Below are 72089 nucleotides of genomic sequence, written 5' to 3' on the forward strand. Positions count from 1 at the left end.
AAGGTTAATGAAATCCACAAGTGTTTTTTTTTACCACTACTATTCCTTTATATTGACTTTTAAACTTTCCAAATGCAGCAATTTAGAATTTGGATGAAAGGTTTAGCACCGGGAAACACTTTTTGAAAGATAAAAAGTGCATTTTATATACAACTATATAGATCAGACCAACATGAGGGACAGGGGGACAAATGAGGAGGACAGAGGGACAAATGAGGAGGACAGAGGGACAAATGAGGAGGACAGAGGGACAAATGAGGAGGACAGAGGGACAAATGAGGAGGACAGAGGGACAAATGAGGAGGACAGAGGGACAAATGAGGAGGACAGAGGGACAAATGAGGAGGACAGAGGGACAAATGAGGAGGACAGGGGGACAAATGAGGGGGACAGGGGGACAAATGAGGAGGACAGGGGGACAAATGAGGACAGAGGGACACATGGAGAGGAAAGAGGGACACATGGAGAGGAAAGAGGGACACATGGGGAGGAAAGAGGGACAAATGAGGAGGACAGAGGGACAAATGAGGAGGACAGAGGGAAAAATGAGGAGGACAGAGGGAAAAATGAGGAGGACAGAAGGACACATGAGGAGGACAGAGGGACAAATGAGGAGGACAGAGGGACAAATGAGGAGGACAGAGGGACAAATGAGGAGGACAGGGGGACAAATGAGGAGGACAGAAGGACAAATGAGGAGGACAGAAGGACAAATGAGGAGGACAGGGGGACAAATGAGGGGGACAGGGGGACAAATGAGGAGGACAGGGGGACAAATGAGGACAGAGGGACACATGGAGAGGAAAGAGGGACAAATGGGGAGGAAAGAGGGACAAATGGGGAGGACAGAGGGACAAATGGGGAGGACAGAGGGACAAATGAGGAGGACAGAGGGACAAATGAGGAGGACAGAGGGACAAATGAGGACAGAGGGACACATGGAGAGGAAAGAGGGACAAATGGGGAGGAAAGAGGGACAAATGAGGAGGACAGAGGGACAAATGGAGAGGACAGAGGGACAAATGGAGAGGACAGAGGGACAAATGAGGAGGACAGGGGGACAAATGAGGAGGACAGGGGGACAAATGAGGAGGACAGAGGGACAAATGAGGACAGGGGGACAAATGAGGAGGACAGAGGGACAAATGAGGAGGACAGAAGGACACATGAGGAGGACAGAGGGACAAATGAGGAGGACAGAGGGACAAATGAGGAGGACAGAGGGACAAATGAGGAGGACAGAGGGACAAATGAGGAGGACAGAGGGACAAATGAGGAGGACAGAGGGACAAATGAGGAGGACAGAGGGACAAATGAGGAGGACAGAGGGACAAATTAGGAGGACAGAGGGACAAATTAGGAGGACAGGGGGACAAATGAGGAGGACAGAAGGACAAATGAGGACAGAAGAACAAATGAGGAGGACAGAGGGACACATGGAGAGGAAAGAGGGACAAATGGGGAGGAAAGAGGGACAAATGGAGAGGACAGAGGGACAAATGGAGAGGACAGAGGGACAAATGGAGAGGACAGAGGGACAAATGGGGAGGAAAGAGGGACAAATGGGGAGGAAAGAGGGACAAATGGAGAGGACAGAGGGACAAATGGGGAGGACAGAGGGACAAATGGGGAGGACAGAGGGACAAATGAGGAGGACAGAGGGACAAATGAGGACAGGGGGACAAATGAGGACAGAGGGACACATGGAGAGGAAAGAGGGACAAATGGGGAGGAATGAGGGACAAATGAGGAGGACAGAGGGACAAATGGAGAGGACAGAGGGACAAATGGAGAGGACAGAGGGACAAATGGGGAGGACAGAGGGACAAATGAGGAGGACAGAGGGACAAATGAGGAGGACAGAGGGACAAATGAGGAGGACAGAGGGACAAATGAGGAGGACAGAGGGACAAATGAGGAGGACAGGGGGACAAATGAGGAGGACAGGGGGACAAATGAGGAGGACAGAAGGACACATGAGGAGGACAGAGGGACAAATGAGGAGGACAGAGGGACAAATGAGGAGGACAGAGGGACAAATGAGGAGGACAGGGGGACAAATGAGGAGGACAGAAGGACAAATGAGGAGGACAGGGGGACAAATGAGGGGGACAGGGGGACAGGGGGACAAATGAGGAGGACAGGGGGACAAATGAGGAGGACAGGGGGACAAATGAGGAGGACAGGGGGACAAATGAGGACAGAGGGACACATGGAGAGGAAAGAGGGACAAATGGGGAGGACAGAGGGACAAATGGAGAGGACAGAGGGACAAATGGAGAGGACAGAGGGACAAATGAGGAGGACAGAGGGACAAATGAGGAGGACAGAGGGACAAATGAGGAGGACAGAGGGACAAATGAGGAGGACAAATGGGGAGGACAGAGGGACAAATGAGGAGGACAGAGGGACAAATGAGGAGGAAAGAAGGACAAATGAGGAGGACAGAGGGACAAATGGAGAGGAAAGAGGGACAAATGAGGAGGAAAGAGGGACAAATGGGGAGGACAGAGGGACAAATGAGGAGGACAGAGGGACAAATGAGGAGGACAGAGGAACAAATGAGGAGGACAGAGGGACAAATGAGGAGGACAGGGGGACAAATGAGGAGGACAGGGGGACAAATGAGGAGGACAGAGGGACAAATGAGGAGGACAGAAGGACAAATGAGGAGGACAGAAGGACACATGAGGAGGACAGAGGGACAAATGAGGAGGACAGAGGGACAAATGAGGAGGACAGGGGGACAAATGAGGAGGACAGAGGGACAAATGAGGAGGACAGAAGGACACATGAGGAGGACAGAGGGACAAATGAGGAGGACAGAGGGACAAATGAGGAGGACAGAGGGACAAATGAGGAGGACAGAGGGACAAATGAGGAGGACAGAGGGACAAATTAGGAGGACAGAGGGACAAATTAGGAGGACAGGGGGACAAATGAGGAGGACAGAAGGACAAATGAGGACAGAAGAACAAATGAGGAGGACAGAGGGACACATGGAGAGGAAAGAGGGACAAATGGGGAGGAAAGAGGGACAAATGGAGAGGACAGAGGGACAAATGGAGAGGACAGAGGGACAAATGGGGAGGAAAGAGGGACAAATGGGGAGGAAAGAGGGACAAATGGAGAGGACAGAGGGACAAATGGGGAGGACAGAGGGACAAATGAGGAGGACAGAGGGACAAATGAGGACAGGGGGACAAATGGGGATGACAGAGGGACAAATGGAGAGGAAAGAGGGACAAATGGAGAGGACAGAGGGACAAATGGGGAGGACAGAGGGACAAATGAGGAGGACAGAGGGACAAATGAGGAGGACAGAGGGACAAATGAGGAGGACAGAGGGACAAATGGGGAGGACAGAGGGACAAATGGAGAGGAAAGAGGGACAAATGAGGAGGAAAGAGGGACAAATGGGGAGGACAGAGGGACAAATGAGGAGGACAGAGGGACAAATGAGGAGGACAGAGGGACAAATGAGGAGGAAAGAAGGACAAATGAGGAGGACAGAGGGACAAATGGAGAGGAAAGAGGGACAAATGGAGAGGAAAGAGGGACAAATGGGGATGACAGAGGGACAAATGGAGAGGAAAGAGGGACAAATGGAGAGGACAGAGGGACAAATGGGGAGGACAGAGGGACAAATGAGGAGGACAGAGGCACAAATGAGGAGGACAGAGGGACAAATGAGGAGGACAGAGGGACAAATGGAGAGGAAAGAGGGACAAATGGAGAGGAAAGAGGGACAAATGGGGATGACAGAGGGACAAATGGAGAGGAAAGAGGGACAAATGGAGAGGACAGAGGGACAAATGGGGAGGACAGAGGGACAAATGGGGATGACAGAGGGACAAATGGAGAGGAAAGAGGGACAAATGGAGAGGACAGAGGGACAAATGAGGAGGACAGAGGGACAAATGAGGAGGACAGAGGCACAAATGAGGAGGACAGAGGGACAAATGAGGAGGACAGAGGGACAAATGGAGAGGAAAGAGGGACAAATGGAGAGGAAAGAGGGACAAATGAGGAGGAAAGAGGGACAAATGGGGAGGACAGAGGGACAAATGAGGAGGACAGAGGGACAAATGAGGAGGACAGAGGGACAAATGAGGAGGAAAGAAGGACAAATGAGGAGGACAGAGGGACAAATGAGGAGGACAGAGGGACAAATGAGGAGGACAGAGGCACAAATGAGGAGGACAGAGGGACAAATGAGGAGGACAGAGGGACAAATGGAGAGGAAAGAGGGACAAATGGAGAGGACAGAGGGACAAATGAGGAGGACAGAGGGACAAATGAGGAGGACAGAGGCACAAATGAGGAGGACAGAGGGACAAATGAGGAGGACAGAGGCACAAATGAGGAGGACAGAGGGACAAATGGGGAGGACAGAGGGACAAATGAGGAGGACAGAGGGACAAATGAGGAGGACAGAGGGACAAATGGGGAGGACAGAGGGACAAATGGAGAGGAAAGAGGGACAAATGAGGAGGAAAGAGGGACAAATGGGGAGGACAGAGGGACAAATGAGGAGGACAGAGGGACAAATGAGGAGGACAGAGGGACAAATGAGGAGGAAAGAAGGACAAATGAGGAGGACAGAGGGACAAATGGAGAGGAAAGAGGGACATCGCTCCAATGCATAGTTCAGTTGTGAGCTATGCAGATGTGTCCTGATGCGGATTGGACCCCCCAGTGCTCCGTAGTGCAGAGGAGCCCCAGCCTGCTCCTGTGGTAGTGCGGGACAGTGGGAATAGCTGTGACGAGTGCTGTGTGTGAGGGAAACGTTCTGAGCAGGTAGAGGTGTGCGCGCAGTGTGAGGGAAACGTTCTGAGTAGTCCAGGCAGGTAGAGGTGTGCGCGCAGTGTGCGGGATAGGTGGCGCTGGGAGGGAAGGAGGAGGGGTTAGCAGGGGGGTGTAGTTTGAGTGACGGTTGCCAGGACAACGTCCGGTCTTGCCGCGCGCAGGCCCCGCCCCCAGTCCCCCAATGGTGCTCCCAGCTCCGGGGCCGGGACGTTGCTGGCAGAGTTTTCCTGTAGTGGAGAAGTCACGTTGTTCTCCGTTTACACTTACAGGGGGAGAAAAAAAAAAAAACACACACACACACACAAGAGAGGAACTCCTAATGATCGCTGCGTGGCCGATGGAAACCTGATCGGACGGAGGGGAGGACTTTTTTTTTTTCCTAACAGAAGGGGGGTGAGGGGAGAAAATGTCTTCCCCTTCCAACGGGATAGAGATCAAGCAGGAGGATGTGCTGGACGGCACGGTGTTCTCCATGGATCCCGGGACAGAGGAGGACGAGGACGAGGCGGTGAAGGGTGAGGTGTCCCCGCCGTACACTCTGGCCTTCTCCCCGGAGCACGTCGCCTGTGTGTGCGAGGCTCTCCAACAAGGCGGCGACCTGGACAGGCTGGCCCGGTTCTTGTGGTCTCTTCCCCAGAGCGAGCTGCTACGTGGCAACGAGAGCATCCTGAAAGCCCGGGCTCTGGTGGCCTTCCATCAGGGCCGCTACCAGGAGCTCTTCTCCGTCCTAGAGAGCCACAACTTCGAGGCCACCAACCACGCCGCCCTCCAGGACCTCTGGTACAAGGCGCGCTACAACGAGGCGGAGCGGGCCCGGGGCAGACCTCTGGGGGCGGTGGACAAGTACCGGCTCCGCAGGAAGTTCCCCCTTCCCCGTACTATATGGGACGGAGAGGAGACCGTCTACTGCTTCAAGGAGAAGTCCCGCAACGCCCTCAAAGAGCTCTACAAACACAACCGCTACCCATCCCCCGCCGCCAAGAGGAACCTCGCCAAGATCACCGGACTCTCCCTCACACAGGTCAGCAATTGGTTCAAGAACCGGAGGCAGCGCGACCGCAACCCCTCCGAGGCGCACTCCAAGAGGTGAGATATACTATACTCCTCTCCATCCCCCCCAATACTCCTCTCCACCCCCCAATACTCCTCTCCACTCTATACTCCTCTCCACACTACTCCTCTCTCCTCTCCATACTACCCCTCTCCTTCCACCTCACTCCGAGGTGAGCAACCCCTCCGAGGCGCACTCCAAGAGGTGAGATATACTATACTCCTCTCCACCCCCAATACTCCTCTCCACCCCCCCAATACTCCTCTCCCCCCCCCCAATACTCCTCTCTCCTCTCCATACTACTCCTCTCCTTCCACCTCACTCCAAGAGGTGAGCAACCCCTCCGAGGCGCACTCCAAGAGGTGAGATATACTATACTCCTCTCCCCCCCCCAATACTCCTCTCCACCCCCCCAATACTCCTCTCCCCCCCCCCAATACTCCTCTCCACCCCCCCAATACTCCTCTCCCCCCCCCAATACTCCTCTCCACTCCACACTACTCCTCTCTCCTCTCCATACTACTCCTCTCCTTCCACCTCACTCCAAGAGGTGAGCAACCCCTCCGAGGCGCACTCCAAGAGGTGAGATATACTATACTCCTCTCCCCCTCCCCAAATACTCCTCTCCATACTACTCCTCTTCTACCTCACTCCAAGAGGTGAGATATCGCTCTATACTCCTCTCCACTCCATACTCCTCTCCACTCCATACTCCTCTCCCTCACTCCAAGAGGTGAGATATCGCTCTATACTCCTCTCCACTCCATACTCCTCTCCACACTCCTCTCCCTCACTCCAAGAGGTGAGATATGGTTCTATACTCCTCTCCCCCTCCCAATACCCATCTCCACTCTATACCCCTCTCCTTCCACCTCACTCCAAGAGGTGAGCAACCCCTCCGAGGCGCACTCCAAGAGGTGAGATATCATTCTATACTCCTCTCCACCCCACAATACTCCTCTCCACTCCATACTACTCCTCTTCTACCTCACTCCAAGAGGTGAGCAACCTAGTACTCCCCCCCCCCCCCCAATACTCCTCTCCATACTCCTCTCCTTCCACCTCACTCCAAGAGGTGAGCAACCCCTCCGAGGCGCACTCCAAAAGGTGAGATATCGTTCTATACTTCTCTCCCTCCCCCAATACTCATCTCCACTCCATACTACTCTCCTTCCACCTCACTCCAAGAGGTGAGCAACCTAGTACCCCCCCACCAATACTCCACTCTATACCCCCCCCCCAATACTCCACTCTATACCCCCCCCCAATACTCCACTCTATACTCCCCCCCCCCCAATACTCCACTCTATACTCCCCCCCCCCAATACTCCACTCTATACTCCCCCCCCCAATACTCCACTCTATACTCCCCCCCCCCCCCAATACTCCACTCTATACTCCCCCCCCCCAATACTCCACTCTATACTCCCCCCCCCCCCAATACTCCACTCTATACTCCCCCCCCCCAATACTCCACTCTATACTCCCCCCCCCCCCAATACTCCACTCTATACTCCCCCCCCCCAATACTCCACTCTATACTCCCCCCCCCCCCCAATACTCCACTCTATACCCCCCCCCCCCAATACTCCACTCTATACTCCCCCCCCCCAATACTCCACTCTATACTCCCCCCCCCCATACTCCACTCTATACTCCCCCCCCCCCATACTCCACTCTATACTCCCCCCCCCCATACTCCACTCTATACTCCCCCCCCCCCCAATACTCCACTCTATACTCCCCCCCCCAATACTCCACTCTATACTCCCCCCCCCATACTCCACTCTATACTCCCCCCCAATACTCCACTCTATACTCCCCCCCCCCCCAATACTCCACTCTATACTCCCCCCCCACAATACTCCACTCTATACTCCCCCCCCCCCCCCCACAATACTCCACTCTATACTCCCCCCCCAATACTCCACTCTATACTCCCCCCCCCCCCCCCCCAATACTCCACTCTATACTCCCCCCCCCAATACTCCACTCTATACTCCCCCCCCCCCCATACTCCACTCTATACTCCCCCCCCCCCCAATACTCCACTCTATACTCCCCCCCCCCCCCCATACTCCACTCTATACTCCCCCCCCCCCAATACTCCACTCTATACTCCCCCCCCCCCCCCCACAATACTCCACTCTATACTCCCCCCCCAATACTCCACTCTATACTCCCCCCCCCCCAATACTCCACTCTATACTCCCCCCCCCCCCCAATACTCCACTCTATACTCCCCCCCCCCCCAATACTCCACTCTATACTCCCCCCCCCCCCAATACTCCACTCTATACTCCCCCCCCCAATACTCCACTCTATACTCCCCCCCCCCAATACTCCACTCTATACTCCCCCCCCCCAATACTCCACTCTATACTCCCCCCCCCCCAATACTCCACTCTATACTCCCCCCCCCCCCCACAATACTCCACTCTATACTCCCCCCCCCCCCACACAATACTCCACTCTATACTCCCCCCCCCCCCCCCCACAATACTCCACTCTATACTCCCCCCCCCCCCCCCCCAATACTCCACTCTATACTACTCCTCTCCTTCCACCTCACTCCAAGAGGTGAGCTTTGATTCTATACCCCCCCCCCCCCAAGAGGTGAGCTATAGTACTACTCCTCTCCACTCCACACTACTCCTCTCCTTCACTCCAAGAGGTGAGCTACCTTTCCTGGACACATAGTACTCCTCACCTCCCCCTGTGCTTCCCGTGCACTCCTACATACTCCTTTCCCTGCACTCTGCTGTACTCCTCTCCTCCTCCTGCACTCCAAGAGGTGAGCTATCCCAGACTCCTCTTTAGTCCATAGTACTTCTCTCCATTCCCTGCACTCTGCTGTACTCCTCTCCTCCTCCTGTACTCCAAGGTGAGCTACCTGGCACTCTTCTCTACTCCATGGCATACTCTTTCTTTTCTCTACTCCTCCAGGCACCTATCACCCCCCTCTTCCTATACTCCCCTGGTCTCCTCCATACTCCTCTTCCTTCCACACTTCTCTCCTCCCCTTTACCCCTCTGCTCCCCCGTACTCCTTCATATCCCCTTCCCTCTGTACACCCCCCCCCCCAATACTTTCTTCCCTCCTGTACTCCTCTCCTCCATTGTGCTACAACATGGCCTCTCCCGTAGATGAAGCCGGTGTGCAGACATGGGGTGTGATGGTGACAGAGTCAATCATTGACTGGGATCCTGGAGGAGAAGCATGGCGAGGAGAGGCTGCCTGTGTTATGAAACCTGATTCTGGCCTGGCTGGGCTCACATTTCATTGTAATGTTAGAGATGAAGAACTCCTGTGTGGGGGGGGGGCTCTGCTCCCCTGTGTGTCGGGGGGGCCCTCTGCTCCCCTGTGTGTGTCGGGGGGGGGGGGGCTCTGCTCCCCTGTGTGTGTCGGGGGGGGGGGGGGGCTCTGCTCCCCTGTGTGTGTCGGGGGGGGGGGGGGGGGGGGCTCTGCTCCCCTCTGTGTGTCGGGGGGGGGGGGGGGGGGGGTCTGCTCCACTGTGTGCCTCTTCCTGCCAGTCACACTAGATTTTGGTTGGATGTTTGACTCTTGGATTGGATTTATGAGTACTTTCTTTGGGTAAATGATGTGGCCCTTTTGTTTTAACTGGCCCTCAGGGCACACTTACCTCTGCTAAAAATCAGTGATGGGGCACTATGCCTCCCACTGGCACTGATGATAAGGCACCAATCCACTGACAGGCCTCTCTTCCTCCCACTGACACCAATGACGGGGCCTCTCTTCCTCCCACTGACACCAATGACGGGGCCTCTCTTCCTCCCACTGACACCAATGACAGGGCCTCTCTTCCTCCCACTGACACCAATGACGGGGCCTCTCTTCCTCCCACTGACACCAATGACGGGCCTCTCTTCCTCCCACTGACACCAATGACGGGGCCTCTCTTCCCCCCCACTGACACCAATGACGGAGCCTCTCTTCCTCCCACTGACACCAATGACGGGCCTCTCTTCCTCCCACTGACACCAATGACGGGCCTCTCTTCCTCCCACTGACACCAATGACGGGGCCTCTCTTCCCCCCCACTGACACCAATGACGGGGCCTCTCTTCCTCCCACTGACACCAATGACGGGGCCTCTCTTCCTCCCACTGACACCAATGACGGGGCCTCTCTTCCTCCCACTGACACCAATGACGGGGCCTCTCTTCCTCCCACTGACACCAATGACGGGGCCTCTCTTCCTCCCACTGACACCAATGACGGGCCTCTCTTCCTCCCACTGACACCAATGACGGGGCCTCTCTTCCCCCCCACTGACACCAATGACGGGGCCTCTCTTCCTCCCACTGACACCAATGACGGGGCCTCTCTTCCTCCCACTGACACCAATGACGGGGCCTCTCTTCCTCCCACTGACACCAATGACGGGGCCTCTCTTCCGCCCACTGACACCAATGACGGGGCCTCTCTTCCTCCCACTGACACCAATGACGGGGCCTCTCTTCCTCCCACTGACACCAATGACGGGCCTCTCTTCCTCCCACTGACACCAATGACGGGCCTCTCTTCCTCCCACTGACACCAATGACGGGGCCTCTCTTCCCCCCCACTGACACCAATGACGGGGCCTCTCTTCCTCCCAATGACGGGCCTCTCTTCCTCCCACTGACACCAATGACGGGCCTCTCTTCCTCCCACTGACACCAATGACGGGCCTCTCTTCCTCCCACTGACACCAATGACGGGCCTCTCTTCCTCCCACTGACACCAATGACGGGCCTCTCTTCCTCCCACTGACACCAATGACGGGCCTCTCTTCCTCCCACTGACACCAATGACGGGCCTCTCTTCCTCCCACTGACACCAATGACGGGCCTCTCTTCCTCCCACTGACACCAATGACGGGCCTCTCTTCCTCCCACTGACACCAATGACGGGCCTCTCTTCCTCCCACTGACACCACTGACGGGCCTCTCTTCCTCCCACTGACACCACTGACGGGCCTCTCTTCCTCCCACTGACGGGCCTCTCTTCCTCCCACTGACACCACTGACGGGCCTCTCTTCCTCCCACTGACACCACTGACGGGCCTCTCTTCCTCCCACTGACACCACTGACGGGCCTCTCTTCCTCCCAGACTGGGAAATAAGGTTTCTGGACAGCGGCACCCATAGCCTTTATTAGTAAAATCAGGAATAAGCACAGCAACCAGGACAGCTCAGCTGACGCGTTTCACACTATACTATTCCTCTCACTGACACCAATGATGGGGCTCGATTCCTATCGCTTACCCGCATATGGGGGGGGGCACTGCTCCTTTGCCCTAACCCCGATTATTGGGGCACTATTCCTCCCACTGGCTCCTATATTGGGGCACTATTCCTCCCACTGGCTCCTATATTGGGGCACTATTCCTCCCACTGGCACCAATGATGGGGCACTATACAAATTCCAATATTCTGCCTATTGACATCTGTGATGTGGCACCTTTTCTCCATTGACACCAATGATGGGGGATAATTCCTCCCACTGACCACAGTCCAGCCTCCCTTCTCTGCATGATGTTTGTATTGCTGAAGAATAAGGCACTTTAGGTGAGAAGAGTGACAGATTTTCTGTTTGGATGGATCAGGCCGTCCCCTCCAGCAGGCGGTGGGGGGGGGGGGTTGGGATTTGCTGGGATCTGAGATGGCAGAGGAGAGTGTTAGAACAGATGTGAGTTTGTTCTCTCAGCTGCCAGTCCTGCAGGAATGGTACTTGATGTACATGTCTGAAGTCCACAAGGTTTTAAATACTTTTTAAATGTATCTAAAGCCAACATTTTTCTTTTGAATGATGTAGACAATAGTTAAATAATTCCCTTCCCTTCCTGTCCTTCTGACACAATAGGAAGTGGGCAAGAGCCTCTCTTAAACAGTTGTCACCAGAATAAATATCGTCATTGGAAGGTTTTATATTCCTGTTTTGGTGAAGACTTTGGCTATAGTTCAACCTACCTAGGTACAACTAAATTCCCTCTACCTAATGGTTTCCCTATGATAACACAGGAAAGGGGGAGGGGCAGAAAGCTTTAATGTGTAATGCAGGGGATGTATTCAAGCTGCGTTCTTATTATTAAAGCCAGTTCCCTATTGCGCATGTGCAAAGCTCGCTGCACTTTCTAACTGGTTCGACGGAGGGGGCACTGCAGTTTTTATTTATTTTTTAACTTCAAGCCTAGAATGCATGAAGATAAAAAAAATAAAAATTGTGCCTTTACTACCACTTTAAAGCGGAGGTTCACCCGTACATAACACTTTTTCCCCTTAGCTTCATGCTCGTTTTGTCTAGGGGAATCGGCTAGTTGTTTTCAAATATGAGCTGTACTTACCGTTTACGAGATGCATCTTCTCCGCCGCTTCCGGGTATGGGCTGCAGGACTGGGCGTTCCTATTTTGATTGACAGTCTTCCGAGAGGCTTCCGACGGTCGCATCCATCGCGTCACGATTTTCTGAAAGAAGCCGAACGTCGGTGCGCAGGCGCAGTATAGAGCCGCACCGACGTTCGGCTTCTTTCGGCTACTAGTGACGCGATGGATGCGACCGTCGGAAAGCCTCTCGGAAGACTGTCAATCAAGAAGGAACGCCCGCTCCCGAAGACCCATACCCGGAAGCGACGGAGAAGATGCATCTCGAAAACGGTAAGTACAGCTCATATTTTAATACAAATAGCCGATTCCCCTAGACACAACGAGCAGGAATCTAAGGGGAAAAGAGAAAAAAAAACATAATTGGGTGAACTCCCGCTTTAAGGTAAGAACCACTCTAAAATGCTGCATTCTGGGGTGTGTGACATGGGCATCACAAGATGTAGTGAGGGCAATCCCATGTCATCCAGTAAGTTCACCTGGTGGGCAAATATATAACAAATATTTTTTGCTGGATTTGTGATGTTTGTATTGCATTGCTGAAGATGAAGAATAGAGCACTTTAGCTGTGAAAAGTGTCAGATTTTCTGTTTGGATGGATCAGGCCGTCCCCTCCAGCAGGCGGTGGGGGGTTTGCTGGGATCTAAGATGGCAGAGGAGAGTGTTGGAACAGATGTGAGTTTGTTCTCTCAGCTGCCAGTCCCGCAGGAATGGTACTTTGATGTTCATGTCTGAAGTCCAGAAAGTTTCAAACTTTTTTTTCTTTGTTTAATAAACTGACCATATATACATTACAATGTAATTGTGTAGTCTCCTAGAACCTGGAGCTGTTAGACCCTAGAGCTACATAGGAGCTTCTTGGTAGCTCAGTTGTGATGCGAGCGTCATTAGAGAATACATTCCTAGGTGTAACAAATGACTGCTAAACAGATGGAACAAATGTCTACGAAGGCCCCTTTCACGCAGGCAGTCCTATCAGTTTTTCAGGTGGACCTGATCTGACCCTCCATTCTCTTCTATGGAGCGGGGTGTCCGCTGACAATTGCCGCCATCCGATCCTGTCCGCTGACAATCGCCGCCATCCGATCCTGTCCGCCAAAAACAGACAGATTGGAGGTTCTATTCCCCCATCCGTCTGGCATTTGATGGAAATGGACAGGCGGTCCATTTCTATCTGATCGCCCCATAGAACAGAGCAGGACTGTGTACGTGTCAGACACGGATCTGTCACCCGCCATGCTCAGCGGCGAGATCCCACGCTGAGCAAATGGGTTCCGCTCCACGAGGACACCTGTGTGAAAGGGGCTTATAGAGGGAGTTACACAAGTAGCATTTTGTAGCAGTCCTGGTTGTAAGATTGTGCAATCATGGCCTGGTGGAGCTCAATGGTACTTTAAAAGCTTCAACAAAGCTCAGCAAATACTCTGTCATGTAGAACAGGCCGTATCAACTGTTTTCCTGAACTATACAGCACCTGTGTGATTAAGCTCTGATGTAAGCAGCTGTGGACTACATGCTAGTTCCAGATTGGTGTTTTAGCTTCTTGATTCAGAGCAAGTGTATGTGTCGTATGGATCGGGGAATGGCTGCTTTCACCGGAGCCTTATCACACAGGTGCCTATGGCAGATACCATCTAAAGTAACTCTTCTTGTAGATTAGCGGCTCTTTCATTGTGTCTGGGTGCAAGGTCCAGGGCCGCATTGCTCAGGGATTTCGAGGCTTTGCAGGGGGTTGGTAGTTGTCTTCAGGCAGAAAATCATTTATCTCTACAGGTTTCTGACTGGTTTGGCCTGCCAGGTGGAGGTGACAGGTTCCTCCAGCGGAAGGCTAGGCCCATCCCCGCTCTTCTCTCTCTTTTCCTCTTATCACCACCCATTTACTGAGCTTCATAAAGAGCACTTGCCCACAGGCATTTTTTTTTTTCTCGAAAGGCGGAGTATGTATACTGCTTGCTGTGAAGCACTGCTGGCGTGTGTACAAAGGGCTAAGGGATGAGTCTGACGTATAGGTAATCGTGGTTTATGATCATATTTATCTTCACGAGACTCTTGGCACAATGAATGCCTTTTGGAGGCTCATTCATTAAGGAAATGCGAAGAGCGGGGATATGCAGCAACCATTAGCCATAAAGATTTTATCCATCATTAGACAGAAATGGTGCAATGAGAGAATTCTAATAGGTTGCTATGGCTTAATGAGCTTTGCACACTGTATTTTTCTCTTCCTCTAAAGATAAAATAAAACATTTGCATGTATTGCATATTTGGATTGAAACCGGCAAACCTTTGCAGCCGCGATTAGTGCGTCATGGGCACAATGCACAGGCTTCTGCGTCATTTACCGCCAACCCTTTGGTCAGTAATTTACGCCTCATGTGCACACAAATGTGCGCAAATGTCCATTTGCATATTGTGCAGTACAAGAACAAATTTGCGCGAATGCATATACGTGAACATGGACGTAAATATGTCCAAAAAAGTGCCCGAAATTATGTCTAAAAAGGTAGATGCTAAAACAGGATTATCGTGCGCAAGAGTCCTATATTATCACATTTTTAATTAATAGATTTTTTTATTATTATATCTTTATTTTTTTTAGCTTAATTTTTGAAAAATATGAAAAACAATTAAAACAAAGCAAAATAAATTCAATTAAATGTCAGCTAACTGGCGTCTCCTTTTACATTAGAGACCCAGTTCAAGTCCCTTTTTACATCAGAGGTCTGGAAGAAAATCTTGCAGTGGGCTGCATTTGCCCCAAAGCCCCAGGCAGCACAGGGCTTTGTACAAAGAGAAAAAAAAATCTGTAGTAAAGAGTCACACGTTGAAAAGCCTGGTACACAGTAAGATTTTTTAAATTTTTTTTTGCTTTCAAGCTAGCAAACTGCTATACTAGCTATGCGATGTTAGTACAGAAATCTCCCTTGCTGAGCTGTTTTGTTCTGACAGGGGGGCGGCCCTCATTGGCTGAGAGTGCTAATCTGGATTCGGCCAGCATGCATGTCTGACAGAAGACGGCCAAATGGGGTGGCATACACACGGGCCAAATGTCAGTTTTTTTTTTTTGCACTGGCCGATGTCTTCTGATATTTGGCCAGTGTGTACGGGACTTAGATGGTAACCCCTTCCCAGCCGCTGTTGTTAGTACAGTGACCATGTATAGTATTGGCACTGATCACTGTATTACTGTCACTGGTGATGTCAGGGGCAGTTCATTTTAGATTGCCGGCCGCACTATCACAGTCCCGTTATAAGTCATTAGTAGTATAAAAATACCAGTGTGTATATACCATCGTTTTCATGCAAACCAATCAACATGTACTTATTGGGATTTCTTTTTTTATTTTTATATCAAAGGCATGTAGCAGAATACATTTTGACCAAAATAAAAAATACAATTTTGTTTTGTAGCAGAAAGTAAAAAATAGTGGGTTTTTTCAAGACTGTCTTTTTTTCTTTTAGATCTAAAAAAAATAAACCCAGTGGCGCTCAAATATCACCAAAAGAAAGCTCTGAATATAAATGTAGTTTTGGTACAGCATTTGTAAGGAACTCGCAATGATGAGAGTTCTAAATAGTGAACAAAACGTGAAAAAAACAATTCCATAATTGACAAAGTGACTTACAATGGTGAGAATTCGAAATGGTGAACAAAGCAACGTGAAAAATAAATTCCACACATTTTTAAAGTGACTGTAAACCACTGATATGGAGATATATATAATATAAATGTCCATAAATAAAACAATATCCAGGTGCCAGCATGTATATTATATATTTTTATATATATATCTATATCAGTGGTTTCCAGTCACTTTGTAAATTGTGGAATTGTTTTTTTCACGTTTTGTTCACTATTTAGAACTCCCATCATTGCGAGTTCCTTACAGGCGCTGCACTTTTATTCATTTTTATTTGTTAGAATTATCCTTTGTTGTGTTGGCTGCCCACTATAGAAATTTTGGGGAAGCGCAGTATATATATTTTTATTTAGTACAGCATTGCATGATCGCGCAATTACCAGTTAGACCCCTTTCACACTGGGGTCGCGTTGGTCGCTAAAGCATCGCTCGTATTAGCAGCACTTTTCACCTGCTAGCGAGGCACCTTTAACCCCAAAGAAGGGGTTAAAAACTCCAGTTTTGCTTTTAAGGCGCTTTGAAAGCGCTGCCCATTCATTCCAATGGTCAAGGGTTTTATGAGAGCGCTGTATACAGCACACCCGACCTGCCCCAAAGATGCTGCTTGCAGGACTTTCCGTCCCAACTTTTTTTCCATCCCGCAAGCGCACAAAATCTCACCGGAATGAGTCTGTTTTCAGGCGCTTGGCAGAGGCTATTTCCATTGCGTTACAAAATGAATGGGCTCAAATCGCACTGCAAGAATTTGTGATTTGGACAGGAATGTCGGAATCGCATGTGCTTGTCATAGTGACTTCAGCCTGGGTTCAGTACGGGAAGCTGCTCAAATCGCACTGCAAAGGTATTGGTTTTAGCTATCCACTCTGGTGCAACGCTAGTTAATAAGACCCAGGAAAAGGCTTTTACTTTCAGCAAGTAGTATTTCCTCAGCTTGTGAGCTAGCCCAGATAGGTAAAGTTGAAAAACAACAAAATGACTTGCTGGATCACCAGGTGAAAAGTAGAAAGAAAAAAAAACAAAGAAAACGAATACAGCCACCCCAAAGCTTGTCCTGAAAATTTGAATATTGGTGCAAAAAAAAAAAAAGCTATCTCGGATATAAGTGTTTTGCACATGCACCAATATGTCTCCAGTCACCTCTAGTATAGATCCGCTTGTCTTATTGCTTCTTTACTTTTGTTTAGAAAGGTGAAGGGAAGGGGAGCAAGTATTGAGTCCAGAAAGGATGGGTGGGGGTTGGGCTGGCTGTATTGGTCCAGTCACTTCCTATTTGGGTCCTCGCATGCCTACGCATGCAGACATATTTGTTATGGATTAAACCTTTACAGCTTGTAAAATATTCATAAGCTTTTAAATGCGCAGCTCTCTGCGTTATGACAAGGCTGCATATTGGAAATGGCTACACTCAATAGAATCTCCTGAAACCTTTACAGTTTTGCAAAAAGAATTTGGCTTCTATTTGCCCCCCCCCCCTTTTTTTTTTTTGCCTTGCAAAGAGCAATGAGTCTACTGTTAGATCAGAGCTTGTGGGGGGAGGGCTGTTTGATGAATGGGCAAACGCAGACAGGTAACATTCTTGGGTTGTCTAAACTACTGCTTCCTGGTTCACGTCTTTCCTCCCCCACCTCACTGAAGCTCCTCTCGCTCCCCCACACATTCACACCTTGGGGACATTCCAGCCTCGAGGCTCCAGGCCTTTCGTAAATTGTAGGCCTGTCAACTCAGGAAGTGTCCAGTTAAGGCAGAAACTTGTGCTTCTTACTCCAGCAGTCTCCGGATAATTACACAAAGAAAAAAAACGTTTTCTGGGAATGGGAGATCAGCTTATTGATAACGGGGGATACATAATCCACTCAGGTAACCAAACTCTTATGGTTTATGAGTTTGGTTAATATTTATTTAAAGGTTTTCTAAATATACATTGCCTTTTATGTAAAGCGGTTTTAACTTTGAATAAGTAGGTAAAAGGAGATTATCAGACTTCAATGTTTTTAAAGTGGAACTTCACTCTCTCAGGCTCCATTCACACTTGTGTAACTTGTCATGCAACTTTGGACATCAAAGGAGCATGACAAGTTGTTTTCCAATGATGACCATTCATATATGCGCGACTTAACTTCTTCAGATCGAATGACGGCTACAGCGTGGGCCTACTTTGCTTGGAGGGAGTCTATAGACGTCCTCCCGTGCTCGAGCGGCCTGCATACCCCTTGCAGGGCGCGTGCAGCGCGCTCTGTGATCAGCAAGTCTGAGACTCGCTGGATCACAGATCGGAGTAAGGGGTTGATGCGACCCCCTTGCCATGTGATCAGCTGTCTGCCAATGACAGCTGATCATGTGATGTTAACAGAGCCAGTAACAGGCATTTTTTTTCTTCTCGTGCTAAAAGCGTGAGAAAAAATAAAAACGATCAGTGGACATCGGTTCCGATCAAGGAGAGCTGCTGCCAGCTCATTTGTGCCCACCTGTACCACCTGCCAGTGCTGCCTATCAGTGCCCACAGTGCCACCAATCAATGCCTCTACAGTAGTGCCCATCAGTGAAGCCTTATCTGTGCCTCAGTGCCACCCCATCAATGCATATCAATGAAGGAGAAAAATTACCTGTTTCAACATTTTATAACAAACTCCGAAACATTTTTTTTTTCCATTTTTTTTTTTTTTTTTTTTTTTAGCAAAAAATTAAAATCCCAGCGGTGAATAACCACTTCCCTACCGAGTCATTGTGAAATGACGTGGGCGGGATCCCTCCCTCCCTCCCTCCGGGTGGATGTCGTATGACGTCTTGGGCTTCCCGGGCGGCTAGGGATAAATTTATACTTTTTTTTTTTTTTTTTTTAAGTAATGGCAGCTATCTGTGACCATTACATTGAGACGGACACTTTTGACACGTTTTTGGGACCATTCACATTCATACAGTGATTAGTGCTATAAAACTGCACGGATTACTGTATAAACCTGACTGGCAGGGAAGGGGTTAACACTAGGGGGTGGGGAAGGGGTTAATACGTTCCCTAGTGAGTGATTCTAACTGTAGGGGGAGGGGACTAAAAAGGGGAGAAGACCGATGTGTGTTCCTCTGTACTGGGAACACACGGCGGTCTCCTCACCGCTGACAGAACGTGGATCTGTGTGTTTACACACACACGGATCCATGTTCCTGCCGTAATTGCGGGCAATCGCGGGTGCCTGGCAGACATCGTGGCCACCGGGCACGCACATCGGGTCTCGAGTGATAACTTCTCATCAGTTTCAAGTTTGAATCATTTTGACACACGGCAGCATTACTAAATCGCATTATTATTTTGATTAAAGTATGTCTCTTGTGAATAATTTAAAATACAAAACAAAACCTGTTTCAAGCTCATTTGTAACCTAAAGCCTAGGCAAAGATCTTGTTTTCTCTATCGGGAGCATTGTGGGGGTTATAATTGGAGACTACACAATCCATTGTTTTCAAACAAATCCAATCAGACTTCCTGTGAAGTAAGGTAACCCCCGAAGTGCGAGTATGGCTTGTATGTTTAATGAATAAAAGTGGCCAGCCCCTATTATATGTCTAATTTCAAAGTTTACACAAGGGAAAAAAATTTTTTTTTATATATATAATTTTTTTTTTAAAATATGTAGTCCCACAAACTGATTTACATAATGCGGTTCTATTTTGCTTTGGTTTTGGCAGTGGCAGCATGGGGGAGATTTTAACTTGCTTCCTGTCTCTGTATAGTAAATATAGGATCTGTTGTGGTCACTAAGACAGGAAGACACCCGGAACAATAAAAATATTGTCAGATTGTGACTCTGCCGCCCATGAAAAATTGTCCCTATTGGGGAGATTCCCTATCACTTCCTGTCCTGACACATACTGTTCTAAAATCATAGGTTCACTTTTACAGGAGTTGGAAAGAAATTTATACTCCAACTTTTTTGAGTTAATTGTATCCTTGTCAGCACTTTAGGCCATGATAAACCCTTGGAGGGTGTCGTCTTATACGGTGAGTATATCCCAAAACCAACATTTACGCTGGCAAATACGGTAGCATATTTAATAGTTTTTATCCAGTTTCAAAGCATAGTTCTATAGGAATGATTGGAGGAAGACATTATAAATACCGTTTACAACCTTTAGGATTCACCTTTAAATCCCAACTCTACCCTTTGCATGATAAGCCCTTCCCTGCTTTATCCCAAACCAAATGCAAAGGGTAGAGTTGGGATTTAAAGGTGAATCCTAAAGGTTGTAAATGGTATTTATAATGTCTTCTTCCAATCATTCCTATAGAACTATGCTTTGAAATTGAATGAAAACAATTAAATATGCTACCGTGTTTGCCGGCGTAAATGTTGGTTTTGGGATATACTCCCCATATAAGACGACACCCTCCAACCCCCCCTCCCCCTCACTGTGCCATTGCATGTCTCACTTCGACGATCCTCCATACCTTATCCCTGGCAGAGTAAGTCGGACTGCAGGCGTCCATTGTTAAAAAGCTGCCACTATCGCAGACGTCTTGTCTGAGACTGAGGACGAGACGACGTCCGTGATAGGCGGAACACAGGCTCTGCTGGGAAACTGAGTGTTCCGCCTATCACGGAACAGCATGGGGAGGAGGCGCGGCTTTTGAACAATGGATGCCCACAGTCTGACAGATTCTGCATCCGGTGTGTAAGATGACCCCTGATTTTTGAGGCATATTTTAGTATAAAAGGTTGTCTTATACGGTAGTTTTAATGTGTTGCTCATAGAGCATTGCAGTCAGAACTATTCATGGTGAAATTGTGTTTTATTTATTTATTTATTTATTTATTACAGGTACTTGTATAGTGCCACCAATTTCCGCAGATATATATTATTTATTTATCTATCTATCATTTACTCACATCAGTCCCTGCCCTCAAGCAGCTTACAATCCTAAGGTCCCTTACTCACAATCCTGCATGCACATATTAGGGCCAATTAGACTGTGGCTAATTAACCTAGCAGCATATCTTTGGAGTGTGGGAGGAAACCGGAGTAATTATTATTATTATTATTATTATTATTATTATGGTACTTGTAGAACACACGCAGGCACAGGGAGAACATGTAAACTCCAGGCAGGTAGTGTCATGGTTGGAATTTGAATGGAGGACCCTAGTGCTGCCAGGTGGAAGTGCTAACCACCTTTAGCAAGCAGAGTGCTTGTTTGATTTAAAAGTGAGCCCTGATTGGTTGCTACAGTTATTTATCAAAACTTGTGTCTTAAAATGACACTTCACCCCCTATTTTTATTTTTTATTTAATCCTCTTACCTTTTTCGGTGGGAAATTCTTGACAAACATGCTTCCTAAAATCAGTGGTGTTCTGTAGTGACCTGCCACTTAGGTCTGTGTAGCCATCTTGTTTTATGACATCATCAGGAGCCTGCTGTCTCTGCTGGTTCTTGTAGCCAACCCCCTGATGAGGTCAGTGAGCCAAACTAAAAATAGCTGGCCCCCCAATGACGCAGCTCATATGGTAGATTGCCCTAAAGCCTCCTAAAATGTGTGATATCAAGTATCACAGGAGTCTGCGAGCAGTGGGGGATATGTCATTTTTACCTAGGTGAGAATAAGTAGGTGGCATTGAACCAGGTATTGTGTGCATGGTTTTATGAAAAGAGGGGAGTGGATGAAGAGGGTTAAGATCTGCTTTTTATGTTTTGGTACCTATATAATCCTAAGGCACAGTTAGGGCCACTCACATATCTGATCACTTTATTGCCCTTGCTTATATGATCACATTTGCAGGAAATGTATGTGTTTGTTTTTTTAGTTTGTTTTTTATGTTGTAACATACCCATTTTTTTTTTTTTTTTTGAGCTTATGTGTTGGGCCTCTTGACAAATGGTATTTAATTGCACATACTGCCACTTGATTACCAGAGATTTGCCAAATGGCCCTTGTTGTCCCTGTAATGTTTGCTCCTTACCAGTTCACACAGGCTGAAGAGTCCATTAGCTTCCACACAAAAGGCTATTCTGAACCATTTGTTTGTTTTTACATAACAGAAGACTGGGAGCATAGTCTTGCATGGGCAGGTTGCTACATTTCCATTTGGATCCATTTTAATGATGTCTGTTTTGTTTCTGTGTTGCATTTTCAGTGAGTCAGATGGGAACCACAGCACTGAAGATGAATCGAGCAAAGGTCACGATGATCTCTCCCCAAATCCCCTCTCCAACAGTTCGGATGGGATTTCCAACATGAACCTTCCCTCTCATGCCGACACACTGTACATGCAACAAATTGGTAATAAAATCTCACTGAGCTCCCCTGGAGTGCTGTTGAATGGAAACTTATTGTCCTCCAATCCTTCCTCTGTCTTCTTAAATGGGGGCTCATTTATCCAAGGACCCAATGGAGTGCTGCTTAATGGTATCAATGTAAACTCACAAACTTTGTCGCTGAACCCATCAAAACTGGGCCCCACCATTGTAAGCAACGGTGTCCAGAACTCTGATCTATTGGTGTCTTCCTCTGAGGATATCAAAGTTCTACAGACTGGCCTCTCAGATTCCTCCTCAACGTACACTACAAACATGCAGCCCTCTTTCCCGGGGTTAATACCTCCCTCTGAAATTAAGACTGAGGCCATCCATCCCATCACCTCTCAAGATGGCGGAACAGTTGTTACATTCACCACTCCCATACAGATAAACCCCTATGGCATTGTGCAAATACCCAATTCAGGAACAAATGCTCAGTTACTAAATGGAAGTATTGGATTCTCCACACTCCAGCTGCCCTCTGTCGCTGTCTCACAAGGTCAGTACATTATGTCAGAACACAGTGTTTATTTATGAAATGTACAATAAAAAATAATTGGTGTATTCCCCTTTTTGCCCAAAAACTACGTTATTTGTCTTAGTGGAAGGTGAAGAACAGCAACTAATGTAATGTGTGCAACATGGGCTAGTTTTCCTTATTAAAATTGGTAAAGAAGCGCCTGTAAGCATGCAGCAATGTATTTTGAATTATTATTGCAGGTCCTTGTATAGCGCCATCAATTTTTGCAACGTTTTATACATATATTGCACATTCGCATCAGTCCCTGCCCTCTGAACCTTCAATCTAACTTCCCAAACTCATTCATACATACACATATTCAGACCACTTTAGACAGGAACCAAAGTCTATCAGCATGTTATTGGAGTGTGGGTGGAAACCCACACAGAACATGCAAACGCAAGGCACGTAGAGCTGTGGTTGGGATTTGAACAAACAACCCTAGTGCTGCTAGGTAGGAGTGCTAACCACTTAGCTATAAGTTCTTCTTTAAAAAACTCCTATTAAAGTGACATTGAACACAAACTTTCAATTCTAGCTTGGGATGTAAGAGTATTACATCTGAAAATGCGTGTTTTTATTTTTATTTTGTACAAGCCCTATTGTGGTTCCAATTGCCTGGTGATTCTGCCAGCTCCCTATTATGAGTGGCAAAGTTATTGCCCCGCGATCGTCACCGCTCTGTGTTGCCAGTCAGTGTGCTCGTGCTCCGGTATTCCTTATTTCCGTATTGCGCTGCCCTACGTGACACATAATGCACAATGTCTCCAGGATCATGATTGATGGCAGAGTGTTGACTCTTTGCTTTGTTTATCCTTGCTTAATATGTGGGAAGAGCACATGAGAGATCCATTGAAAACTGCTCCATGTGTGCATAACAATATATGAAACAAAACACATAAAGGCAAGCATTTGTTTTACATAATGTTTACATTTGGATAGGTTATACATAATCTCTGAAGCTCCGCCCACATAATTGGATATTCAGCAAGGATAAACGGAGGTACAATAAGTCAATCTCCACTGTCAATTACGATCCAGGAGCCACCCCACTACGTCATGTCAGAGTGTCACGTGGGGCGGTTTTGACACTTTTTTTTTTTTTTTTTTCCAATCAAGTGACAGCTAAATAGCCGCCCACCTATAGCACATAGACTTACTGACGGATTAGAAAAGCATCACATGACCAGCTGTAAAACTATCTGAAACAAGGTTTTCACACATCTTATAGTTCACATTTATATAAACTTTTTGGTTTTAATTATACCGAAGTAAAGAAGCAATCATTATACGTACCTTTTCACTGTAGAGGGCACTTTAGACAACGGAAGCCCCATAGTAAGTCTAGTTGTTAGCAGAGCTTTTGCTGTTGGAGATCGGGTAGATGCAAGGATTTTAGTTTTAGGGTGGACTTACACTTTAAGTATTTTTTTTTTTTTTTTTTTTTTTGTGCCTTTCGAACAGTTTGCTTTACAAATAAATATTTAATACATGTCAAAGGATCCTTAAAGCACTATGAGTAGGCTAAAATCACCAAAGCAGAGCAAAATGCTTTGCAGCTCAGTTGTCTGAAACCGCACACTCGACACTTGGTAATGAGTGAATCACTGCAGTGATAACTCCTTGAGTTGTGTAAACAAGCTTCTTTCAACACAGCTGAAAAGTCACTGGGTTAACGATGTCGAAAAGAAAGTAGAGCTCCACCTGCTGGCTGGAAAGAAGGCTATATAAATATAAAAAAAATATATTTACCAAACCAAATTTTTTTTTTTATCATAATAAAGAAGGAAAAAATGTCTTTACCTTGCTTTGTGCACTGGTGCGCAGTCATGTTGGAACAGAAAGGGGCCGTCCCCTAACTGTTCCCACAAAGTTGGGAGCATGAAATTGTCCAAAATGTCTGAGCCTTAAAGGGAAGGAAACCCTGGTGGGTTTTTCTTCCTCTTTTGCTCCCTGAAAATTAAAAGCATAATGGGCTAGTATGCATCGCATACTAGCCCATTATGTGACACTTGCCTTCAAAAGAATTCAGCGCTGTCCCCTGTGCAGGCTGCGTCCATCTTCGGCCCCTCTTCCTTCTGGGCCGCAGACTCCGGCTCTGATTCGCCGGAGCCGTGTGATATCACTCCCGCACATGCGCATGGGCACAGCCATTAATGGCACAAGCTAGGGAAGAAATGGCACAGAGTTTTGTTTCTTCCCAGCGCATGCGCCGTTTACATTATCGCCGGACTACAAAATGGCGCACGTTTAGGAGATATTTCCACTACCTATAGTCAAGCCTTATTCTAGGCTTACTTATAGGTAGAAGTCGCAAAAAAGGGTTTACAACTACTTTAATGCCTCGTACCCACGGCCGGACTTTTGACCATGAAAAAGTCCGCCGTGAGTCCTCCGGAAAGAAAGAGAACAGGTTCTCTATCTAAGGGCCATCGGATTTCCAAAAAAAAAAAAAAGTCAGATGGAGGCTACACACAGCCGGACTTTCCTAAAAAAAAAAAAAGCCTACTGACTTTTTTTCTCTGAAAATCCGGCCGTGTGTACGAGGCATAAGAGTTCCCTTTACTGGAACTAAGGGGCCAAGGTCAACCCCTGAAAAGCAACCCCACACCCTAATCTCCTTTCCACATAATGATTTGGACCAGTGTACAAAGCAAGGTCCATAAAGACATGAATGAGCGAGTTTGGGGTTGAGGAACTTGACTGGCCTGTACAGAGTCCTGATCTCAACCCGATAAAACGCCTTTGGCATGAATTAGAGTGGAGACTGCGAATTAGGCCTTCTTGCCCAACATCAGTGCCTGACTTCACAAATGTGTTTCTGGAAGAATGGTCAAACATTCCCATAGATACTCATAAACCTTGTGGACAGCCTTCCCAGAAGAGTTTAAGATGTTATAGCTGCAAAGGGTGGGTCAACTCAATGAATCCTCAGACTAAGACGCCATTAAAGTTATTTTCTGTAAAGGCAGGCGTAGCAATACTTTTGAAAATTGTAAGTGTGTATGTATATGTGTGTGTATGTGTATTTTTTTTAATATATATATATATATATATATATATATACACACACACACACACACACACACACACACACACACTGTATTTGCCGGCCTATAAGACGACCTTCTAATTTTCCAGCTAAAATGTTGGTTTTGAGATATACTCACCGTATAAGACGACATCCTTCCTACTAGTCATGCCTCGCCTCACCTTACTGTGCCACCATTACATGCCTAACTGTGTCACTGCATACCTCACTGTGCCATTGCATGTCTCGACGATCCCTTACCTTATCCCTGACATGCAGAATCTGTCAGACCGCGGCCGTCCATTTTTCAAAAGCTGCGCCTCCTCGTGCTGTTCTGTGATAGGCGGAACACTCAGCATCCCAGCAGACACTGTGTTCAGTGTTCCGCCTATCACGGATGTCCTCTTGCCCGAGACCGAGGACGAGAGGGCCTATGTGATAGGCGGAACACTAAACGGAGGCTCTGCTGGGAAGCTGAGTGTTCTGCCTATCACGGAACAGCACGAGGAGGAGCCGTGGCTTTTGAAAAATGGACGGCCGCGGTCTGACTGAGAGTCTGCATGTTAGGTTACCGGCGTATAAGACGACCCCCGACTTTTAAGAAGAATTTCATGGGTTAAAAAGTCGTCTTATACTCCGGAAAATACGATATATATTTAATAATGGAGCACTTGCTTTTCCTGGGATCCAGTGCTGTCCTCTCCCGAACCAGTTCGTCGGCCATCTTTGGGTCCAGACGCCGGCGCGAGCCATGGCACACTTTGTGAATGGTCACACTGACTAATGCCTGTGTAGTGTCACATTCTGCTCCCTATCACAGAATGCTCCGGAAGTGACATTCCGTCACCGCCATCTTGCTACACCCCACAGTCCTGCACAGTAATGATAGAGTGAGAAGGGGGCAAGCGGACATCTTGTTACACCCACCAGAGTTGGTTTCACAGTTATTTTCAACACAATGGAGCTTATATGCTTAAATACAGGATTTGGAAATCCGACGGACTGTTTACATGTTAAATTTTAAAAGCAGCAGCAAAGCTGCTGACCTTCCATGGTTGCTAATGTGACAGAACAGCTCTGATTTTCACATTTAACATATAAACAGTCCGTCGGATTTCAAAATCCTGTATTTAAGCGTATAAGCTCCGTTTTGTGTTGAAAATAACTGTGAAATCGAAAACTCCGGTTGGTGTAACAAGATGTCCGCTTGCCCCCTTCTCACTCTATCATTACTGTCCAGGAGTGTGGGGTGTAGCAAGATGGTGGCGACGGAACGTCACTTCCGGAGCAATCTGTGATGGGGAGCGGAATGTGACAAGACACATGCACCTAATTTAGGCCCTGTATATCTTGAACATCAGGGATTGCTGGGTGCATGCTAGGAACCCTTACTTGGTGCCCCTTTTTTGATGGCTGTGCTAGTCTCAGGCCTTAGGTGAATTCTGGAAGGTATGCAGAACATTCATTCCATGGAGGAGATTTCTAATCCTACTAATGAACTGTACCCGTTCAATGCCACGTGTGCTCATTAGGAACAGTAGTGAAGCTTTGCATTTGCCTCTTTATTTTGCAGCTGTTCAGCTTAGAGCTAAATATATCACAGCTATACATGAGACCTAATTGAATGGGTTTAGTTTAGCTGTTTAAAGCTGAACTACATGGAAATGTAAAAACGACACCCTGCGCACCAGAAGCGCTAAATACTCGTATTTGTTTAGGGCAACGCAAAGAGGATATATAAGTGGAATGCAGCAGTGAGTGATATTGGTAGACGGTATAGTGAAAAATTGTAAATACTCATCCGAGTATGCAAAAGAAATATTTTTTTTTTATAAAAATTATATATATATTGTAGCTGCTGTACACAAGCGCTTGAAATCAATAAATTCCAATGCTCACAATAGTGCAAAAAATACCAGATCTAAATCATTCAATATAAAACTCGACGGAATTGTGTTATTGAGTATTGCAGAAATGTCCCATTAAGAGTGCTCTAGTCAAAAATTAGCAAATCATCCAAAATGTAAGCAAAATTTAAAATTGTATTTTTTGCAAAAATGTTCCATTAAACGTTCTCTAATCTTAAAGTGCTCCAAACTTCCACTCTGTGGCGTGTCGCACACCCCTCCTGTGTCCCCACTCACCAGATGTAATGGACCCCTGGCTTTTCAGTCTAGGGGTCATAAGAGCTGGAATCTGGCAAGGAATGATGTAGGGCTGCAACTAACGATCATTTTCATAATCGATTAGTTGGCCGATTTATTGTTTCGATTAATCGGATAATAGCCTTAACCACTTAAGGACCGCCTCCTGTAAATATACGTCAGCAGAATGGCACGGCTGGGCAGATGTACGTACCCGTACGTATTGTATATCTACCCAGCCGTGGGTTGCGCGCGCCCGCGACCCGGCCCAAAGCACCGGGACCGCTGGACCCACGGACACGATCGCCGCTGGGGTCCCGCGATCGGTCCCCGGAGCTGAAGAACGGGGAGAGCCGCGTGTAAACACGGGTTCCCCGTGCTTCACTGTGGCGGCTGCATCGATCGTGTCATCCCCTTTATAGACGTCACTCCTACAGCCACACCCCCCTACAGTTGTAAACACACACTAGGTGAAACATAACTCCTTCAGCGCCTGCAACTGTCATTTCCACAATAAACAATGCATTTTAAATGCATTTTTTTTCTGTGAAAATGACAATGGTCCCAAAAATGTGTCAAAATTGTCCGAAGTGTCCGCCATAATGTCGCAGTCACGAAAAAAAATGCTGATCGCCGCCATTAGTAGTAAAATTTTTTTTTTTATAAAATTGCAATAAAACTATCCCCTATTTTGTAAACGCTACAAATTTTGCGCAAACCAACCGATAAACGCTTATTGCGTTTTTTTTTTTTATTTTTTTTTACCAAAAAATATGTAGAAGAATACATATCGGCCTAAACTGAGGAAAAAAACTATTTTTTTATATATTTTTGGGGGATATTTATTATAGCAAAAAGTAAAAAAAATTGTCGCTCCTATTTTTGTTTATAACGCAAAAAATAAAAACCGCAGAGGTGATCAATTACCAACAAAAGAAAGCTCTATTTGTGGAAAAAAAAGGACGCCAATTTTGTTTAGGAGCCACGTCGCACGGCCGCGCAATTGTCAGTTAAAGCGACGCAGTGCCGAATCGCAAAAAGGGGCTTGGTCCTTTACCTGCATTTTGGTCCGGGGCTTAAGTGGTTAAAAAAAAAGAAAATTTGCATTTTTTTTTTGGCGTTATTTGTTGTTGGGCAGATTAAAAAACACAAATTGCCACAAAAACACATTACATGCTTTTCTGTAGCTTCTCCATTGAAGTATATTGAACCAAAAAAACAAACAAAATGGCACCGTTTTGCGTTAAAAAGTCTTTGCCCTTTCCAAATACGCAGCAGCTGAAAAAAAATCATGGATGTGAACGTGTCCCATAGGAAAACATGTAAATGAACTGTAGTGTGTTTCTGCAAAAAGCACCAAAGAACACACAGAGGTGTGAACCCAGGCCTGAGATGTTTAGTAACATAATGGGGTTAAAAAAACAAAAATAAGTAAAAATAAAAGCAAATAATCGCTACTGTAAGGGGTTCATTTTTTTATCGTGGGACAGTGAAAGTAATATTTACAGTAGCCATTTGCTTTTTTGTACTATAAAGGGCTGATTTTTTTTTTTTTAACCCAATTATGTTACTGGCCGATTAATCGATTATGAAAATTGTAATCGATTAATTTCATAATCGATTAGTTGTTTCGGCCCTAGAATGATGACTCAATTGGGTCCAAAGGAGATCTCAGTGTGGTAATCAAGGTTGAGATGTTCACCAAAATGAACAAAAGGGTGAACCAATAGTGAAATTCTGTATGATTAAAGTTTCTTGCGCAAAAAACAAACAAAAAAAAGATGTACTTACAATAGGCGTGTATACAAATGTATTTCAATCCAGGAATGCTGGAATAAACAAGTGGGTGACTAAAGCGCTAGCCAACAGTGAAAATTAAAAGTGACCAGTGAAAAACAAAATGCTGCTCAAATCTAAAATGTGCTAACAACAAATAAAGGTCTGAATAAAGAATGATGAGCGAAAAAAAATAATCTAAAAGTGAATATAAAGACAGTCCATAGGGGACTGATAACAATCAATAAAGATATGCAGTGAATTCAAAATTGGTGAAATAACCCAAAACTGATAATAAATCCAAAAATAAAAGTCCAAATATATAAATCAAAGTTTGGATAAATCAATCTGGTGTGCCAGTGATAGACAAAACTTCTGCATGGACTGTCTTTATATTCACTTTTAGATTTTTAGTTTGCGCTCATCATTCTTTATTCAATCCAGGAATGCTGCATCCATAAATCATTGAATGATTTATATCTGGTATTTTTTTGCACTATTGTGAGCTCTGTAATTTATATAAGGTATAGATTTCAAGGACTTTTGCCTTTTAAAAATTTATATAGAGAGAGAGAGAGAGAGATTTTTATTTTATTTTTGCTTTTAAAGAAGGTAAATTTGAGATTTTTTACCCCAGATCACTCAATAAAGGGAAGAAAGAGGACCAGTCATGCTTTTTTCTATTACAAGGGATGTTTACATTACATTTACATAATAGGAATAAGTGATCAAAAAAAAAAAATTAAAGGGACAGTGTAAAACTAAAAAGTAAGATCAGATTTTTTTTTTTTTAAGCGCCCCATGCCTCCGAGCTCACACGCAGAAGCGAGCGCATACATTGGTCGCACCCGCAACGGTGTTCAAACCAAACGTGAGGTATCGTCATGATCATTAGAGCGAGAGCAATAATTTTAGCACAAGCCCTCCTCTGTAACTCAACAGTCTCTCCTATGGAGATTTTTAAGTACTGTAGTTTGTCGCTATTGCAGGAACGTGCATGACGCATTCGGTATCTATTTACTCTGTGTAACATCTTTCACATTATACAAAAAAAAATTCAGTGTTTTGGTTTCTAAAGTGTATTTTTATTTTTTTTTTCAAAATAATTGCGTTTGAAAGACCTAAATATTGCAACGACCTCCATTTTTTATTCAGTAGAGTCTCTGCTAAAGAAATATATAGTGTGTGTATATATAATATAATATTATGTGTGTGTGTGTGTGTGTGTGTGTGTGTTTTTGGGGGTACAAAGATTTTTACATGTAAGCAACAAATGTCAGGAAAAAAGCCTGGTCTTAAATTGGTTAATCTGCACATTCTCTTCACTGAGGGCCAGACACACTTTTCCACTTCAGTCCAGTGTGCATGTTGTGTTCCTTACTGTGTTAAGGCGCCATTCATTTTGAATAGCACCCAAGGCAAGGTGACCTGGAATTTAAATCTTCACAAAAAAAAAAAAACTAATGCCCGAGGAGCTTTTAGCCATAATGTGCCATTATGCACAACATATTGGCACATTATGTCAGACTTGCCTTGGAAGCAATGTCAGCGCTCCCATCAGTCAGAGGTGCTTCCATTTTCTCCTGGTCTTCCTTCTGGGTTCAGACTCTTTGCCACTTGATTGGCCATGACATCGCATCACCTTGGCACAGAGGCGTGCCATAAATGTACGCTGAGCTGTGCATGTGCACAAATGTTGACAGCCAGGGAGAAGCGGTTATGAGAGTCATACAAATTCTAATTGTCACTCGTGTGTGTGTGTATATATATATATTTTTTTTTTCAATTTTTAACTTTATTTTAAGGCAGCTCCAGTGCACATTCGTTACAGTGCATGACAACACACAGTAAGGCACTACCATGAAATGTGGTGTGTTGTGTTGCCTAAAATAATGCATGCCCATTTTTTTGGGGACATTTGGTCAGTTACCAGCTCAGTTTTTTTTTTTAATGGGCAGCCTTGAAGCATAATTAAATGAAAAAGTAAGTCTGTGATCAAGCAGGCTTTTTATTGTAGATGCGACATGCAGTGTCTTTTCTGTAGTAAAGTACACTTGCCTGCCTGTCTGCAATCCTCTGCAGAATGTACACTGTGCTCAGTTTACATTCTGGTACACTGCCATTTTCCCGGGCTGACTAACCCCCAGCCAGAATGGCTTGGATGATGGGGGCAAGCTTACCGAGGAGAAACGGGAAGTGAGAAATTTAGAAGGGAAATCGAAGTAAAAGCAACCAACAATGCACTAGCTTAAGGGTCCTTTCACACGTGCGGACCGTTTTTTAGATCAGTTTTTTATCATCAGTTGATCAGTTTTTTATCATCAGTTGATCCGTTTTACATCCGTTTTTTCATCCGTTTTTTTTTTTTTGTTAGAACTTTATTTTTCTTACATATTTTGATGAAAAACGGATGTTAGCGGATTGCATGTTAAACGGATCGTCCGCTAACATCCGTTTTTCGTCCGTTCCGTTTTTTTGACGGAAGAAAAATAGGCTTTTCTTCCGTTCAAAAAAACGGAGCTTAACAGAGATGGATGTTAGGGGATGCTCATCCGCTAACGTACGCTATCCCATTGGAAAGCATTGCAGTCCGTAAACGGACGTATGAAAAAACGGACAAACGGTCCGCATGTGTGAAAGGACCCTTAAGCGGGGGTCCACCCCAAAAAAATTTTTTAGCATGACATTCCGCCGAGTTGTCAGAATGACAATCGCCTGTTTTTTTATGTCATTGCCATACATACCGTATTTTCACCGCCGCTCCCGGGTATGTAATCTGCGGGACTGGGCGTTCCTAATTGATTGACATCCTTCCGACCGGCGCATACTGCGCGCCACGAGTTGCCGAAAGAAGCCGGACTGCGAGTCGGCTCTATATGGCGCCTGCGCACCGACGTTTGGTTCTTTCGGCAACTCGTGACGCACTGTATGCGCCGGTCGGAAGGATGTCAATCAGTTAGGAGCTCCCAGTCCCGCAGATTACATACCCGGAAGCGGCGGTGAAAATACGGTATGTACGGCAATGAAAAAAAAAAAAAAACAGCCGATTGTCATTCTGACAACTCAGCTGAATGCCATGTTAAAAAATTTTTTTTTTGGGTGAACCCCCGCTTTAAAGGAACCTATTTAGAAAATAACGAAACTTTACAACCCCTTTTAAGCCTAGTACACACTAGTAGTTATTTTCATCTTTCTTTACATTCAACCCAGTAGGGTTAAAAAAAAAAAAGCTGACAGCTCAGGAAGAGCCACTATACTAACTATGTGACGTTAGTACAGCGATCTCCCCTGCTGTTCTATTGTGTTCTGACAGGGGGATGGCCAGTACACTTCAGTCAGCGCTCTGTCTTTTGCTGGGAGTGCTGATTGGAAGCTGACGGCAGCCATTTTTGGTCATGTGACATTCGGCCCGTGTGTGCTACCCGTGTTCTGTTATGAGCCAATATATTTTACTTGTAACCCTGTTTGTTTAACTTTGGTAATCACTTGTACAGTTGTCGTCAATGAAACTCTGGCCTGATTTCTGTGTTTAGTGACCAGATAATCAATGTGATTGAAAAGTAGATCCTCTCAGCACTAGTGACTCACTAAATGTGACACACTCCTCAAACAACTGATAGAGCTGAACAGATCATGGTAATGAGTTCACAAACACCGGGCTTTCTTTCTCTCTCTGTTTATACTGCATAATTTGTTTTATACATTGTGTTTAAGTCTGTGGGGTTCTGTGAACAAATAATACTCTGGAGTTTGTGTACTAAAGGAATAGACTGTTCACTGAGATCAGTAAATTAAATAAAGCTGATCACGTTATTCAGCCAATCCTGTGCTAGCAAAACCCTTTGCACACAATTGGGTATTTACAATGAACGCAGCCTTGCTATTATTAAAGTGGATGTAAACCACTTTAATGTAGAGTATAAGATTTCCTATCATCTGTGCCCAGTCTTGCCACACAGAGTTAATCCAGCTCTGAGCAACCCTCTTTTATTGTTCAGAGAAAATTAACAGACTTCCAGATAAAACCCTGTCTAAATAAAAAGTCTGTTCCTCTCTCCTTGCTTTGAGTGACAGGTTATTTACATATCTAGCTTGGACATGTTTATCATATGTTATGTTTATCATCAGGATGTGTTATGTGGGGGAGGGGTGGATTTCTCACTTTTTATACTGTGGATCACCTCATACAGGGAGTTCAGAATTATTAGGCAAGTTGTATTTTTGAGGATTAATTTTATTATTGAACAACAACCATGTTCTCAATGAACCCAAAAAACTCATTAATATCAAAGCTGAATATTTTTGGAAGTAGTTTTTAGTTTGTTTTTAGTTTTAGCTATTTTAGGGGGATATCTGTGTGTGCAGGTGACTATTACTGTGCATAATTATTAGGCAACTTAACAAAAAAAAAATATATACCCATTTCAATTATTTATTTTTACCAGTGAAACCAATATAACATCTCAACATTCACAAATATACATTTCTGACATTCAAAAACAAAACAAAAACAAATCAGTGACCAATATAGCCACCTTTCTTTGCAAGGACACTCAAAAGCCTGCCATCCATGGATTCTGTCAGTGTTGTGATCTGTTCACCATCAACATTGCGTGCAGCAGCAACCACAGCCTCCCAGACACTGTTCAGAGAGGTGTACTGTTTTCCCTCCTTGTAAATCTCACATTTGATGATGGACCACAGGTTCTCAATGGGGTTCAGATCAGGTGAACAAGGAGGCCATGTCATTAGTTTTTCTTCTTTTATACCCTTTCTTGCCAGCCACGCTGTGGAGTACTTGGACGCGTGTGATGGAGCATTGTCCTGCATGAAAATCATGTTTTTCTTGAAGGATGCAGACTTCTTCCTGTACCACTGCTTGAAGAAGGTGTCTTCCAGAAACTGGCAGTAGGACTGGGAGTTGAGTTTGACTCCATCCTCAACCCGAAAAGGCCCCACAAGCTCATCTTTGATGATACCAGCCCAAACCAGTACTCCACCTCCACCTTGCTGGCGTCTGAGTCGGACTGGAGCTCTCTGCACTTTACCAATCCAGCCACGGGCCCATCCATCTGGCCCATCAAGACTCACTCTCATTTCATCAGTCCATAAAACCTTAGAAAAATCATTCTTGAGATATTTCTTGGCCCAGTCTTGACGTTTCAGCTTGTGTGTCTTGTTCAGTGGTGGTCGTCTTTCAGCCTTTCTTACCTTGGCCATGTCTCTGAGTATTGCACACCTTGTGCTTTTGGGCACTCCAGTGATGTTGCAGCTCTGAAATATGGCCAAACTGGTGGCAAGTGGCATCTTGGCAGCTGCACGCTTGACTTTTCTCAGTTCATGGGCAGTTATTTTGCGCCTTGGTTTATCCACACGCTTCTTGCGACCCTGTTGACTATTTTGAATGAAACGCTTGATTGTTCGATGATCACGCTTCAGAAGCTTTGCAATTTTAAGAGTGCTGCATCCCTCTGCAAGATATCTCACTATTTTTGACTTTTCTGAGCCTGTCAAGTCCTTCTTTTGACCCATTTTGCCAAAGGAAAGGAAGTTGACTAATAATTATGCACACCTGATATAGGGTGTTGATGTCATTAGACCACACCCCTTCTCATTACAGAGATGCACATCACCTAATATGCTTAATTGGTAGTAGGCTTTCGAGCCTATACAGCTTGGAGTAAGACAACATGCATAAAGAGGATGATGTGGTCAAAATACTAATTTGCCTAATAATTCTGCACTCCCTGTATTATGATAAACATAACATAACATATGATAAATATGTCCAAGCTAGATATGTAAATAACCTGTCACTCAAAGCAAGGAGAGAGGAAAGGACATTTTATTTAGACAGGGTTTTATCTGGAAGTCTGTTAATTTTCACTGAACAATAAAAGAGGATTGCTCAGAGCTGGATTAACTCTGTGTGGCAAGACTGGGCACAGATGATAGGAAATCTTTTACTCTACATTGTGACATGCCAACATTTTTTTTAGGCGGTTTACATCCACTTTAACCTTTACACTGTAAGGCTGTTTGACCTTTAAGGCTGGCCATAGATGGTTCCAATGTTGGCCGGATCAGCAGGGCCTGGGCCCGAGATTCGAACCATGTATGGGCAGGCTGAATGTACCCAAGTTAACCAATCAACTTGGGTACAACCAGCCTGTTGGATTGTTCTCTGGATTTATTGCTGCTAGCAGTAATCACTGTTTTCCAGTGGGAATGGCTACCCCCCCCCAATATATATTCTCAAAAGTGAGTACACCCCTCACATTTTTGGAAATATTTTATTCTATCTTTTCATGTGACAACACTGAAGAAATGACACTTTGCTACAATGTAAAGTAGGGAGTGTACAGCTTGTATAACAGTGTACATTTGCTGTGCCCTCAAAAGAACTCAACACACAGCCATTAATGTCTAAACCGCTGGCAACAAAAGTGAGTACACCCCTAAGTGAAAATGTCCAAATTGTGCCCAGTTAGCCATTTTCCCTCTCTGGTATCATGTGACTCATTAGTGTTGCAAGGTCTCAGGTGGGAATGGTGAGCAGGTGTTAAATTTGGTGTTTTCGCTCTCACTCTCTCACATGAAAAGATGGAATAAAATATTTACAAAATTGTGAGGGGTGTACTCACTTTTGTGAGATACTGTATGTGTGTGTATATATATATATATATATATATATATATATATATAATATATATATATATATATATATATATATATATATATATATATATATATATATATATATATATATATATATTAGGGATGTCCCGATACCACTTTTTTAGGACTGAGTACAAGTACCGATACTTTTTTTCAAGTAGTCGCCGATACCGATACTTTTTTTAAAATGTGTCCCCAAATGCAGCGATGTCCCCCCACAGATGCAGCCATGTATCCCCCCCATCCAGCCATTGTCTCCCCCCATGCAGCCATTGTCACCCCCCATCCAGCAATGTATTCCCCCAGCCAGCGTCACCCCCCCATCCAGCCAGCGTCACCCCCCCATCCAGCCAGCGTCACCCCCCATCCAGCCAGCGTCAACCCCCATCCAGCCAGCGTCACCCCCCATCCAGCCAGCGTCTCCCCCCAACCAGCCAGCGTCTCCCCCCAACCAGCCAGCGTCTCCCCCCAACCAGCCATTGTCACCCCCCATCCAGCAATGTATTCCCCCAGCCATTGTCACCCCCCATGCAGCCATTGTCTCCCCCCATGCAGCCATTGTCTCCCCCCATCCAGCCATTGTCTCCCCCCATGCAGCAATGTCTCCCCCCATGCAGCCATTGTCACCCCCCATCCAGCAATGTATTCCCCCAGCCATTGTCACCCCCATCCAGCCAGTGTCACCCCCCATCCAGCCAGCGTCACCCCCCATCCAGCCAGCGTCACCCCCCATCCAGCCAGCGTCTCCCCCCAACCAGCCAGCGTCTCCCCCCAACCAGCCAGCGTCTCCCCCCAACCAGCCATTGTCACCCCCCATCCAGCAATGTATTCCCCCAGCCATTGTCACCCCCCATGCAGCCATTGTCTCCCCCCATGCAGCCATTGTCTCCCCCCATCCAGCCATTGTCTCCCCCCATGCAGCAATGTCTCCCCCCATGCAGCCATTGTCACCCCCCATCCAGCAATGTATTCCCCCAGCCATTGTCACCCCCATCCAGCCAGTGTCACCCCCCATCCAGCCAGCGTCACCCCCCATCCAGCCAGCGTCACCCCCCATCCAGCCAGCGTCTCCCCCCATCCAGCAATGTATTCCCCCAGCCATTGTCACCCCCCATGCAGCCAGCGTCACCCCCCATGCAGCCAGCGTCACCCCCCATGCAGCCAGCGTCACCCCCCATCCAGCCAGCGTCACCGCCCATCCAGCCAGCGTCACCGCCCATCCAGCCAGCGTCACCCCCCCATCCAGCCAGCGTCTCCCCCCATCCAGCCAGCGTCTCCCCCCATCCAGCGTCTCCCCCCATCCAGCCATGTCACGCTTACCTGCATCCCCGCTGCCGCCGACTGTGTAATACGCCGGGAACATTACAACTTTGAATCGCTGTAATGATTGGCGCCGCGCTGCGTATAGACACTCCCCCTCGCTCGGGATTGGACAGTTCACCCGAGCGAGGGGAAGTGTGTATGCGTGATGCGAATCATTACAGCTATTCAAAGCTGTAATGTTCCCGCCCGTATTACACAGTCGGCGGCAGCGGGGATGCGGCGAATGGCGGCGGATTGCGGCGGTCGGCGGCAAGTATTCTATTTGTGTATCGGGGCGGGGTATCGGCGTCTGAGTACCGCCGAAAAAACTCGGAATCGGTCCCGATACCGATACTAGTATCGGTATCGGGACAACCCTAATATATATATATATATATATATATGTATGTATGTGTATATATATATATATATATATATATATATATATATATATATATATATATATAATTAATTACACACACACATCCAGACTCAAACTGGCCATTGTTAGATTGAATGTCAAGTCGGGGCAGCCAACATGGATTGAAATTCATCCATCCCTGCTAAACTGTGGCATTTGAAAATATTTCACTTGTGCACAAAATAGATGGTGATCTTTGTCCAGAATTCCCACTCACGGGACGATCTCAGCCGCAACACTCCAGGTAACATGAATAAGGGATGGTCTCCAATATGCAGCACCACAAACTTCCAGATGTAAATTTACTCTGAGATGAGGCAAAGAAGGGCTCAAAAGTGCAAATAACCTTGATTTTTTTTATATATATATACACATATTTTTTTTTTTTTTTAAGTTGGGCACTTATAAATATGGAAGCAAAGATGTACTAACTGAGAAAAATACAAAAAAAGAATAAAATTGAGATTAGAAGTTGTCAGTTATAATACTGGGTATTTGGTGTACATTGATATTTAAATGCTACAAAGACATTCTGATTAAGGCTAGTTAGGCCAGTTTTTTTTTTTTTTTTTTTTTCTACCAGAGGGCTCAGCAGGGAATGGCTGAATTTCGATTCAGGGTTTGAAGTATATATAAACCCCCACCTTGTAAACCCATTCAGTTTAAAATGGAAAGGCAAAACGTTTGTGTATACATATAAAATAAACACTTTTTTCATTTTTTCAGAAATGATCACATTCCCTCTGTTCTCAGTTGCATAAGAGCTCGAGGAGTAAAAACGGCAGCACACTAATCTTCCCAGTGAAAGGTTGTGGGGGAGGGGTGTCAGGTAGGGTTGCCACCTCATCCCTTTAAAACAGAACACATATGAATTACACAGGTTCTGAGGCCAATTTAATTTAGATAAGGCTCCACTTGAGTTCAATTACCACCTTAATCAGCCACAGAACCTGTGTAATTCATATGTGTTCTGTTTTAAAGGGATGAGGTGGCAACCCTAGTGTCGGACAAGTCTGACCATTGGAGGAGAGCAGGCTGAGTCCCCTGCAGTACAGTGGAGCTGTCTATAGGAGACCATCCCTTTTTTATGTTACCTGGAGTGTTGCTGGCTGAGATCGTCCTGTGAGTGGGATTTCTGGACAAAGATCACCATCTATTTTGTGCACAAGTGAACTGACCACGGTGTGCTCTCATGCCTAGTGTGGTTGTTTTTTATTAGGAAAGCAGAAGCACTGGTAGGAGCACAAGAATTTCACACAAAGGAAACAATACAAAGAGAACAGGATACTTTTTCATACAAGTACGTGGTACAGTAGGCACATTACAGGAATATGAAATGTTGGGTTTACATACTCCTTTAACCACTTCCGTACTGGGCACTCTCACCCACTTCCTGCCCAGGACAATTATCAGCTTTCAGCGCTGTTGCACTTTAAATGACCATTGCATGGTCATGCAATGCTATACCCATAGGACATTTTTAAGCATTTTTTTTCACACCACTGGGTGTTTTTATAGCAAAAAATAAATAAAAAATGTGGCAAATCTTTCTTAAGTTTAGGCCGAACTGTATTCTGCTGCATTTCTTTGATGGAAATTACCCAAATCAGTGTTTCTTATTTAGTTTGTAGGAAAGTCCACAAAACTATGGTATTTATCAAAGTAGAGGCCCAAAAATGTCAGGACAGTACAAATATGCACCAAATGCCCCATTTTAAGAAAGCGGACAGTCCAAGGTATTTAGTAAGGGGCATGGTGAGTTTTTTTGAAGTTGTAATTTCTTGTCACAATTTTTTTTTTTTAAGAAATAATATTTTTTTATTTAATTTTTTACATACTGTTGTGGGCAGTACAACGTCATCATATAACTGGTGTGGTGGTGATCAGAGACAGTGACTGGTGACAGTATGTGGGGGAAAAAAATGGGAAACATTTTTTTTAATAAGTTACTTTATTAAAAAAAAAAAAATAATTCTGCCCTACGGCCAGAGCAATACAGTGTTGCCATACCGTAGTAATATTGTGTCAACTTCTACCAGCAATATCCTGCGTGCTAGTTGTTGTATGGTCATGTACCCTAGGAAATCTGTCTTCTAGTGTCCTCTGAGCTCTGCTATATAGACTCCCTTGTCCAAAATCTTGATTTTTAGGCCTCTGGAAGATCTTCCACCTTTTATACTTTTTGTTATTGGGTGGTTTTCTGGAATTCCATAGTAATCTCTTTTCTATCCAGCTGAAAAATTACATTTTGTATTTTTAGTTTAAATTGCTTGATGCAGACTTTTATTTTTATTTTTATTTTTTTATATCGTATTTTGCCTTGTGATGTAAGGTCCACTATATTAAATACAAGTTTTAGGCGAAACATTTAATTTTTTTTTTTTTTTTTTTAAGTAAGCATTTTTTACGTTTTTTAACATGAAACTAAAATTTGGTCAAACCTGAACCCTTTGTAAACCTCCTAAACAAACACTTTAGCAGAAGTCTAGAGCTCCTTAGTGAAACGTTGAGTCTTGGCTCTGCCATCGCTTTGTTGTACTGACCAATAATGAAGGTATAGAAAGGGAGAGAAGACAATTCCCAACTTTCTGTTTGAAGTTATCAAAATAGAATTTACAGCATAACTAAAGGCAAATACATTTTTTTTTTTCGGATTGAGTGGAAAGATTAGAACCCCTGTCAGTTTTTATTGACATTCTCTATTTGTCCTGTTTATCATTATCATTGAAAGTAAAGAAAATCCCAAATTTTGGGTTGTCCCCAGAAAAGTAATAGAGGGGAAATCTTCCAATAGGGTCACTAGTTCTGGTGACCTGGGGGTCCCCAAGAAACTTCCTTAATTTTAGGGCTGCAACTAACGATTGTTTTCATAATCGATTTGTTGGCCGATTTATTGTTTCGATTAATCGGATAATAGCCTTAAAAAAAAGAAAGAAAATGGCATTTAAAAAAAAAATTTGGGCCAATTTGTTGTTGGGCAGATTACAAAACACAAATTGCCGCAAAAACACGTTGCATGCTTTTCTGCAGCTTCTCCATTGAAGTATATTGAACCAAAAAAAACAAAATCGCACCGTTTTGCGTTAAAAACTCCTTGCCCTTTCCAAATACGCAGCAACTGAAAAAAAATCATGGATGTGAACGTGTCCCATAGGAAAACATGTTAATGAACTGTAGTGTGTTTCTGCAAAAGGCACCAAAAAACTAAGGTGTGAACCCGGCCTGAGATGTTTAGTAACATAACGGGGTTAAAAAAACAAAAAGAAGTACAAAAAGAGCAAATAATCACTACTGTAAGGGGTTCATTTTTTTAATGTGGGACAGTGAAAGTAATATTTACAGTAGCCATTTGCTTTTTTGTACTATAAAGGGCTAATTTTAGTTTTTTTTAACCCCATTATGTTACTGGCCGATTAATCGATTATGAAAATTGTAATTGAATATTTTCTTAATCGATTAGCTGTTAAGGCCCTACTTAATTTGCAGGGATTTTCTCTCACTTCCTGTTTGGCTAAGGGACAAGAAGTGAAATAAAATCTCCCCAATGGGACACAGATGGGGGGGAAAAAAACAGAGGTTCCTTGCTTTATCCAAAATGGGGGGGAGGTTTTGCCTCTAATTCTACTTTAAGCCTAAGAATAGTGCACAGCAACACTTGGCAGAATGAATCCCATCATTTTCAGTACAGGCTGTTCACATCTTTGCTTGGCTGCTCAAAGCTTGAAAAGGTACACAACCTTTTATTTGGAGTTGTCATTTGGTTGTGCCCCATAAACCTCAATAAAAGTGCAATAAACCGTATTGTATGCATTTGTGTGCCTGAACTGCTCCCCCCCCCCTCTCTACTCCCACCCAGGCGCTTGCATATAAGTGCAAAAAGACTTGTAAAACGCGTAAAAAAACTGTTTGTATGCGCTTACTAGGTGTAAATGGAGGCTAAAGTATGTTTGCACCTTTTTGCACCTCAAACTGAGTTTAAATCCTTTTGGTCTCTTATGTTAACTATTCACAGAACATCTTTATTTTACAAATAAACTTTGGGGAAATTTCTCCTCATTTTCCATGTCAGTGACCAGTCTCAAGACAAGTCACAAGAACATAAATAAAAAAATAAAAACTCAACTGACGTTCTTGCCCTCTATTAGCTGTTCCCATAGATGCCATTTCCTGGTTCAGTGACTAAACATGAAGCTTCCCCATTGAGGACACAGCAACTGAAACTTACTAAGCATTTTAACCTTTCCTCATTCTTTAAAAAAAAAAAAAAAATATGTAAGTTTGAACAGGAATTGCATTTTTTTTTTTTTTTTACAGCATCAGCATAAAAAGAGTTTTCACAAAGCTTGTTCTTCTAATGTGGTGGCTGCAGGTAATATGTGGTTCCTTGTTTTGCTGGCCAATAAAGCTTGATGTTGAAAACGAGGAAAAATAGAAAACAAAATTTTTCTGTAAAATAACTGCTATCCAAATAAGTAGAAATGGCATAGATTTTTCTGATTTAGTAGGGAATAATTCAGTATAATTGTGTATCTGTGTCCTACAGCTATGATCATTAAAAGAATAATTCTACCCAACGCTATTATTATTATTTGTTCTTATTATACATCATTATTATGGTTCTAATTTTGGGCTCTTTCGCATTAGGCAGACTCCTGCCAGCGGATCTGCCTACCCAGTAGGGGATCTGTCCGCTGAGCAGGCGGATGACAGGTTTGTGTACGCTTATGCAGAGCGTACACAGGAACAGCCCACTTTCCTCTATGGACGGTCGGATGTAAATTGACCACCTGTCCCCATCCACCAGACGAATGGGGAACGGTTCCCCCTTCTGTCTGTTTTAGTGGACAAGATTGAATCGCATGTTGGCGTGTGTCAATGGACACATATCAGTATATATACGTGGCTTCTTAATGGATGGTCCGATCGGGTCCACCTAACAAAACTGACAGGCTGACCCGATCGGTCTGCCTGTGTAAAAGGGGCCTTAAGTGCTTAAATTGACTTTAAAGTGTGGTTATCATAAAAAAATATATATATATATATATATATGTAAACAATGGGAATAAAAAGTAAGTTTTAGCACCCCGACAGTAACTTTTTCATATATTCATGTACAGTTACCGTATATACTCAAGTATAAGTCGAGTTTTTCAGCACATTTTTTTTGTGCTGAAAATGCCCCCCTCGGCTTATACTCAAGTCACCTTATTGCGCCTGATCTACCGGAGTTTGTTGTCCGGGCGACCTATGGCCAGGGAGCACTGATTTTTTCCCAAAGTCAGGCACCCCTTCCATAGACTCCCATGTTAAACGGTAATTTCTCCAGTAACTTTTGGAACCCGGTACCGGCCGGCTATAGGTCTTTTGGACCCGAAACTTGGCACACATGTAGCCCCAGTTCTCCTCTCTAAAGTTTGCTGTCTGGGAGACTTACGGCTGGGAAGCACCGATTCTTCTATATACACTCATGATAAACGTAAGTCTAGTCATGGGCACAGTGAGGCATGCACATGGACACAGTGAGGCATGCAGATGGACACCCTAGGGGCTTATACTCGAGTCAATACGTTTTCCCATTTTTTGGGGGTAAAAGTAGGTGCCTCGGGTTATATTTGGGTCGGCTTCTACTCGAGTATATACGGTAGTCAGAATGCAATATTTTTTTTCCGAAATGGCATTAAACCCAAAGCTGTAATTATTGCAGCTTACCATTTGTTAAATGTGGAGGCTACATTAGGTTTCTTTTTTAGGCTTTTGTGTTGTCATCTGGTGATCTGGCCATTTACAGCCCTCCTGTATTAGAGTGCTCCCACTCTGGAGGAAGGAGCACATAGGCACCTTTAGACAGTGGCATTGTTAATCTGGGTACGGAAAGCGTTAAATGTACTAACAGATTTAGATAAAATAAACTAAACAATTTGAAGCCAAACTCCAGCTAACACTTTATAATTCGTCACAGCAACTGTTTTTTTTCTTTTCTTTTGGGATAAAGGTTATACATAGGTTATAAAAGCTGATCATTGTAAGCACCTCTGCAAGTGGTAAATGGTTTGTCTCAGCCCTGTAACTGCTACTTTTTGTAGGAGAGCTTGTTCTGTTGAAAAACAGATTCACTGGCCACACCACCAGGTCAAAGTGAGGGAAAGAAAGCCTAAAAAATAAAATAAATGCAGCGACCACATCTTATGCCGCGTACACACGACCGTTTTCGGGTTGTAAAAAATGACGTTTTTAATGGTCTAAAAATAACAACGTTTTTTTCAACCCAATCATTAAAACATGCCTACACACGATCGTGAAAAAAAATGCTCTAGCAAAGCGAGGTGATGTACAACACGTACGACGGCACTTTAAAGGGGAAGTTCCATGCGGATGGCGCCACCCTTGGGGCTGCTTTTGCTGATTTCGTGTTAGTAAAAGTTTGGTGAGAGACGATTCGCGCTTTTCAGTCTGTTACAGCGTGATGAATGTGCTATCTCCATTACGAACGCTACTTTTACCAGAACAAGCACTCCCGTCTCATAACTTGCTTCTGAGCATGCACGTTTTTTTTTCACGTTGTTGAAGCCTACACACGACCGTTTTTTACAACGTTAAAAACGTAGGGAAAAATTAGAGCATGTTCGAAATTTTTAATGCCCATTTTTTACATTGTGAAAAATGCTCTGGAGCCCACACGCGATTGTTTTTAATGACATTAAAAAAAACGTAATTTTTTACAACCCGAAAAACGGTCGTGTGTATGCGGCATAAGAATTGGTAAGCTGCAATATAATGTTGGCTTTTGGGTTTATTATCTAAGGTCCTGCTTCACCAGCCATTAATCTCTACCCATACTGTGCTTTATAATGAATGTATAATAGAAAGGCCACAACAGAATATTGGGTATTGAAGTGAATGGAAAAGAGTGCAGTTCAGTTGTGACTTCTAATTATCCTGTCTATATGACGAGGCATGGAACCTTTATGAATGGATGAACTGCCTCCTTTTAGTTGCTGTATTATGTTTATTGCTTGTCATGTCTATTCTGGGCTACTGCAAGAGAGAGAAGAAGCTTTCTGAATTTTATCTTGTGTGAACATTAACAACATGGCAGCATTGTGGACAGTCGCCAGAATACAAACACAAACCCTATTTGGCGCACTACTGGAAAATAGACGATTCACATTTTTCAGGTAAGAAAAAACATAATTTTATTTGCATTTTTTTTCCTATTAAACAATATTTAAATTTATTTGCCTTTTGGCGCCAAATTTTAAGCAAAAATCTATTTGTTTTTAAGGTTAGAACATGAGGTCAGTCAGTCTCTTCCTGCTCCTTTGCAGTAGCTCAGTGGACAGGACCCTGTGCTGCAGACTACTACTCCGTGATTATGTGTAAGTACTTAATGAGGAAATGAATGTAAGCTAATATTCAAGGAGCTCGGGATTATTTTTTTATGTTTTTTGCTTTTCCTTTTCACAGGAGATGAAGGGAGAGATGAACAGAGGCGGCCATTTTCCCTAACAGGCAGAGGTCTTAAAGATATGCAGCAATGTGCACCGTCCCCACTATGCTCTAAAGCCATGACCTTGCCACACTGCTTAAAGCAAGAGAATATGAAGTTTTGTCATTCTGAATACATGGAAACATCTCTGGATGAGGACCGGCTTTCTTTATCACGGGGCTCATTTGTTGAGGAAGTCAGTCATGAAAATTTAGAGTATGCAACTACTAACAAGCTGCTAAATGCCCATATTGCAGGCAGCATGGCCTCCAGCTTTCCTCCAAATGTGGATGAATCCATTCAGGGACAGATGACCATTGCTGAGGTGTCATCAAATTGCATATCTGAATCAGACCTTTACCTGGCTGAGCGTGATTCTTCTTCAGACAGTCAAGTATCAAGCCAATGTGAACGACCTAAAGTGAGGAAAAAAAGGAAATATAGGCGGCGTTCTTTGTTATCGGAGTCAAAAAGACATATGAACTTTCAAACCACTCAGATGTTTGAGATGTCTCCTGAGGAATGTGCAAGCAGGGCCCAGTGTACTTCCAGGGGACCATTTTCACGTGTTGACCAAAGATTAGAAGATCTTTGTGAACTCCAGAGGGGCATGGCTACTGACCTGCGAGGTTTGCGTGGGGAGATGGCCAACATTGGTTCGATACTGGGGAAAATGCTGGAACTTCTTGAGAAATCTTCAGCTGCCAATACTGCGGTAACAGAAAATCTTCCACATGAAAGAAACTGAAACATGAGATCATTTTGCAGGTGTCCCTATAGTAGAAGTAATGAGTCTGGATCATTGACTGTTCTTTGCTGTTTCGTTTGTTATAATGTGCATTTTTCATTTTATTGTAAATAAAAAAATAAAAAAAATATCCGCTTTTAGTGTGCTTGTTGATGTCTGCTGTATTTCACCACCATAAAATGGAATTTTGGTCAAAACCTTTTTTTTTATTTTTTAATTATCAGATGGGGTCAGGAAGGCTCAGATTCTTAGGGCTTTTTTCTTTTATGTTCTCATTGACAGATATTCTTTCACATCCTGTCCTTTGACAAGACGAAGTTCAGGGAAATCTGCACAAGCACCAAAATAATAATTAAAAAAAATATTGACAAAAGTTCTAATCTTTTGCATTTTGGGAAAAAATACTTGGTGTTGCAGTTTGGCAAAAGCCTACCAGTGATTTTTACACCCCATTTAATGTGTTTCCTAATATTTTAATTAGCGCAGTGTGCTTCAGGGAACCGGCTGTGAAGCCGAAAGGCTTCACTGCCAACTTCCCTTTACCAGCAATGGCTGCGGCTGCACCTGACAGCCGATACATTGATAGACTGCGGTGCCGACATCGTAGGACAGCTAAGTGTCCTAATATTAAAAGTCAGCAGCTGCAGTATTTGTAGCTGCTGACTTAAAAAATTTTTTTAGGGTGGGTGGACCTCCGCTTTAAAAAAGTGACTTTGTACTTTTGCATATTCAACATAAAGCAACAGATGTGTTGATGGCAGGTGCTGCACCAGTGCTTGTACCTACCTTCCGGCTCCCCAGAAGCTGTTTGAGTTTTGGGTGACGATCCAGCCAGACATTTGTGGACTCAGGCCTGGTATTGGCTGCTCATGCACACCTAGTTATGGAAGGTATTCCGCTTTTACCCATACCTAGTAGTTCTGGGTTGATGGAGCTCTCATGGCCCAACGGGGCAGTGAGGTATTGAGTGGAAGGAAAGCGGGTGTAAGCAGCGGAAAGTTTTTGCTGTTCTGGCCACATTCCTCCCTTCAGGTTGTCCTACAGGCTTCATGTCAGCATGTCATTTTGATTTGCTCTGTAAGCCAGTGTTTTTTTTTTAAGTGTCCATGTCTAACCTTATTGAAGGGCTGGCTTGATGGGTCTGATCTTTTACCAGAAAGCTATTTTACAGAGTCTGACAACTCCTTCCGTCTACCTCACAGATCTAACATACTTGTTAGGAGAAGGTTTAGACTTCTTGAAGGGTGAGTGGTTCCTTTCTCTCTGGGTTGGATCTATGGGGATGCTGGGGTGGACCACCCGGTCTGAAATTAGCAGATCCATTGAGCCATGACTCAATTGCCCCAGTTCCTAGCACAGCCCCCCCCCCCCCCCCACATATTGTCAGTGACGCACACATTGTTCACTTTGACCTTTTTTACTGCAACCCTGGATCAGACAAGCTAGATCTGTTCTTTCTTAGAAGAACCAGCTTCAGTCTGGTGGCTGTGAGAATCTAGTAGGGGTGTTTTAAGATAACCAGATCACAGACAAAGGGGATGTGCAAACCCAATCCGTACAGAATTCCCATTACACCTGGATGGTGTGATGGGTCCATGATGCCCTGGACTCTCAAGAAGCGTGTTCAATGACCGAGAGTGTAATTTAGCCTAAAAGACGATTGTTGAAAGCAGGATGGAGACAGTGGACAGATAATGCCATAAAATCTGCTTTTTCGCTAAGTTTTTGTTTTAAGCAGTGCTAAACTTATTATTTTACTCTTGTAGCTTAACCATTTGCCTACAGGGCACTTTCACCCCCTTCCTGCCCAAGCCAATTTTCAGCTTTCAGCGCTGTCACATTTTAAATGACAATTGCGCAATCATGCTACACTGTAACCATGTGAATTTTTATTTTTTATTATTTTCTTCACACAAATCAAGCTTTCTTTTGGTGGGTATTTAATCACTGCTGGTTTTTTTATTTAAAAAAAATTGTTTCTGTTGGTACATTTTGTAGATAAGTAATTTTTCTCCTTCACTGATGTGTGCTGATGAGGCTGCACTGATGGGCACTAATGAGGCGGCACTCATGGACACTGATGGGGGGGGGGGCACTAATATGCCGCACCTATGAGCACTGATGGGTGACACTGTTAGGGTGCACTGGTGGCACTGATAGCCAGCCAGCCTGCCCTGACTGGTGGCACTTGTGGGTACTGATTGCTGGCACTGATGGCGCTTTATTGTAATTGGGGTCCTGATGATCAGCGCCCTGATCGACTCAGCATTTCCGTGTTTACATGTAACCGGCCGTAATTGGACACAGCCGTGGTTAAAGGGCTGCGGGTCTTTACAGAGATCGGGTCGCGCCATGTAGTGCGTCATCCCAGAAAGAGAGCCGCACTGCCCTTCCATCATTTGACGGTGGGCGGGCGGCAAGCAGTTAAAGAAGAATTGAACATTAAAGTAAAACTATAGGCAAAAAATGTTTTTTCCATTTTGTATAGCGATATTTTTTTTCCCCGCCACCTGTGTGCCATTATGTAGATTTCTCTTCACTTCCTGTCCCAATTCATGTAAATCAAGGGAATTCCTTGGACTCGCCAGGTCGCAATTGCGACAAGAAATTGTGACCTGGTGCCCGTGCTCGCCAGAAATTGAGGCCTTAATTACCGGCCGTCACAAGCCCGTCGCGATTGCTTAGCGGGGGAGCACAGAGGCACATGATCCTGTGTCTCCGTGCGCCCCAACCTCCCGCGGACCTGCAATTGAGGCCGCGGATTTGCGGCCTTGTGAAGTCCCAAGCTTCCTTCTGTGACCTGCCGTGTAATTTTTCACTGTTTTCACTGCCGTCTCCTTCCCTCTAATTAGAACCCCCAAACATTATATATATTTTTATTCTAACACCCTAGAGAATAAAATGGCGATCGTTGCAATACTTTCTGTCACGCTGTATTAGCGCAGCGGTCTTACAAGTGCACTTTTTTTGGGAAAAAATACACTTTTTTAATTAAAAAATAAGACAACAGTAAAGTTATCCCAATTTTTTTTTATATTGTGAAAGATAATGTTACGCCGAGTAAATTGATACCCAACATGTCATGCTTCAAAATTGCGTCCGCTCGTGGAATGCCGACAAACTTTTACCCTTTAAAATCTCCATAGGTGACGTTTAAAAAATTCTACAGGTTGCATGTTTTGAGTTACAGAGGAGGTCTAGAGCTAGAATTATTGCTCTTGCTCTAACGATCGTGGTGATACCTCACATGTGTGGTTTGAATGTCGTTTACATATGCGGGCGCTACTCACGTATGTGTTCGCTTCTGCGTGCGAGCTCGTCGGGACGGCTCCTAACTTTTTTAGCTGGCTCCTAGATTCCAAGCAAATTTGTCAAACCCTGCTTTAAGCACTTATAATCTTGTAGCCCCAGCCTCTTCAGTCCACCTGTATGCCATCATGTCACCTGGATAGGTTTGCCTTTCCTTTTTAACACTGGAACCGGTTAGCAGCTATCTCTTGAAAGGGTAAGCTGTTCTTTCATGTGAAGAAAGGAAGGTTTTCCATTGAAATATGTTAAGCTTGCCTGTGTGTTTATGGTTTGGCAATAGACAGAGAGACGGCACAACATTTTCCATTACCTTACTCCATATATTTGTGCACTATTAGTGCTGCACAATGTTTGTTTAAAGGGGAAGGCCTTGGCAACACATTTTGTTATACATTAAAATTTGACACTGTGATTTTGAATATACTTATTTAGACTGCAATTTTTTATGTAAATGTTGTGTGTGTGTGGCTTTTTTTTTTTTTTTTTTAACACTGTCAGTTGCATGTGCAATATTTTAAATCCTTTAATGTTTTTCCTTTTTATATTTTTTTTGTTACAATAATCACAAATCAAATTATTCCTCCTAGTTGTACAGTTGATCCCAGTAAATGTAGTGCATGGTGAACATGCTTGTGTCTATGATCTTACTGCTGTGTATTCACTTTTAATCATTACCGGTATTTGAAGTTTTCTGAATGTGGCACCCAAGGTAAATATAGACTGCAGATAAAATGCACACAATTTCAGTGAACGGCTGGAAAATGCTCAGTAGCAGGATCGCAAGACCAGGAGGAGATCGAATCTACTCTCGAGCATCATGCTGGACTGAGGCTCTCCCTAATGGACAGCAGCTGTAGGGATGATGGCTGCAGGCACCTGCAAAGCCACTGAGCCCTTTACCACAGCATTGCCACAAATGTGTTATCTCATCTCCAAGCACAATACACAATTGAAATGTTTTTTATATATATATATATATATATATATATATATATATATATATATATATATATATATATATATATATATATATATATATACTATTTAAAAAGAAAAACACAGCCGTGTGGGGCTCCTCCCACCAGGCCGCTTTGTGAATGAAAACTACAAGTACCAACAGCCTTTGTGGCTATCTGCTTGTAGTTCTAAATTGCCTGCCATGGTGCGGTTGTCTCTTCCTGTCAGTGTGCCCCTGCCTGTACCTGGTACGAGCAGACAGATACACTGAGAAGTCTGCATGGGTCCTACATGCTTTACAGGCTCCAAATAAAATGTATTAATTTTATTTTTTTTACTTGCAAAAATGTGCATGTTTTAGAAAGGTTAACTTATTCTTTAATAATCCTGGGAAAGCTGCAATTCATCTTTCCCTTTCTATCGGATCACCCTGGAACCCCTCACCTTGTATGACTGAGAATCCCTGAGTACTCCAAATGAGCTTCATTTCGTCCCCCTTAAAGGGACTATAACCAAAATAATGGGGACACTCATCTGCCCTCCAGTACATATCCCTGGCATCCCGTACAACCTGTTTATAAATATTATTTCCAGCCTGCAGGCAGAGCCAGGTACACGGCCATACCAATCTACACCCATGGGAAGGGCTGTTCTTCAAAGCGTTTCACATGTTTCTTGTAATAATTGTAGAACTTTTTTAGATTAGTCACTAGAGGGAGCCCTTAGGGGTTCCGTGCAATTACTGTTTGTCAACAGCTGTTAAGGTACCTGCTGCACAAAGTGTATTGTTTTCTTTGAGTAAGATATCAATATCAACACAGTTTGTAAGCTAAACTGACAAGCGGATATGTAATACAAGTGCTGGATCTCTCGGCTGTTATGGTATCCGGGTTACCAAGACATTATAGAAGAATCAGCTGTTGCCTTTCTACTCCGGCTATTCTCATTTACTGAAGGGCTAATGTACAGGTGCATTGCAGTGCAATTATTGTGCTTTAACCAGAGGTCAATGTCCACCAGTCTAGTTTGCAGTGCCTACTGTACAGTTGTGTAACTACAACATTGGCATACAAATGTCTTCCAGAATAACGAGCAAATGTCAGTGAGCTGAACCCAGAATAGGAATAATGTGATATTTGTCATTAAAGAGGAGCTCTGCTCATTTCTATAAAGATTGTCAGCAGCTACAAACATTGCACCCAGGGATCCAGTGCTGTCTCCACCTGGGGCGGTTCTTCACCAGTCTTCAGGACCAACTTGGATATGGGAAGCCAGCTATGACTGCTTGTAGGTGTTTCACATTCTGATTGGTCCCACAACCTCCTGGGACCTGTGACGTGTCCCAGGAGGTTTCTGGTGGGGGGGCCAAATGGGTTTACATGGACAAAAGCAGGCTTATGCAGTACAGAGGACAGACTAGATGTAGAAAGTACAGTAACCCACAGGGACCAATCCGATTTCAGCCTAATAGTCAGACTAGTAAAAGATCAAAGGAGACCCCGTGATAATAAAACATGACTATTGCTAATGCAAAATTCTTCTGCAAATACTAGTTGCTGTGCTGTCACTCTGATTATTTGGCCTCAGTGCTTTGAGTTACTGATCCACTATAAGTATGCAAATAAGTACATTTGACTTTCTAGGTATCCATATTTTTTTTTTTTGTCAAATCTTAAAGTGATTCTAAAGGTTCCAATTATATAAAATATATATATATATATATATTATATATTACTGCTTGTTCTGGGGGCACTTGTGTGTGCTAGCTCCTGAGCTGCCTCTGTGTGTCACAGTACATCTCGGCCCCGCCCTCCTCTCTGGTTGTGATTTACCAGCAAAGAATAGAAGATCCTGGGAGCCGCACATCAGAACAAAACTTGCTGCGAGTAGGCAAGTGGCAGTTTCAGCCTGGACCCCTGCCAAGCCAAGCCTCCAACACGTTTTACTCCACCCACTGGAGCTTGCTCATGGAGATGGGTTTGCCGTGATTAACAGCAGCGAGAGCCAATGGTTCCCACTGCCGTGTCCCAGCCAATGACAAGGCAGAGATTCGGGAGAACTTCTGCTCTTGTGCACATCTCGGGATTGGGCTCAGGTGAGGCCGAGGGCGAGCTGCACACTGAAGGTTTTTATTTTTTATTTTTTTTATATGCATTGAATTCATGAAGGTAAAAAAAAGCTTTAGGCTTTAAAACCAACTTTAACCACTTAAGGGCTGCCTCATGCAGATTTAAGTCGACAGAAAGGCACGGCTGGGCAAATGGGGGTGTATATATACATGTTGCCTTTAATTTGCCGGTCGTGTGGTCACGCGCGCATCGGCTCTTTGACCGTGCCCGCGGGACCCGTGGACTCTATGTTCGCCGGTGTCCAGCAATCGGGTCACAGAGCTGAAGAACAGCATCTGACGACTTAGGTAGTCTGCTTGCCAGTTTTCTACACCCGGAATGTACACGGCCGAAAGAGCCGCAGGATGTGAGCGACCTCCAATGCTGCAGTCAACCTCCTCGTTCCTCATTCATGGTTGACATTGCCGTGGCGTTGTGTGACTGGATCCTGATTGGGCATCCCTGCAGCTCCCGTGACCATGTGGAGAGGCACCGCCTGATCGCTTGAAGTAGATGTTAGGCCTTGTACACACGGGCAAACATGTACGATGAAAACGGTCCGCCAGACCGTTTTCAGCGTACATGTCTGCCCGGGGATTTCTGTATGATGGCTGTACACACCATCATACAGAAATCCGCGCGTACACGATACGCGGCGACGTGCGCGGCCCTGCCAGTTCAATGCTTCCACGAATGCGTCAAAGTCAATCGACGCATGCGAGGGATGGCGGCCGCTCGGACATGTACAGTAGGTCTGTCTAGACGACCGAACATGTCCGGACAGAATTCCAGCGGGCCGTTTCTAAACAAGTTTGGAAATATTTGCCCGCTGGAAAAAGGCCCGGCGGGCAAATGTACGCTGGAATCCTGTCCGCTCGGCTGTACAGACGACCGAACATGTCTGCTGAAACTGGTCCGCGGACCTGTTTCAGCAGACATGTTCGGTCGTCTGTACTGGGGGCCTTAGTGTAAATACAACATCTCCCCGTTCTTTCTAGTGACATGTCACTAGGAAGGCCTGTTCCCTGTCATCGGGAACAGCGATCAGTGACATGTCACGGCAAGCCACGCTCCCTAACAGTTAGAAGCACTCCCTAGGTCACACTTAACCCCCTTCAGCGCCCCCTACAGGTTAATCCCTTCACTGCCAGCATAATTTTTACAGTAATCGGTGCATTTTTGCTGTACAAATGACAATGCTCCTAAAATGGTGTCAAAAGTGTCCGATGTGTCTGCCATAAAGTCGCAGTCATGATAAAAATCACAGATCGCCGCCATTACAAGTAAAAAAGTTAGAAAATAATAAAAATGCCATAAAACTATCGCCTATTTTGTAGACGCTATAACTTTTGTGCAAACCAATCAATAAACGCTTATTGCAACTTTTTTTTTTTTTTTTTTTACCAAAAATATGTAGAAGAACATTTTTTTATATATATATATATATATATTTTTTGGGGATATTATAGCAAAAAGTAAAATATATTGCATTCTTTTTTCAAAATTGTCGCTCTATTTTTGTTTATAGCGCAAAAAATAAAAACCGCAGAGGTGTTTAAATACCACCAAAAGAAAGCTCTATTTGTGGGAAAAAAAGGACCTAAATTTTGTTTGGGAGCCACGTCGCGCACAATTGTCCATTAAAGCAACACAGTGCCGAATCGCAAAAAGTGGCCTGGTCTTTGGCCAGCCAAATGGTCCGGGGCTTAAGTGGTTAATTGAACAAGCTGAAGTTAGAAGCTGATTGACTATCATTCACAGTTGAACCAGATTTTGAGTGCACCAGTTTTTGTAAATCTCCCCCAAAATGTCCACTTAAACAAGTGTCTCCATTGTATGGTGACATCTGACTGTTGGATTGTTACTTTTAATTCCTGGGACAGTGGTCACCAGTAAAGGCAGAGAGAGCAAATCTTGCTAACAGGGGCAATAAAAACCTGACGGGGTTTCCAACTCCTCATCACCAAACCCAAATCTTTAGTTCTACTTTAATACGGCTGGATGCTCCTTTCGGGTCTCTTTTCTCTCAGCAGAAATCTGTCTTGTTTTGCTGCGTATTTTTTACATTGTGTATTTTCTCTGATCATGCTTTCTTTTCTTGTTTGCAGGGAATCTTTCCATTGCTCCTTGTACTTCAGATGGAGGGACGTTTACAAGTGACACCACCTCAAACAGCGATCAAGGGAAAGTGTTCCTCAGCTCCCTGCCTCCCAGCACAGTCTTGTATACCGTTCCGCATTCTATAAAACAGGACGGTTTGGAACGCAGCCTCGTCTTCTCTCAGTTAATGCCTGTTAATCAAAACACAGGACACGTAAACATTAGCATGCATTCAGAGGATGCCTTGCAGTCTGTTGCTGCCTCCTTAGTAAACGGAACTCACTCCCCAAATTTCTCCCTTGCTCCTTCCACCTTAATTTCCGCAGCCGGGCAGCTTGCTTCTGTTACAGGGAACCAAGCGTCAGCTATCAACCAGCCCATTTCTGCACCCGTCACTACAGCCAGTGTCACTCCCACTAGTAACGCAAACTTTTCAGCTCTTCCAAACTGTCACTACATCTCTACTCAAGACATGTTGTCTCTTTCTACAGCACAGGCAGGCCTGGGGGAACCCATCACCACAAGCAGCAATAATAACACCAGCCACTTGGCTCCTCAGGTCCATCAGGATTTCAACAACCATCACAATCTGGTTCTTCAGCGTGTACCTGAGGCAAAGGAGAATTACCTATCAATTGCCCAGAACACCACTATTAGTGGCAGCGTCATGCTGTTGGATGCAAAATCCCAGTATGTCCTAAGTAGTATGGTTAACTCTGGCTGTGAGGAACTTGAAGGTGACAAAAAGGAGTTGGTCAAGCTTCAGAATGTTCAAATGGATGACGATATGCAAGACATGTAAGCAAGAAAGAGTTTCTGAAAAGTCAATGGATTCTGATGACCCTTTTACAGTTTCATCAATAGATGACTAAAGTAGGATCTTTTTGGCAAATTATCCCTTTGTTTTTTTCATAATGATCTTCTACCCTCCAAAAGCCAGTTAAATCTTTTTTTTTTAACTTGGGTATTTAAAGGAAACGCCACTTTGGTGTACGAAACAAAAAATGACAATTTTTTTTGGTACTTTATCACTTTTTGGGCTATGCTGGAAATGTATATAAAATTATCAAATAAGGGATAAAACAATGGCATCCTCCCCTTCCCCCAAGGCCACACTCTTGACACTTTTTTTCCTTTCAAACTTTATTAGACAAATTGAAATGTTACATTTGAGCAGTGACTTTGCAGTGAGCTTCTGCTAATGCAAGAATGTTATTAATCTTTGCCAACTATGCTGTCTGACTAAAACGGTAGAATTTCGTGTCATTTACTTAAGGTATTGTATACAGACCTCCTTCTTTGTAGTAGCAATTGCAGCAAAAGCTGAAAATATGCAAGACTTTTTTTTTTTTTTTTTGGAAAACACTAAAAGTGAATGTTGAAAAGCCTTAGGCCTTGTACAGACGACCGAACATGTCCAATGAAAATGGTCCGCGGACCGTTTTCATCGGACATGTCTGCTGGGAGGTTTTGGTCTGATGTGTGTACACACCATCAGACCAAAATCCCCGCGGACAGAGAACGCAGTGACGTAGAAGACACCGACGTTCTCTGACACGGAAGTTCAATGCTTCCACGCATGCGTCGAATCAATTTGACGCATGCGCGGGATTTCGGGCCGCTGGTTATACGTCATGACCAGCGGACATGTCCGATGAGTCGTACTAACCATCGGACATGTCCGACGGACATGGTTCCAGCGGCCAAGTTTCTTAGCATGCTAAGAAACTTTTGTCCGCTGGAAACCTGTCCGCAAGGCCAGGAAACCGGTCCGCTAGGCCGTACACACGGTCGGACATGTCCGCGGAAACTGGTCCGCGGACCAGTTTCAGCAGACATGTTCGGTCGTGTGTACGAGGCCTTAGAATAGAAAATCGTAACTTTTTTTCTTTTCATAGTTTGGGCTTGTTCTCTGCTGTTGAATGACATTTTTTTTTATCCAATTCTAGCTATTTAAAAAAAATCCTGTGCCTTCTGGCCTGTGGGCCATTTATTTAGCAGTCAAGCACATAATAAAATAGTGGAGCGGTCATATATGTGTGGTTTGTCTGGTTATATTTGAGATACGTTTTTTCACTGTTCCTTTTACTGACAGTGAAGCCCCAACACCTAGATTTTGATTCGACGATTCAATCCACTTGTTAGATTAGATGAAGGGTCTCCAAATCTTTTAAACAAAGGACTGGTATACTGTCCTTCAGAGTTGCCGGACTGTGGCCAGTGTGTGTAGCGATTGCATCAGGCCTTGTTGTCAGTGGGTGTTCCCCATTATTGTCAGTGGGGGGGGGGATAGTGCCCAGTCATTGGGAGGAATTGGGCCCCACTGTTATCAATGGGAGGAATTGTGCCCCAATATATCAGTGGGAGGAATAATGTATTGTATCAGTTTGAGGTATAGTGCCCCAAGGACTAGACAAAGACAAGCAAAGGGCCATGTTTGGCCGGTGGGCCATTGTTTGGAGACCACTGGGTTAGATGGTCATAAAATAGTTATGACTTTACTGGGTGACAATTGCCATGTATATTTGTGACCTTTTTTTTCCACCCATATATCCTTTGTTAGAGAAGAAATCACTTGAGTTGGCTTCCAGAAATAAGGCTGGTGCCACAGTGGTGGTATGCCCAGCACACGAGACAGTTTTGATGTTTTGTTGTTGGATTGTGGGATCACATCTGGCTGCCATTTTTGATTTGCAGGCAGTTTTACCAACAGTTGTCTATTGGAGGGTCTTCTATAAAGCTTAATAGAGTTCTCTGGGTGGGCTATTTTCCATATGCATAGGTACATTGCATTAAACCAGAAATTTGTGCAACTTATTATTTGTCATGGTTGATCTTAAAGTGGATGTAAACCCACTCTCATCCTTTCTAAACTACTGCCATAGTGCTATAAGGATATAGATGCCTCCTGCATGTATCCTTGCCTTACCTCCCCTCTGTCTGTTAAAGGAACTGAAAAGCTGCAGATTCTGTGGGTGGGTCTGTTGTCTGGAGCTCTGTGGGTGGAGTTGTGATGTCAGTAGACTTCCCGCCCTCCTCTACACTCCCCTTACACTGAATTCTGCTATATTCACTAACATCCAGTCAAAATTCAGCAAAGTAACCACATGACTTCAGAAAAGGAGTGGGGGTGGACATTAAAAAATAATGGCTGTCTCTAGGCTAGTGCATGAGATATGTAAATAACCTGTCACTCACAGCAAGGGGGCGGAACGGACTAAGGTTTTTCTCTGCAAGTCCGTTTTTATTTCACTGAACAATAAAAGAAGATTGCCCAGAGCTGGATTAACTCTGTGTGGCAAGACTGGGCACAGAGGATAGGAAATCTTATACTCTGCATTGTGACCACAAAAAGAATAAAAATAATTGGGGTTTACATCCACTTTAAATCTTTGAGAAAATCAAAAAGCTCTGCCTGTGATGCCTTAAAGCCGGACACTTGTGACTGTGCTTCTTACGCCAGCTTTTCAAAGCAGGGAGTGTAGGTGGGTCCATTTCAGGGACTGTTGTGTTCTTTGATCGATGTCCGTAGTATGATGCATATGATACATGAACATTTATTGTGCAGTACATTAACTGACAAGTCACTAGCTTGTTCTTGCGTTAATTTGACATGCACATCTACTATCACTAACTGGCAGTAGTAGAGAGCACTAGTTTTTGTGCCCTATCCATCAGGATTATTGGAACAGTAGATGAGTTTCAGACTTCTGATGCTATGACGGTTCATGATCCATTCACAGTGCAATTGGCACTTTATTGCAGCAAGAACATTTGAATTGGGTGATAATCTTATTTCATTTATGGAATGCTGACCACCCATCAGACTTCATGTAGCTGCTGTTCTTCATGCAGCACTAGAATACTATCTGAATGGACATTGCTGTATTTCTGTGTAGTGTAGACACACATACAGCCTTGGTCAAAGGTTTTGAGAAGAACACGTAGATTCATTTTTTCACAAAGTCTGATGCTTCAGCATTTTTAGATCATTTAGTCAGATGTTACTATTGTATACCGAAGTATAATTACAAGCATTTCATAAATATCAGAGGCTTTTATTGACAATTACATTAAGTTTATGCAAAGAGTCAGTATTTGCAGTGTTGATCCTTCTTTTTCAAGACCTCTGCAATTCGCCCTGGCATGTTGACCATCAATTTCTAGGTCACATCTTGACTAACGGCAGCCCATTCTTGCATAATCAATGCTTGGAGTTTGTCAGAATTTGTGGGGCTTTTTCTTCACCCCCCCCCCCCCCTCTTGTAAGGTCTGGGGAATTTCCTAGCCATGGACCCAACATTTCGATGTTTTGTTCCCCAAGCCACTTTCACCACATTCGAACCAAAGTTTTTTATTTTTTTTGGTCCGCACCGTAATCGGGTCACATGGTTGTTCACACCCATGCGATCTGATTCCTGTCCGAATTGACAGTTCGCACTGCGAAATGCAAATCGATCTGGGGGTGTCATTAACTTTGTATTGACACCCACAGCAGTTTGGGCAGTGTGTACTGCCTGCGAGTTGTATGCGATGGATTTTCCCAGATTCTTGCATCGCAGCAGTGTGAACCGAGCCTTCATGAAACAATCACTGACATGTCAGCTGGTCCTTTTGTGGCAGGGCTGAAATGCAGTGGACATTTTTTTTTTTTTGGTATTAAGTTCATTTTCATGGCAAAAGAGGGACTTTGCAATTAATCACAATTCATCTGATCACTCTTCATAACATTCTGGAGTATATGCAAATTACCACCATATAAACTGAGCCAGCAGACTTTGTGAAAAATAATTTTGGTGTCCGCCTCAAAACTTTTGGCAATGGCTGTACAATGTGCAATGGAAGGGCTTGGTGTTGGTTCCATAGGAATGTTCACAGTACCAGGCTTTTTAGAACTCTAAGATACGCAATATGAACGTATGCGTTCAACCATATGTCCAATGGTATAGAGAGTAATATTTGCTCTATACACAGGGTGTTATGTCTGCTTTTGATCGGTGGAATTGGGGTGCAATGGGCTAAATATTTTTGCACATCATCATTGCATTGATAAGCCTGTAGGATTAAAACCTCCATAAAGGGAAACTATAACTGGTTTTGAGAACGCACACCGTACCTTTCTACAGTATTGGCCTTATTTGAAACCGAAAGCAAATTTTATATGACATTTTACGTAATGCTTGCTTTTCTAGATTTGGGCATTGCATGCCTTAATGTCAGCCATATTACTAGCAAAGCTCTAGACACTGTTCATAAGCTCAGGATTTCATTTTTATGAGATATGTAGATCTATATAGATCCAAAGATATAGCTATAATCTATATCTCACACACACATGCCCTCCCCTAATTTACTATGACCTCACAGTATTGGCACTCACCCATCTGATGGGTGCTGAAGTTCTGCTTCCTTAATCGACTCTCCTCCCTGTCTGTGAAGGATCAGCAAGCACATTGGCGAGGTTACCCCTCCTTTGCTGTAGACATATTCAGTGTTGAGTTGACATGCACTGTTCAAACCCATAGAGCCCTTATTGGCTGAGAGTGCTGCTCCTCCTTTTCCCAGTCTGAGTGCTGCCGTGTTGGTGAGTGCAAGAAGCTCACAAGACCGATTTTCTTGTAAAAATGTTGGTCATATGTAAAATACATTCAGTGACTTTTTAATCACGGAGTTAGATGATGTTTCTAAGTATTTGCCTGGGTTTCAAGATTTATGACTGCTGAGATAGGCTATAGAGTCTGTCAGGTCAGACATGGCCTACAAATAAATATATAATATTGCAGCACACAGAAATCATGTTTATATATTGTTAGGGTCTTTAGTATTTTTTTACTAAAATATTATATTCGTATGTATTAAAAAGTATATATAGTTTCCCTTTAAAGTGAGTATGGTAATGTGTTACCCACTGCAATGGGGAAGCCTGAATCCATGCAATGTAATTGTGCCTCCAAAACCTGACCACTCCTTCCTATCGTGTTCCTAGACCAATACCAGGTCAGTGATCTATTTTCTTGCCTGGAATCCTGACCATCGTTGATACTTGGAATCATGACCATCGTTGGGATTCCATTCTGATACTTGGAATCATGTCTATCATTGGGATTCCATTCTGATACTTGGAATCATGACTATCATTGGGATTCCATTCTGATACTTGGAATCATGACTATCACTGGGATTCCATTCTGATACTTGGAATCCTGGGCAAATATGGCACTGGCAGGTGGACTCCTGGCAGTTATTAGTGATAGAGGTCGATTAAGCCCCCCGTTCACTTTGACTGCAGCTTTGACATAGTGCAACTTCATCTAAAATCACACAATTTCAAAGCCGCATATCGGTGCAATTTCGGGTACGACTTTGAAGACGGCTGTGCGACTTTGTGTGGGCTTAAGGGTATAACCTGGAAGATTGGAATTTAGTCTTTAATGACCCCTATATATTAATACAGAGGGGTTCCCCCTCCTACCACAGCTGCTGTGCTCTACCTGAACTTTTGACATTTCAGTTGTGCTTCCATCCTACCAGCAAATGCAGCACTACAATTTTGTACAGTGATTCCTTGTAGCGGCAATATATTGCTATGTTGGCACTTTGTCTTCCAGGCACTGCAACCAGTCGTATGATGCGGGTTGCACGGTTTACGCAGGAATTTTGGGCGTTTAGGGCATCTCTGTTACTATAGGGAAAGGGGCTAGGTAAATTAAGGCTTTACTTTGAAAATTCTTTAAGGAAACGGAAATAATGGTAGTTACTTTTAGTAACATAAGCACATAGGTTAGTGACACGCTCCCAAAGGGAATGACAATCAGTAATTAAAGTATATCTAAACCCAAGAACAAAAAATTGTATTATTGCAGCTTACCAGTCCTTTGATGTTTTGATGCATTTGTTTTTTGTTTTTTTTTTGGCTATGTACATTTTCTGCAAGTACAGAAAAGTACATGTGGATCCTGTCCAGAAAACGTATGTAATTTTGCTGTGCACTGAACTGATCTATCAAACAATGTTATCAGCTTTCTCAGTTATCTTCTGTGAACTACAGAACACCATCTCCCTATGTAATGGACATATGGAGAAAGGGAGGCGTTGTGGTCCAAAGCAGGAGAGCAACCTAGGGTGACTACACTTTTTCATAGACACAGTACCCTGAGGGTTGTCACGCTAGGACAAGAAATGTGTTACTGGCAGGATTTCCAAGCCAAAGTAAACGAATGCAGCCACCGCATCCAAGAACAAGTATTCTGCAATATAGTATATTTTTGTTTTTGCGTTCAGATACGCTTTATTTCAGTATTCAGCTTAAGTCCATATCAGTAAAAGATTCCTTCTAGGAAATGTACACTACATTTTAATTTGAATCTTTTTGCACTATTTTAACAAAAACATATTTAGACTTCTTTTTTCACTATTGCATGGAATCTGCATTAACAAATATATAGCTAGAGGCAAAATGCTATTTTATATTTTAACATTTTGTTTCTGACTAGTGAAAAAATGAAATTCTCTTGCCTTTCTTATATCTGTGTCATTGGAGAATCTTCTCCACTCTTTGTAAGTCTTTTTGTTTACTTGACTTTTTTGTTTTTGCATGTCTATATTTTTTTTTTTACATTTTCCTGAGAAGTCGTCGTAAAAATGCAACTGAAGCAGATGAGACCGACAATATAAATGTAATATGTCCTCTAGTTTAGAAACTGGGAATTGGTGGCCTTTAGCTGTGTTTTTATGTATTATTTAACTTAAATATGCATGTCCAATATCCGGCCTTCTTTTCTCATGTTCATACTGCTTCTTTATGCATGTTTTTTTGTTTTTATTTATATGTTTCTTTTGTGCCTTATGATCCAGTTTGAACAGAAAATACACCTGTCGCATTTTATGTAGTAATTTTTATTGATGCATTTTTTTGTTGTTGTTGTTGTTAATGGTACCAAACTCATGTCAAAAATCATTTCTGTGCAGTTACCCAACCAAAGAGGTATGGCGGTATATTTTGGTTTTCATTGTACTGTAATAGGGATTTATGCCTGGACAAGTTTTATTGTATTCTGAAATGATGTGAACTTATTTTTCTAAACACTATACTGAATAAACTTTTATATTTATACATTTTGTCTTTTGTATGTGAAAGATCATTTATGGTTTCCTTTCTATGCAGGTTTTCCCCCCCAGTAGTGCACTATGGGGCCAATTTACTAAAGGCAAATAGACTGTGCTCTTTGCAAGTGCAGTTGCTTCAGAGCTTAGTAAAATAAGGTAAAAGCTTCACTTTGCAAAGAGTACCCAATCACGTGCAAGGGAGGGGGGGGGGGGAAGCATTTTGCTTGCATATGATTGGATGATGGAAGTCAGCAGACTCTGGAGCAGCTTTGCAAAGTGCAGTCTTTTTGCCTTTAGTTAATCAACCCCTATATGTACTCTAGTGCATTGCAGTGGCATCCATTTTGAATGGCACCATAATGCACTTAAATGAGTTGCCATTGTAACCACGAGTCGGCAAAACAAGTGTGTTTCAGGTCTGTTGTGGTACATTGGTAGCCAATTCAAATGAATGGGCTGCATTAACACACCACAACACCCCGATGTGAATGAGTGGTACTCACAATTGTCTATTTTAATGCTGTAAAACACATTCATTTCCCTACATGAAAATGCACTTTTGTAGAAATTCCATTCTTTCCTAGGTGGTTGGTTTAGATCCACACACTGGGCCGGATTCAGAAAAGAGATACGACGGCGTATCTCCTGATACGCCGTCGTATCTCTGAGTCCGGCCAGCGTATCTATGCGCCCGATTCATAGAATCAGGTTACGCATAGATATCCCTAAGATCCGACAGGTGTAAGTGTCTTACGCCGTTGGATCTTAGGCTGCAATTCCACGCTGGCCGCTAGGTGGCGCTTCCGTTTGTTTACGCGGGGAATATGCAAATTAGTATTTACGTCGATTCAGAAACGAACAACCGCCCGGCGCTTTTTTTTTATGTCGTTTGCGTTCGGCTTTTTCTGGCGTATAGTTACCCCTGCTATATGAGGCGTAGCTAATGTTAAGTATGGCCGTCGTTCCCGCGCCGAGTTTTGAATATTTTACGTAGTTTGCGTAAGTCGTTCGCGAATACGGCTGGACGTAATTTACGTTCACGTCGAAAGCATGACAATTACCAAATGTCATTAGGAGCATGCGCACTGGGATTCAGTCGCGGCCGGCGCATGCGCAGTTCGTTCAGCGCGGGGACGCGATTCATTTAAATGATACACGCCCCCTACCCGCCGAATTTGAATTCCGCCGGGTGATTTACGCTACGCCGCCGCAACTTTACAGGGAAGTGCTTTGTGAATAAAGCACTTGCCTGAAAAACTTGCGGCGGCGTAACGTAAATGAGATACATTACGCCAGCAGAAAGATCCGCTGATCTTTCTGAATCTGGCCCACTGACTTTTTGGGCTCATTTCACACCTATGCATGTAAATATTGATACTATATAGTCTGCTGAAAATCTTCTAGGACATCCTGTGGTGCTCTAAAATGCAGACTTTGACATTTCTTTGTAGAGCTGAGAGATGGCTTGTTGCCACCCATATATTCTTTTTTGGCCCATTGCCCTGATAAGCATTAGAAATGAAAAGGATGCTGGCTGGTACGTGCCACTACAAGGGGGTTTCAAAACTTGCTTCAAAAAGAAAATGGTCAAACAAGCTGGTTCTCAATGAGTAAATCCAGGATTTGGTATTTATTTATAACTGTTTTTTCAGCATGGAAAGTCAACCAAATAATATACAAAGTAAATGTAATACTAGCAGTGGGGTTAACTTCCCAAAGAAAATGTGAATGTACCCCAAAGCACAAACACAGAGCGACAGACAGTAGCTGGGCCATGCCAACTGGCACGATGCTATGATTCTCAGCCATGACACAAATTATAGAGAATTTCATGTGAACTAATCCTTCATTTTTTATTAGATTTTTTTACAATTTTTAACTGCCCTGTTTGAGGGCTTTGGTGAAATATAAGAGGTCTAAACAGACCCCTGATGTCTTACATTTGGAACAGAGCAAGGGACTGAGCACATTCATCAGTCCCTTTCTCTGCAGCCTCAGCTGCATATATGGATGAATAGAAAGCACTCACAGGCCTCCTATTCATTCAAAATTGGAAGCATAGTAAACGCAGCGCTGCAGAGGAAAGGGGCACACAGGGGGGCCTGGACAGCAGGGGGGTGGGGATACAGATTCTAGAACAGATATCCCCCTGCAGTGCAGCCAAAGGGAGGGACAGGAGGAAAAGTCAGCAGCGCTTCAGGGGGCGAAAAGTGCCCAGGTCCCTCTTTTGAACTGATAAGGCTCAGGCTCAGAACAGGAGGGCCAGCTGTACTGCCTTCTCGGCAGCCCTGGAGCACGGTTGATCAGGTTGTGCCCAGGCACATCCGACGCGCATATGGAGGTGAAGTTGGGTTTAACAAAAATCTAAATTTTGGTTATTTTATGACGGCAGGCAAGCACACTGTTTCTCTATGGGGACTCAGTGCCTGTATGGACACAGCCATTCATCCGAATGTAGAAGGCATGCAAGAGCGGGTGAACAGCCCTGAACACACACATAGGCTTCTACTGCTGTAAGTCAATTCCTGTGGGGAGAGAGTGGGAGTTGTGGTCATGCTGTGCATGTCTGAACACACACAGCCCAGCTCAGGAGAGCACCACTCTCAGGTGTCCCTATAGCACAAGGCTTGCTGTGGGGGGTTACCCTCAGTAAGAGGGAGTGGACAGCACCAGCAGGGGGGTTTCAGAAGGGGAAGTAAGGGACCATTATGTGCAATACCATTGCACAGAAACAAATATATATTTTTTTTTAATGTAAAGCAATTTTAATAATTAAAGTACTGCCTGGTAATCCTGCCTTGTTCAGGCACTTCACGTTAGAGAGTGACAAGACGGTGTCCCTGTCTCCTAATCATGCTCCTGTGTTGTCGCCCCATCACATCAGCTTCCAGTAGAGACTACAAAATGTAACCTCAACACACATTTTATTCTTGGGAAGAAATGTCATGAAGTCATCACTGGAGCACATTTGGACAGAAAATTGAAGCGGAGAGATAACAGAAGAGTAGCAGCACAGAGGAGCAACAAAGAATGATGGGGGGGGGGGGGGAGGGAATTAAAACCGTATTTTTTTTCTGAAAATGGCAATTGTTTGATACATGCCAATTTAGCAAACTAAATGTCATTTAATTGGGGTATAAGCTGATAAACTAAAATGCCCTATAAGGTAGTAATAGCACAAGCATTACTTTTTTTGTTTTTTTTATTAAATCCACAGTTTTAATGACCAAATGATAGTTTGGTAACAATTATTTCTAGAGCCACCTTTGTGTGGTAAGGGAGAAATGTCCACCCTCTTACCCATAGGGCAAAATTGGCCACTCATCAGTAGGGGGGTGAAGATTTTGTATTGCCTTCCAATGGACCCAAACTGCTGAGGTATGTGAAACTTGATTTTGTCATTTTGTATCCCTTATTACTTCATAATGTAACTATCCATAAAAGCTTATTAGGATGTTGTAATGAACACTAATGCTGAATTATGTTAAGTGTATTTTATGTCTACTGTCATTTCCAGTACTCAAAACCCACACTTAAACCCCATCAAAAAAGAATTAGATTTGAAATAAACGTAGTTTTCCTGGTTTATCTCAGATTATCCAGATAATCCTTTCTTACAATATGCATAAGTATTCACTCTATAAGATTAGGAGAAAGTGCGCTTGGTCTTTCACTCCCTTGAAATGCTAATGAAAGAAAGACACTGACTGCTGTATGCAACCTCCAGGGGCGACTATAATAAAACTGGCACAGGGTGAAAACTGAGCTGTTGCTGTGCTTTGCATTTTTTTTCTCAATTGCACACTTTTTAGTATTGGGCATTAAATGATGAACAGAACCGAAATTACACAGTTTTCAGTTTATAAGCTTTTTAAAGTCCCCCTAGTTTTATGACTCCACATAATGGCCCGGATTCAGAGAGACTTACGACGGCATATCAGTAGATACACCGTCGTAAGTCCGAATGAGCGCCGTCGTATCTTTGCGCGCATTCTTAAAATGGGATACGCCTCACTGTTGCCAAGATACGACCGACGTAAGTCTCCTACGCCGTCGTATCTTGGCTGCATATTTACGCTGGCCCCTAGGGGAATTTAAGTTGATTTAGGCATCGAATATGTAAATGAGCAAGATACACCGATTCACGAAAGTATGTACGCCCGTCGCAGTAAGCTACGCCGTTTACGTAAGACATACGCCGTCGTAAAGATAAAACACCTCTGTAGGTGGCGCAGCCCATGCAAAGTATGGACGTTGAAACTGCCGTCGGATTTTATGTAAGTCGTATGTGAATGGGGCTGGACGTAGGTGACGTTCACGTCGAAAGCATTGAGCCGACGTTTCTTAAGGGAGTTTTTGCGACATGATTCTGGGCATGCGCCGTACGAACGGCCCTTCATTTACATGGGGTCACGGTTAATTTAAATGTAGCATGCCCACTACCTGCCTACTTTGAATTAGGCGGCCCATTTTCGCTACGCCGACGTAACTTAGGGAGCAAGTGCTTTGTGAATACTGGCCTTGCCTCTCTATTTTACGTTGGCGTAGCGCAAATGAGCTGCGCTACGTCTGCCTAAAAATACGCCGATCTACGTGAATCTGGCTAAATGAGGCTAATTTATTAAATAGGTTCAGAATGTTCCCTCAGAAATTACCATTTGTCCAGTAATGTGCAGAAGAAATAAACAGAAATCGCACGATTGGATACATTTTCAACTCCGGTAGTAAATAAGCCTTATAGATACTTTGTTTTATATAGGCCAGTGTTGAGTATACTGCAGTACTCCTACTGTGAACCTTGGCCCAAAATGCTAATGTGTGTTCATTTGAAAGAGCTGCTAACACCAGAAAAGGTGCAGGTACCATTTCTGACAACGCTCTACATCGCACTTCAGTGTGTTGCCATGCATTGCAATGCAAGTCCCTTGGCAATATGCGTTTATTGTAAATGGCACCTTATCGCACCAATACACTTTAATGGTCCCATAACTAATACAGCCGCCCATCATGTTTAAAGTTTGGTAAGAAGTAATATATTTTCTTTTTTATATTTGTGTTTTCCTACACCCAGATTAATTTTGAGTTTAAAAACATTCACCCAATTTTTCTTGTTTTGGTTGGATGAGGGCACCTTTTGTATGTGTTGTAGGCATCCCCCAATGCCTTCTGACAGGGTAAAAGATTGAATATCCAGGATGGTTTTTCTTCCCAGCCACCCCCCTTAAAAAGATTGCAGAACTCGCTTCTTTCCTTCTCCATAGGCACAAACGTAAATTCACCTAATGCAAACTTCAGGTATGTAAAATAATTTAGATGCCAGCTGGCTTGCCAACCTGCAAAGTCTTATAGGTACCAGTTAAGCCTAACTGGACTGGATTCATTCTGAATTGTAACCTCACCACCCTCGATATGCTTACTTTTTTTTTCTCTTTGCAGGTGTCTGGTGGGGTTTGATGACATCACAAATCCTCTTTGCTGTCTTCTTGACATATATCTGCTAGATGCAGCATTCTCCTGAGATCAGGGTGGAGGGTGGAGCATTGAAGAAGTATGTTGAATGATGCAGGGTGTCATTCAACCAAGCAGAAGAGTGGCGGCCTCCCACCACCTGTCCTGCATTCCCCTTTACAGCCCAACTCCAGCCAAAACGTTTTATAATTTTAATGGAAACATATAATCTCTGTAAAGTTTTTATTACTTTGTCCATGTTGGGAAGATTAAACATCATGTAAATCCAAACAGGAAGGAGGTCTCGCAGTTGAGGACACAGACGGCAAATAAAATGACAGATTCTCACCCTTCCGCATACGATTTTAAGAATAAATTGAATCCTGTCTGTGCCCCAGTTGGAGAGCCTTTGCACACTTGCTTACATGGTAACCATACAGAAATTAGTTTAAATATCATCAATCACAGAAAAAATAATCCTGATACTTTATTATTTTGTCCATATTTTATCTGGGGCAAGCCATAGGCTGACATTTCAAGGTTTATAAAAGCTTGCGTGCATTGGGTCACTATGGTCTACCATTGCAGATCTGAATTTATTGCCACTGACAGTTTTAATCAAAATATATATATATATATATATATATATATATATATATATATATATATATATATATATATATATAAAATTTACAGTGAGGTCCATATATATTTGGACACTGGCACAATTTATATTTTTTTGGTGGTGGGCTACTCCTTCATTATTTCCTCATCAGTTAAGCAGGTAAAAGGTCTGGGGTTGATTCTAAGTGTGGTATTTGCATTTGGAATCTATTGCTGTGAACCTAAAAAATAAAACAAATCCATCAGAGAGATAGCAGCAACATTAGGAGTGGCCAAACCAACATTTTGGTACATTCTGAGGCAAGAAGAACGCACTGGTGAGCTCAGCAACATAAAAAGGCCTGGACGTCAACGAAGACAACAGTGGTGAATGATCACAGGATCCTCTCTATGGTAAAGAAAAACCCACTCACAACATCCAGACAAGTGAAGGACACACTCCAGGAGGAGGACGTATCATTGTCAAAGTCTACAATCAAGAGACGACTTCACGAGAGCAAATACAGAGGATTCACCACAAGGTACAAACCCTTCATAAACCTGAAAATTAGAAAAGACAGATTAGTCTTTGCCAAAAAACATCTAAAAAAAGCCAGAGCAGTTCTAGAAAAGCATTCTCTGGATGGATGAAACTAAGATTAATCTGTACCAGAATGATAGGAAAAAAAGTTTGGAGAAGGCTTGGAACAGCTCATGATCCAAAGCACACAACGCCCTCAGTAAAACATAGAGGAGACAGTGTGATGGCATGGGCATGCAGGGCTTCCAGTGGCACTGGGTCATTGGTGTTTATTGATGATGTGACAGAAGCAGCCGGATGAATTCTGCAGTGTTTAGAGATAAACTGTCAGCCTAGATTCAGCCAAATGCAACAAAGTTGATTGGACGGTGCTTCACAGTACAGATAGACAATGATCCAAAACACACTGCAAAAGCATCCCAGGAGCTTTTGAAGGAAAAGAAGTGGAATATTCTGCAATGGCAAAGTCAATCGCCTGATCTCAACCCAATTAAGCATGCATTTCAGTTGCTGAAGGTAAAACTAAAGGCAGAGAGACCCACAAAAAGAACAACTGAAGACAACTGCATTTAGAGCCTGGTAAAGCATTAGAAATTAGGAAACCCAGTCCCATGTCCATGGGTTCCAGACTTCAGGCAGTCATTACCAGTAATGGGTTCTCAACAAAATATAAAAAAAAAAATATTTATGATTATATTTATTTGTCCAATTACATTTTAGCCCCTGAAAATGGGGGGACTGTGTATAAAAATGGTTGCAGTTGCTAATTTTTTTTTTGTCCAAGTAAACTTTGCCAGCTGGGCAGAATGCGATGGGAAATACAAAACATTACAGTTGTGACCAGAACAAGAATAACAAGGGAAATCTTTCAATAGTGACAGCTCTTACTGTTACGGTTGTCTAAGGCCTCGTGCACACTGGAAAAAATGTGGATTTCTCCTGCCAGGAGGCGTTCAGAAGAGCTGTGTGTGCATGAGGCCCTAAGCCTCATACACCCGATCGGATTTCCGTTTATTTTTGTGTGCGAGGGGCATTGGCCGTGAACTTGGTATGCATACAGAAGACAGAACTTTCTCAGCCAACATACACAAAACTATGTGGTTTTACAGCTCTTTAGCGCCACCCTTTGGGCAACTTCTGCTAATGTTATCTTATGGTTAGCATTGGTTCAGAGCATGCGTGTTTGTACTTTGTTTTTTTTTCTGATGGACTTGTGTACACACGATTGGATAATCCGACGGCACTTATTTGTTGTCGGAAAATTTGAAAGCATGCTATAAAACATTTGTTGTCGGAAATTCCGACAACAATTGTCCGATGGAGCATACAAACGGTCGGATTTTCTGACAAATCCCTGCCATCACACATTTGTTGGAAAATCCGAGTCGGTTCACACAGGCGCAACACGACTTCCAGCACGACTTTGGGAGTCAACTTTGAGACGACTTGAGTATGAATCATCAGGCAACTTTCAAGGCAACTTCAAGTCGCTTCCAGGACAGGAGGCTTTCCAGTGGTCAATCAAACAACAATCAGCTCTGTGGGAGGGAGGGGTTTGCCTGAGAAATGTATGTTATCTTCCTGCTTCAGTTAAGACAGTGATCAGACTTCTGAGGCAACTTCCATTAAAATCAGTGGGGTAGATTCAAGAAGCAATTGCGCCTGTGTAACCATAGGTTACACAGCGCAATTGCTTACTTGCCCCGGCGTAACGAGTGCTCCTGATTCAGGAACCTCGTTACGCCGACTGCAGCCTAAGATCTGCGCGGCATAAGGCTCTTATGCCCGCATATCTTAGGCTGCATTCTTGCGGTGGCCGCTAGGTGGCGTTCCCGTTGTGCTCAGTGTATAGTATGCAAATTGCATACTAACACCTATTCACAACGTTGCGCGAGCCCTGCGTACGCAATTTACGTTGTTTACGTACGGCGGTTTTCGCGCAAGGCTGCCCCTGCTATTAGCAGGGGCAGCCCATGTTACGTATACCCGTCGTTCCCGCGTCGCGAAATTTGAATTTTACGTAGTTTACGTAAGTGAATTGTGAATGGTGCTGGACGCCATTCACGTTCACTTTGAAGCAAATGACGTCCTTGCGACGTCATTTGCCGCAATGCACGTTGGGAAAGTTTCCCGACGGAGCATGCGCTCTACGATCAGCGCGGGAACGCGCCTAATTTAAATGATACCCGCCCCCTACGGGATAATTTAAATTGCGTGCTCTTGCGCCGGGCATTTTGCCGGCGCGCCCGCGCAATTTACGGAGCTTCTGCTCCGTGAATCAAGGGCAGCGGAGCAAATTTGCAGGGGCGCAGGGCAAAAACGTTGCCCTGCGCCTCCGTAAATAATGCGCAATTCTACCTGAATCCGGGCCAATGGGTACAAGTTGCCTACAAGTCGGATTGAAGTAGTACAAGAACCTTTTCTGAAGTCGGAGCGACTTCAGTAGTGTACATTAAGACGGCTCCCATTACTTCCATTGATTTTCTCAACCGCGCGACTTGGAACGACTTGGGGCAATTTTAAGTCGGATCCCAGGTCGCCCCAGTGTGAACCGGCTCTTAAGAGTTGTCATCCCCTCACTCCTCTTCTTGTTGAGTTCCTAGAACAGAAGTTATGAGAATACTCCTGAAACACAAAT

General features: G+C 44.1%; 1 protein-coding gene across 2 annotated transcripts; it reads left to right on the plus strand.

Annotated features, from left to right (window-relative positions):
• The first annotated feature begins 4947 nt into the window (after positions 1 to 4947).
• Positions 4948 to 56213, plus strand: SIX4 (SIX homeobox 4). 2 transcript variants are annotated; one of them, XM_040333688.1, is made up of 3 exons: positions 4948 to 5895; positions 22011 to 22672; positions 54762 to 56213. In XM_040333688.1, exons 1-3 carry the CDS (start codon positions 5216 to 5218, stop codon positions 55553 to 55555), a joined length of 2136 nt encoding a protein of 711 aa, XP_040189622.1. In that variant the 5' UTR covers positions 4948 to 5215; the 3' UTR covers positions 55556 to 56213. The 2 variants fall into 2 exon arrangements, with proteins under 2 accessions (XP_040189622.1, XP_040189623.1); XM_040333689.1 differs by lacking the exon at positions 54762 to 56213 and adding an exon at positions 45510 to 46607 and having other exon boundaries at positions 4949 to 5895.
• The last annotated feature ends 15876 nt before the right edge of the window (positions 56214 to 72089 follow it).

This window comes from Rana temporaria, chromosome 13 (assembly GCF_905171775.1).
Source record: "Rana temporaria chromosome 13, aRanTem1.1, whole genome shotgun sequence".
NCBI classification, from domain to species: Eukaryota; Metazoa; Chordata; class Amphibia; order Anura; family Ranidae; genus Rana; species Rana temporaria.

Coding starts and splice junctions, on each gene's coding strand:
- SIX4 (XM_040333688.1), top strand. CDS start 5,216: ATGTCTTCCCCTTCCAACGGGATAGAGATCAAGCAGGAGGATGTGCTG. Junction 5,896..22,010: donor TCCGAGGCGCACTCCAAGAG/GTGAGATATACT, acceptor TTGCATTTTCAG/TGAGTCAGATGGGAACCACA. Junction 22,673..54,761: donor CTCTGTCGCTGTCTCACAAG/GTCAGTACATTA, acceptor TCTTGTTTGCAG/GGAATCTTTCCATTGCTCCT.